Consider the following 72,089-nt stretch of genomic DNA (forward strand, 5'->3'; position numbering starts at 1 on the left):
TGGGGCTTGTCTTGCATAAGGTCAGACAGCAGGGCCAGGTAAGCTGGCAGAGCCCTGGGCGTGTGACAGCTGCAGGCTATGCGGCTGGCTTGTGCTGTCCTTGTCTCCCCAGCTCAGGCTGTTCCAAGAATCCCATGTTCTTCGTGATAGGACTGTAGGCTGAGCTCTTTGTCCTGTCACATTCAGTGCCCCTTCTGAGAGCTCTGCTGTGCCCGGGAGGCAGAATCTGTTAGTGGAAGTATTGGAGGAGCAAAGATGGGCTCTCAAAAGGCACCTCCACAAACAGTAATGATTCTTACTTCTACCTTTCATCTTCTGTCCCTTCCTCATCTAACTTTCATGTTTTCTTCTGTTGATCAGATTGTGTCCTCAACTTTACATCTCCCTTTTATACTCTGTGTGTCTTCTGCTTATTTGGCTTCCAGGCTTTGCACCACTTAACTCTATGTTTTCTTCTTTGTGTGTCTTTATTCAAAGTCACTGTTCAGATAGAGAGTGACGAGTTGGACAGATTTCTAGAACCAGGCCGGCCACCCATAAGAGTTTTACTCAAAGGCCAATACTCAATCTGGCCTGGCTTCAACCCCAGTGGAGCAACCTGCTCATCCAAGGCTCATGTCATGGAACACATAGCCCTGAGTTGCCCAGGTGGAAAAGGACAAGAACAGCACGAATTGCTGAACTCACTCTGGGAACACATCCAGCCCCTTTAGAGGAGTGCCTCTGAATCACTCCTGTGTCTGCTTCGGAAATTCTCTCTTGTCTTCCTTTAGAAAATTCTGATATTTCTCAGCTGTCTTTATAAAAATCATATTCATTGTTAACATTTTTATGAGCTGCTTCCTTTGGGGCCTATTTACCAGGCACTATGATAATAGCTAACTCATTTGAAAAGACTCTGATGCTGGGAAAGATTGAGGGCAGGAGGAGAAGGGGACAACAGAGGATGAGATGGTTGGATGGCATCACCAACTCAATGGACATGAGTTTGGGTAAACTCCGGGAGTTGGTGATGGACAGGGAGGCCTGGCGTGCTGCAGTTCACAAGGTCGCAAAGAGCTGGACATGACTGAGAGACTGAACTGAACTGAACGACTGAACTGAACTGAACTGATGATACTAGCTGAGCTTCCCAGGTGTCTCAGTGGTGAAGAATCTACCTGTCAATGCAGGAGACACAGGAGATGCAGTTTCAATCCCTGGGTGAGAAAGATCTCCTGGAGGAGGAAAGAGCAACCCACTCCAGGATTCTTGCCTGGGAAATCCCATGGACAGAGAAGTCTGGCAGGCTACAGTCCATGGGGTTTGCAGAGTCAGACACAGTTGAGCACACACACATGATAATGGCTATGAACATCACTTACTGTGTGGCAAATTATATTGATGTAAATTTAATCACAGTTCAAAATTACATTCATCATATTTTTTATATTTTCTAGTTTTAGTCCTCATGTCAGGCAGTCACCTGTAAATTAATTATAAAAGTGAAGGTATGTTCATGTAGGCCTAGAGTGGCTGAGTAGACCTTTGGACCCAGTGGGGAGAAATGTGATGATATTATGTGAGATGGCCTGTTATGGAAGCACAGTAATAATAGAATGGTTAACGAGTGAAATGTATTTACAGGCAAGCAATTGAGAAACATTCATACGTAAGGCATTATACCAGCTACTGTGGGAAAAAGGCATAATGAAAGAAATGCGTAGCCTGTACTGGATACAGGCTCATAAGATTGTACCTTAAGAGAGGAACATGTCTCTGTTGCTTGAAGTGATCAATGCAGGCACTTGTAGAAGAAGACTTAAAATCTTGAACTTGTTGGACAACCCATTAAAATAGCTAAAAAATGAATAAAGAGAAAACAGTACTAGGAGTGGGAAGACACATATGAAAAGAGTGGGTGGAAATATAGTTGTTGATAGATGAATGCTAGAATAAATAACTTGAATGATTTTTTTCCTCATAAGATTGCAGAAGGCTGAATGGCTCTCAAAGATATCCAGGTCCTAATCTATTAAACTGGTGAACGGGGCTTCCCTGGTGGCTCAGTGGTAAAGAATCCACCTGCCAATGCAGAAGACAAGGGTTTTACCCCTGATCTAGGATGATCCCACATGCCAGGGAACAATGAAGCCTGTGGGCCACAACCATTAAGCCTGTGCTGTACAGCCTGAGAACCACAACTACTGAGCCCTCGCGCTGTAACCTCTGAAGCCTGTGTGCCCTAGAGCCTGTGCTCAGCAACAAGGGAAGCCTGAGCACTGCAGGTAGAGAGTAGTCCCCACTAGAGGCCCACACAGCAATGAAGACCTAGTACAACCAATAAATAAATAAATAAAAATTATTAAAAAATAAACAATAGAAACTGTCTCTGCAGTGTTGGGCACTAACCCCATTTATGAGGGCTCCATCTTCATGTCCTAATCACTTGCCAAAGGCCCCATCTCCTAATGCCACCATATTAGGAATTAGGATTTCAACATATGAATGGGGGGGGTTTACATAAAGATTTAAGTTATTTAGATGTCTTTTTTCTGTATCCCGTTCAGTGAGGTTTTGTCATACGGTCAGATTTGAAATGCGGTCAGATTCACGCTACAAAAATTCATGTGCAGGTTTTTATGTGAACATAGCTTTTCAGGTCAGCTGGGTAGATACCCAGAAGCATGAATGCTAGGTTGTATGGTGGGTCTCTCTTTAGCTTTGGAAGAAACTGTCAAACCATCTTCCACACTGGTACATTGTTTTGCATTCCTACTAGAAATGTCCCAATTGCTCCACATCTTCACTTGTATCCCTTGAACTTTGGCATCTCTTCTCATTATTCAGAACAGTGTTCAGTAGTGAGAAAATGAAGTAGCGAATGAATACACTGGATGTAATGCACTCTGTTTTAATCTTTTTTTTTTTTTTTCACTTTGTTTCCATAATCAAACAGTAATATTCACTGAAGGGCCAGGAGCTGGCGAAGCCTCTTTTTCTTTCTTCCCAAGGAAAAAGGATTAGGTAATCACCCCTTTGAGAGTAAAAAATTTCCATTCCCTACTTTACTTTTTAACATATCTATTAGACTTTTGAATTATGTGTCATGTTGACACCCAATTGACATCTACTCATAATTTATGTGACTTTCATAGTCGTTCCAAATATATAATTGTCTGAGACATGCTAATTCCTTTTATGATATATTTATATTTAAAGCTTATTTTTATTGAGTTTAAATTATAAAACAATGCATGTTCATTGTAAAAATTTCAAAGCAGGAGAAAGTAAATGTCCGGTTTCACTCTCACATCCACCCTGGTGTCTAATTTTAAAGTAGTCATTCTGATTACTGCTCATGTCATTGAGCTTTTAAACATTTTGAAAATTCCTCCTGGAGATAATCAGGTCAATATGTTTATTGTGTATAATTGTAGGCCTTTTCTTCCACATATACATAGATTGGTGCACTCCGAGATAGATTTTTTAAAAGCATAAATTGGATAATATACTTTTTAATTCTGAGACTTGTTTTTCCTATAAAAATATGTCCTGGTGCTCTTTCTACATCAATGGAAAGATCTATTCATTCACTGTGTTAAACTTATCACTTAAAAAATAATTTTAAGTCATAGGAAGCTGAATAATTGTACACATCCCCAGGTCCCTTTCATCCCAGCTTCCCCCAGTGGTAGCATGCTATGTAACTACAGTGCAATATGAAATAACAATACTGTTAACTAAACTATAGGCCTCATTCAGATGTCATCAGTTTTTACATGCAACCAGTGTGAGTTTTAAGCCAGCTTTTTCACTCTCTTCCTTCACTCTTATCAAGAGGCTCTTTAGTTTCTCTTCACTTTCTGCCACTAGAGTGGTATCATCTGCATATCTGAGGTTGTTAACATTTCTGCAGTCTTGATTCCAGCTTGTAACTCACCCAGCCCGGCATTTCGCATGATGTATTCTGCATATAAGTTAAATAAAAGGGTGATAATATACAGCCTTGTCATACTCCTTTTCCAATTTTGAGCCAGTCTGTTGTTCCATATAAAGTTCCATGTAAGGGTCTAAACTAAGATCATGGCATCTGGTTCCATCACTCCATGGCAAACAGAAGGGGGAAAAGTGGAAGCAGTGACAGATTTTCTCTTCCTGGACTCCAAAATCATTGCAGATGGTGACTGCAACCACAAAATTAGAAGACGCTTGCTTCTTGGAAGAAAGGCTATGACAAACCTAGACAGTGTATTAAAAAGCAAAAACATCACTTTGCTGACAATCGTCCATATAGTCAAAGCTAGGATTTTTCCAGTAGTCATGTACAGATGTGGAAGTTGGACCATAAAGAAGGCTCAGTCCCAAAGAACTGATGCTTTCAAACTGTGGTGCTGAAGAAAACTCTTGAGAGTTCCTTGGACTTCAAGGATATCAAACCAGTCAATCCTAAAGGAAATCAACCCTAAATACTCATTGGAAGGACTGATGCTGAAGTTGAAGCTCCAACACTTTGGCCACCTGATGCAAAGAGCTGACTCATTGGAAAAGACCCTGGTGCTGAGAAAGACTGAAGGCAAGAGGAGAAGAGGGTGGCAGAAGATGAGATGGATGGATGGCTTCACTCATTCAATGGGACATGAACTTGGCAAACTCTGGGAGATGGTGAAGGACAGGGGAAACCTGGCGTGCTGTTGTTCATGGGGTCACAAAGAGTCAGACATGTCTGAGCAGCTGAATGACAGAAGTGTGAGTGTGGGTGTAGTTATATGCAACTTTATCTTGTGTATAGATTCATGTAATCACTATGATAGTCAAAATACAGAACTGTTCCTTTACCACCAAGGAGCTCTTCCACCCTTGGTAACTACTGATTTGTTCTCCATATCTATGATTCTTTAATTTTGAAGTAAAGGAATGCATATAGTGTGTAGCCTTTCTTTTTATGTTTTTAAATTAAATCTTTTATTTTGGGATTATTATAGATTTACATGCAGATGTAGTAAATAATCAAGAGTAATCTATGTACTGTTTACCCACTTCTCCAATGATAATATTATGTAAAACTGTAGTACTATGTCAAAATTGGGATATTGACATTAACACAGTCAAGGTACAGAACATTTCTGTCACTGCAAATATCCCTCATGATCTCCTTTTTTAAGTACATTACACCTCCCCTCACCCTGGCAGCACACGCACACATTCCCACGTCTTTTTTCCAGCTTTGTTGGGATATAATTGACATAAAATGTTGTGTAACTTTAAGGTACATTTAAGGTCCCTGAATATCTTTTCATGGCTTGTTAACTCATTTCTTTTTAGTACAGAATAATATTCCATTTTCTGGATGTAACTACAGTTTATTTATCCATTCATCTATTGAAGAACATCTTGATTTCTTCCAAGCTTTGGCAGTTGTGAATGAAGCTGCTATAAATATCTGTGTGCATGTTTTTATGAAGATATCCATTTTCATGTCCTTTGGGCAAATACCAACGAGTACAACTGCTGGATCATATAATGAGTATGTTTAGTTTTGTAGGAAATGTCAAATGTCTTCTAAAACAATTGCCATTTTCCATTCCTACTGGCTACTCCTTTTCTTCTAAGGGATTCTTGCCCACAGTAGTAGATATAATGGTTATCTGAATTAAATTCGCCCCTTCCCATCCATTTTAACTCACTGATTCCTAAAATGTTGATGTTCAATCCTGCCATGTGTATGTCTTCTTTGGAAAAATGTCTATTTAGGTCTTCTGCCCCTTTTTTAATTGGGTTGTTTGTTTTTTCTATTGAGTTATATAAGTTCCTTATATATTTTGGATATTAATCCCTTATCAGAAATATCATTTACAAATATCTTCCCCATTTAATAGATTGTCTTTTCATTTTGTTGACAGTTTCCTTCACAGTTGAAAAACTTTAAAGTTTGGCCCCATTTGTTAACATTTGCAATGTTTTTCGGATCAGTCTCTTCAGACAAGAGAAACAATAGCAATGACAAACCTAGACAGTGTCTTGCAGAGACATCGCTTTGTCAATACAGGTCCATATAGTCAAAGCTCTGGTTTTTCTAGAAGTCACGTACAGATGTGAGAGTCGGACGTAAAGAAGGCTGAGTGCCAAAGAACTGATGCTTTTTTCCCCTCACAGAAAGTAGAAAAATAATTTATTCCAAAAAATGGCAGAAATACGAAATTTATCCTGAAATTCATTCATACTTTGGTATAATAAACTATGATATAAGTTTGTGGGACAGATTTTCCCTTGAACATGTTCTCCTACTGACTGCCCCACTGGACACTTATTATCATGTAACAGTTTTTAAGCATTTTGCTGATTCTCATGTTGTGAGCAGGCAGGAGCCATCTTCAAACCCACAGAATTCCAAAGAGAGAGTAATGTTATTTCTCAGGAGAACAGCACTTTTGATCTCAGAAGAGTATACATAAATATTTTACAGACGCAGCATAGTTTAAACAGGCACATCATTCATCAAAGCATAAAAAGGGCAACAGGAAAAAAGTACTGCATTGTAGAATATGATATTCAAATGTGGGTGAAAATTCAAGGCAGCTGATGGCCACAGTGGGCGAGTCAAGGGATGTGGTCTGGGTATGGAGGTGTTTTTTCATCTAGAGGAGTTCTCTCCATGACCTCAATGACTCAGTACTGGTGAGCAAGCCAGTTCCCAAAGGCCAATGATACTTTAGGTACCAGAATGTTTCATTTTCAACTGTGGTCCAAAGAGAGGGTTGAGTTGGGCCTGAATTGCAATCAGCCAAAAGAGATAGCAGCAAACGGAACAGGTCACCAACATAGTGACAACAACTCCCTGCTTGGGATCCTTAGGGATGAATCAGAGCATCTGGAAAGCTAATGATGCCCCAGAACACATTCATCATGGTAAGAGACACAGTGAGGCCAGTATATGCCATGGTTGCTGTGGAAGGTGCCAGCCCTGCCAAGTTACCTCACTTTAATCCCATCCTGAATTGATGCTTTTGAACTGTGGTGTTAGGGAAGACTCTTGAGAGTCCCTTGGGCTGCAAGGAGAACAAGCCAGTAAATTCTACAGGAAATCAACCTTGAATATTTACTGGGAGGACTGACGCTGAAGCTGAAGCTCCAATATTTTGGACACCTGATGTGAAGAGCCAACTCATTGGAAAAGACCCTGATGCTGAGAAAGATGGAAGGCAAAAGGAGAAGGGGACAGCAGAAGATGAGATGGTTAGATAGCATCACTGGACATGAGTTTGAGCAATGGGGACCAGCACTGGAGCAGGAGATAGAGCAGGAGCCGCATGTGTGTCGGAGGGCACGCTGGGTAGGTCCTGGCAGGCTGGTCAGAATACTAGGCAGTTATCAATTTGGTGTCTCTGCACTGGGACTGAAAACAAGAGTCTTTGTTCTGACTCTTTTTAAAAAAACATTTCTTTACTCAATTATTTAGCTGCACTGGATCTTAATTGCTGCACTCAGGACCTTCGATCTTCATAGCAGCATGCAGAATCTTTACATTGCAAGCTCAGAGTCTTAGCTACTGGATCACTAGGGAAGACTTTGTTCTCACTCTTCAATACTGAAAACTCAGTTTCTTAGCAGGGGACCAAGTCCCACTGGTTTTCAAACCAGCTAAAGGGGTTCATCCTCTTAATGTCAGGCCCCAGTGCTGGGGTGTCTAATATATGATTCATTCTGTCACTCCTCTGAGAGGATCTTCAAGTTTGTGATATTTCCTTCCTATTCTGTGTCACTTACAGGTCTTGATGAGATTTGGTGCTGAAAGCTCAGCTTCTGTCTACACCAGTACCAAATCAAATCTCAGAGACAGTTTTGGTTGCCTTTTGGATAGCTTTATTACTTTGCCAGGCAGAGTGGAACACAGCTCCTGGCTTGAGAAACTATGTGTCCCCACCCAGGAGGAGTTGATGAAGAGTTTTATAACAACAGTCCCCAAGGATGGGATTGCTGACAAGCTTAGGGGGTGTGCAGGTCTCAGGTGGTTGGATCTTTTAATCCTGATGAGTTTCTCCTGTCTTCAGGTGGTTTCTTGGCTGCTCCTCCCTCTTGATTAGCAATCTGCCCTTTGGAACTCAGGGAAGGTCATGGAGGCCATGGAGTCTTGCCTATGAGAAATGGAAGACAAAGAGGCCTCTACATGGTCCCACTTGGTTTCAGATTGCATTTCCTCCTTCTACCAGACTCCATGCAGTCCTTTCTTTACAGCTTTGGTTGTAGAAGAACCATTCTGCTAGTCTTCAAGTCATTTGCAGCAAAAGTTCCTCTCTATGTAGTTGTAGGTCTGATGTGTTCTAGTGGGAAGGTAAGTTTGTGGTCTTCCTATTTCACCATCTTGATCCTGTCTCTGGGGTTTTTACATTGTTCATGAATTTAACTTTTTGCACATAAAAGCGAAAATGAAGTCACTCAGTCATGTCTGACTCTTTGTGACCCATGGACTGTAGTTGGCCAGGCTCCTCTGTCCATGGGATTTTCCAGGCAAGAATACTGGAGTGGGTTGCCATTTCTTCCTCCAGGGGATCTTCCTGACCCAGGGATCGAACCCAGGTCTCCCACATTTCAGGCAGACTCTTTACCATCTGAGCCACCAGGTAATCCCTTCTGCACACAAGGAGTACATAAAAGAGCCTCTTGATGAAAGTGAAAGAGGAGAGTGAAAAAGTTGGCTTAAAGCTCAACATTCAGAAAACAAAGATCATGGCATCTGGTCCCATCACTTCATAGCAAATAGATGGAGAAACAGTGGAAACAATGGCAGACTTTATTTTTGGGGGCTCCAAAATCACTGCAGATAGTGACCACAGCCATGAAATAAAAAGACGCTTACTCCTTGGAAGAAAAGTTATGACCAATCTAGACAGCATATTAAAAAGCAGAGATATTACTTTGCCAACAAAGGTCCATCTAGTCAAGGCTATGGTTTTTCCAGTGGTCATGTATGGATGTGAGAGATGGACCATAAAGAAAGCTTAGAAGTGAAGAATTGATGCTTTTGAACTGTGGTGTTGGAGAAGACTCTTAAGAGTCCCATGGACTACAAGGACGTCCAACCAGTCCATCCTAAAGGAAATCAGTCCTGACTGTTCATTGGAAGGACTGATGCTGAAGCTGAAACTCCAATACTTTGGCCACCTGATGCGAAGAGCTGACTTATTTGAAAAGACCCTGATGCTGGGAAAGATTGAGGGCAGGAGGAGAAGGGGATGACATAGGACAAAATGGTTGGATGGCATCACTGACTCAAAGGACGTGAGTTTGAATAAACTCTGGGAGTTGGTGATGGACAGGGAGGCCTGGTGTGCTGCAGTCCATGGGGTTGCAAAGAGTCAGACACGACTGAGTGACTGAACTGATTGACTGACTGAGTACATAAAACACTCATGGTTTTAGTATTTTATTCTGTATGTGTTCTGGGTCAATGTCAATTAATTGATTATTTCCTTCATGATGATTTGTGTTTTCTTGTTTCCTCTCATGCTTAGCGAGATCTTTGACTGGATGCCAGATACTGTGAATTTTACCTTGTTTGTTTACTTTGTATGGATATTTTTGTATTTCTATAAATGTTCTTGAACATTTTGCTGGGATACACATAAGCTATTTGGAATCATGTTGAACCTTTTGATTTGTTAGACAAGTACAGAGCAGTAAGTCTGAGTGTGAAAGTTGTTCAGTTGTGTCTGACTCTTTGTGACCCCATGCACTACACAGTCCATGGAATTCTCCAGGTCAGAATACTGGAGTGGGTAGCCTTTTCCTTCTCCAGGAGATCTTCCTAACCCAGGGATTGAACCCAGGTCTCCCACATTGCAGGAGGATTCTTTACCTTATAGGTAGTTCCTTATAGGAAGGTTCCACATTCTTTATAAGGTTCTTCCACATTCTATACATAGTTTCACATTCTTTACCTTATAGGTGGTTCTTGGCCACAAGGGAAGCCCAAGAATACTGGAGCCTATCCCTTCTCCAATGGATCTTCCTGACCCAGTAATCGAACTGGGATCTCCTGAATTGCAGGCGGATTCTTTACCAACTGAGCTATCAGTAGAGCCCAGTAACAATCTAGGGCTAATTATTTCCCTCTACTGAGGCAAAGCCTTCCTGAGCACTTGACCTAATGCCCATGAATTTTGACATTTTCCAGCCTGGCTAGTGGGAGTAAGTACTATTCCCTCTGGTCCTTATAGGTGGTTCTTTCCCAGCATCAGGTGATTTTCTCCCACACACGTGATCAGGAATACTCTGCTGAATACCTGAGGGGAACGCTTCACAGATTTCCAAGTTTCTGTCTTGAGGCAGCTGTCTCATGTCAGGTACTTTGTCTTACGAACTCATGTTTCCTCAATCTCTTCACTTCCTCAGTTCCATCTCTTCCTAAGTGCACTGTCCCTTTATTTTGCCTGAAAGTTTTCTCAAGACAGTAAGTTGAATATATCACAGGGCTCACCATGTTCCTGTCTTTCAAGATCAGTGTATTTTGTTGCAAAATGTTCGGTGTCTTGAAAATAATTTTTCCCAGCATTTTGTCCGTTTTTAAAATTGCTTAGGGTGGGAGGGTAGGTCAGATCCATGTTCAGTTCAGTTCAGTTCAGTCACTCAGTCATGTCCAACTCTTTGAGACCTCCATGAATTGCAGCATGCCAGGCCTCCCTGTCCATCACCAACTCCCAGAGTTCACCCAAACTCATGTCCATTGAGTTGGTGATGCCATCCAGCCATCGCATCTTCTGTCGTCCCCTTCTCCTCCTGCCCCCAATCCCTCCCAGCATCAGTCATTTCCAATGAGTCAACTCTTCGCATGAGGTGGCCAAAGTATTGGAGTTTCAGCTTCAACATCAGTCCTTTCAATGAACACCCAGGACTGATCTCCTTTAGGATAGACTGGTTGGACCTCCTTGCAGTCCAAGGGACTCTCAAGAGTCTTCTCCAACACCACAGTTCAAAAGCATCAATTCTTCAGCACTCACACTCAGCTTTCTTCACAGTCCAACTCTCACATCTACACATGACCACTGGGAAAACCATGGCCTTGACTAGACATACCTTTGTTGGCAAAGTAATGTCTCTGCTTTTTAATAAGCTATCTAGGTTGGTCATAACTTTCCTTCCAAGGAGTAAGCATCTTTTAATTTCATGGTTGCAATTACCATCTGCAGTGATTTTGGAGCCCCCCAAAATAAAGTCTGCCACTGTTTCCACTGTTTCCCCATCTAATTCCCATGAAGTGATGGGACCAGATGCCATGATCTTTGTTTTCTGAATGTTGAGCTTTAAGCCAATTTTTTCACTCTCCTCTTTCACTTTCATCAAGAGGATTTTGAGCTCCCCTTCACTTTCTGCCATAAGATCCATGTTATTTCAACTCAATTGGAAGATTATATTAGTCCTCTTAAAAATTATTTTGAAGCCAAATCTAAAGTATTTTTATATACAACTGGTTCCCTACAAATTTTTGGAGCTATGTGATCTGTTTTGGCTTTTCTACTGGGAAAATAGTTATGTCATAGTACAGCTGCACTGATGATGAATATCTGCAGTTAGTGATGCAAAAGCTAGAAAATGGATGGGTTGAGTACAAATTTCACAGGACACAAAGATACTTCATTGAGGCAAAAATTGGCATTTTGTTTTTATTGCTGTAGAATATTGGGAAAGAAAGAAAGAAATTCTTTATTTCTATAACATGAGAAGGTGTCCCTAACACGAGACTTTGAGGGTTTTGATGGTTAAAATGTATGTTAATGGGTTTTATATTAAATTTAACTCTTTAGCTATCTGAAATGTGAGAACAAAGCCATACTGTGCTCAATACTCAGACAATTTTTCTTTCATTTCTACAGAGAATTTAATGATAAAGCAATCATATCATGTGGTTATTAGAGCAAAATTAAATTTTCACAACTAACACTATGCCATCTTTATGGTTTGGGACATATTTCTTTTACCTTGATAATTTCTTTCAGATAATTTTTAGCAGAAAGAGAAACTATGATAATGTCAAGAAATATGGACATAAAAAATAATTAAATTTTCTGTTTTAGAACAAATTCAGGTGATTTGATTTTCCTAATTATGTATAAAAGAAAGAAGACACATAAATAAGAATCGAGGTAAATGCTGCCACTGTTGAGCTGAATTTTTGATGCAGATATACTGAGCTTAGAAAAGAAATTTGTATTTTTCTTGTATTTAAGTTTGGAAAGTAATTTCATATTATACATATTTAAAAATTGTTTTCTAAGCTAGTGTTGGTCTTTAAAATTCAATTTTGTTGGTTTCTGCCATTAGAAAATATTGTTATGCAATATGTTTCACTAAGATTTTCTGTGTACTCATGTATATGGGTATGTAATTCAGTCTATGTGTGTGTAAGGAAGTCTTTCAGTCTTTATCTTTAATTTCTTTACACTTGTATGCCTGTTTTGTGTAATGAAGATATTCCTTACTAATTCCAAAATTATGAAAAATATTATAATATACTTGCATCAGTATCTTTAGTGTTGTTTTCTAAATATTACTTTGATGTCTAGCCCACTGTACATTGGGGAGTGAGCTTTTGTGTGTGTTTGTGTGTATGCGTGTGTGTGGTGTGTGGAATGAACACTGGAACCTGTATTACTTTTTCTTGATATACAACATTTGTCTCATCGGATGTATTTTCCTTTTCTCAAGAAAATATGAGATTCTCTATCCTAACATATTTGATACTTTCATATTCCTGCTATTCCTAATCTGTCAAGGAGCAAATTATAAAATCAAAACAAACCAGTGGCAATATCTTGGTCTGTACCTTATAAACTCACTTTGACATGACAGAGGAAAAAAATCTTTGAAATATTTTTTAGAATCATACAGTGAGCAACTAGGCAAGGCATGAGGAAGTATAGATTTGCAGGAAAATGCAATCAATTGAGAGATTTTTTTCATCTAAGACCTGGTTTGCATTCCATTTTGCTAAATAAGATGTTGAAATTACTCTACATTTGTGCTCTGAAGGTTGATTTTCAGTTACTGAAGGTCTTATTTTGTGTCTGTCCATTCTGTGTACCTCTGTAAGCTCAGATACTCAAGTCTTCACAGTGACCCTAAGGGGAAGACATGTGCTGAATTATGAGCCATGAGAATGACATTTCCCTCTAGGTTTTCTCAAACTATCGCGTTTTCACTCTGCTTATAGATATGAAGGTCTGAAGCATAAATATGGCCTCCTTATGTTTGTGAAAAGTAAATTTAAAGCTGCCGAAGGTGCGACTTTTCTTCCTGAACTGAATGGAGAGATACTCTGCGATTTACTCACAGAAGTATGTCTAATTATAAGGATTGAGTGTTTAGAGTGTCTTTGCTCAACCATTTAAACCAAGGAACTGATGTTTCCTGATGCTGATAAAGGATGGGAGTTTGCTGATATAAAAATGTGGCATTCTGAGAAACTGGCACTTAATATTGGATAACATGCCCAAACCAGCTCTTAAAGATACATGTCTTCAATGACACTTCCTCAGAATTATTTATTTTAACTTTGAGAATTTGACAACTTTCAAGATCACAATTAAAAATTAACCCTTCAGAAATAGCAGTTGAATAAGGTTTTGTTTAGGGCTCCCTCTCCCTCACCATGTAATCTTTTCCACTATTTGGGATCAGGTTGCAGATTTTGATTTTTCCTGACTCTTTCAAATAAACATTCGCTGCTTTTGTATTTGTATCCATTCCTTTGTGGAGAAGGCAATGGCAACCCACTCCAGTACTCTTGCCTGGAAAATCCCATAAACAGAGGAGCCTGGTAGGCTGCAGTCCATGGGATCACTAGGAGTCGGACATGATTTAGCGACTTCACTTTCACTTTTCACTTTCATGCATTGGAGAATAAAATGGCAACCTACTCCAGTGTTCTTGCCTGGAGAATCCCAGGGATGGGGGAGCCTGGTGGGCTGCCGTCTATGGGGTCACACAGAGTTGGACACGACTGAAGCAACTTAACAACAGCAGCAGCACAGTGGAGTGAGCAGACATGGAGACACACACAGAGGAAAGGAAGGTCGTGACTGCAATCTCTGATGATGAGATTTATATCTTCAGAAGGGCACACAGGATGGGAAGAATTTAGGAGTAGAAAACCTGAGAAGAAACCATGAAGTCTAACTTAAAAAAAAGAAAGATGGGAAAAACACTCACAAGGCCAGTAATGCACCTTAGTGGAAGAGCTCTTCTGAGCAAGAAGAGGAGGCAGAGGAGACTACAACATGGACCAACAATTCCAGGCAATGAGGTGATGGCAACAGTATTTACACCAATTCACACAGCATTTGGTGCTCATGCGACATGATGGACCCTGTTTGATCCCTTGTGAAGGGCATTGATGGTCAGAAATGAGCAAGAGGAAGAAGTCATAAGATCAAGAATGGTCCTCAGAAGAGCAGGATGTTGGTGAGGGGAAGTAGGAATCAAGTACAGCTCTTTTCAGCACAAGTTCTTAACTCCAGGAAGAGAACAGACGCATTTACTTTGGAAGGAGGGAGCACATGAGCCTCCTCTCTGCGTCTCACCCCACTGCCCTCTCTGCCACTTGTCCTTCTTTACCTTTCCCTCCTGGCCTTCATCTCTCTCTTGCTCTCTTCCTCAGTTCTTCCTTGTTACCTTCTCTCTCTCTCCTCACCTTTTCCCCTCTCTCTCCCTTTCTCCTTTACTCTCCTTCTTCCTTCACCTTTCCTTCTCTTACCTACAGTCTTCTAGACTGATGTCCTCTAAGGTCACTTTTATTTTACAGGTATTAAAATAGATTGTGAGTTGTCGATTTTAAAATAGTCTAAAGTCTTGGAGCTCAGAATGGTAAGAGGTAGTAAAAATGGGTCCTGCACAGAAACAGAAGGTACAGCCTCACAGTGGACATAACTCCTTCTCTCTTGTATTCCCTTCAGGGAAATATGGGGACTCTGATCAACATGAAGCCCCTATTTCTGCTCTTCCTGCTGCTGAAGCCACTGCAGTTCATGAGGATATATGATGAATCTTTATCAGACGAACAACGAGAAAGATTAGAAAACTAGATGACTTATATGGTACAGGGCTTATGAGACCACTAGCCTAAGAAACATTCAAATCCCATGTCATTATTGATTCTGAAAGACCATAGTGATCCAGACCACTATAATGATGAAATGAGATGAAATGTGTTCACAATAGACTTTATTGTGTTAAAGAGCATTTCTTCCTCCAAGCATCATATGAGGACATTCAACAGATCTGTGACAACACATTTGTGCAATGTAGCAGTGGGATTAGGAAATGTCACAGGAGCTTGAATGTAATAGCCAGAGTGCATTGCATTTTAACAAGTGGGATCATGATGTCATTTTGTGAATACACTTCATCTTACAAGGAGTGATGGGTCTTTATCACTTGTCAATGGAGAAATGATGTTGGAGAAATTATTCCTGATTCTATAATTGATATTATTAAATTGTAAAGTGTCATCCACCAAGATAGTATCCTCTCCCTACAGTTCTAGAAGTATATTCTCTAAGATGTTAAAGCAAGAAGATAGAACACTATCCTTACTGATAGGATAAGTCAAACTTGAGAATGGAAATTTTGATCCCATTCACTTTCATCATTCACTGCCTGTCTTTTTTCTCCTTAGACCAGGCAAAGTGGGCTGGGTTAAAAGATAGTGCTCTGAGATGTGGTTTCAAACAGGTCACAGAGTTTAGCACATTTTGAATGTGATTTGAGGATGAATGCCTACAGGGGAAGGATAAACAGCACCAAGAGGAATTGGAAATGATTTCTGAGGTGTGCTCCAAAGTTGTATTCATGCGAATTGTGGTTCAATAGAAATAATGCAGTGCATTGACATAGTGAGGTGTCTCTGGTATGCTTATGTGGGGTTTCTAGGTTTGGACAGATCCTTCTCTGTGACACAATTTGAAACAAGAAGAATTGGGAAATGCCTGAGAAATTGTGAAATTCTTCCTCCTAGTGCTATATTTGTAGAATTTCCACTTGTTCTCTTCTTTCTATACAACACAATACTCATGGGAACAAGATAGTATAGATTCTAACAGGAGCCATGTCAACATAAATACCTAAATATTCAGAATAGCAAACTCCCCAAAGTATTCTTATTGTCCAGTGCTACTTTCATTGATTCCCACGTTTTTGTTTTAGCTTAGACATCGCTGTTTACACAACTACACACAATTCCTCACTTTCTGGCAAAGTCACATTTATTCACTATTTCTTCTCAGTTTCCTGTCACTGTGGCTTCATCTGAGAATATTTCACTTCCAAAAGAGGCTGGAGATCCAGTGTGAGAAAAGAAATCAATCTGTCCTGTTTCAGTAATAACTTCTTTCTCTTTGAAAAACTATTATCTTTTTATCATTATTCTCTATAACTTCCTGAAAATGGGATAAGACATAGTGAGGAGAGATGGAGTGCCTGTCTCTCTTGCATGTTTCATTACAATCCAATCTGCATGTGTCTTCCATTCCCTATCTCTATCTTCAGACTCAGAGCTAATGTCCTCATTTATCAGTAAAGACCAAGAGCCTAGGGCCCAAGGCTACCAGACCCCATTCAGTGACTAAGTAAAGGACACCAGAAAATCAAGCCTCTTGATACAAATTTTCATATGGAAACTCAAGACTTTTGATTGTAATGTCTAGTGAATGAGGACCCCACCACCCTTTTGAGAATCACCATGACATCCTCTAAAAGTCAACCTTCTATACATCAGCTGAAGAAGTTCTCCACATAGTCTAGCTTAGGTATGTGCTGTGGACCATCTCATCTAGGCCATATTCACCTCAAAATCTTGAGGTTCTGCCACATACAACATTCTTCAACGTACAAGAAATATATTTTTGAGAATATGGTGTAGTAACTAGTTATAGTAGTAACTAGGCAAGTAATTATCAAAATATATCTCTTTTTCTCAAGATGAAAGATCAGATCCTTACACATTCTATAATTAGAGCCATGGAAGTAGAACAATGATTATTTACACAGATTGTTCCTTTTATCTATTATAACAGACTGTTCTTATTGCATAAGAAACCAGATCTTGGCCCTGACCTACTAGATTTTCTAAGATAGGTAAAAACAGTAATTTACAGCTTTATGCATATTAAGATTGCAATAGATTATTGTCCTCTGCCCATTAGCAGTCTCTCCTTAATAAAACCACACTAATAAAGTGAACATTATCCTTTCCTTAATTCCCATGACGATTTATTTTTTAGGTTAAGAACCCCTTGAGATAATGCACATTAATTTTACTTAACTGTGGTAAAGTTATTCCTGCTTTTGTGCTTGTTTATGTCCCTTGGCATAATGGCTTCAGGTTTCATCCTCACTGTAGCATAGGTAAGCATTTCCTTCCTTTTGAAGGCTGAATCATAAAACTAAGATCATGGCATCTGGTCCCATCACTTAATGGCAAATAGATGGGGAAACAGTGGAAACGGTGGCTGATTTTATTTTTCTGGGTTCCAAAATCACTGCAGATGGTGACTGCAGCCATGAAATTAAAAGACACTTACTCCTTGGAAGGAAAGTTATGACCAACCTAGACAGCATATTATAAAGCAGAGACATTACTTTGTTGTCAGGAAGCATTTAACAGGAGGCTTCCTGTGTGCTGTTTTGAATCTGTCATGAATCCTCTGTCCCTTATTAATTCCTGAATATTCAGGAATTAAGAGGAGTTGGCAAACCACTCCTGGGGCTTAGGAATGCATGCATTTCCTTCTTTAGTTTTTCCATACAGTGATAAATAACTATTTACGACCCTCTTCCTTTTTATGAACCATATGGTAAAAGTGATCATTTATAATTTTCTCTCTTTGATATGGATTGCCTTATGATAATTTGTAAGTCTGGACTTTTGATTTTTATCTCTGCTGAAAATAGCTACCTTGTAAGACAGTATATATACCCACACTGTGTTGAATAAAACACCTTTGCTCCATCAGAGCTTGGGTCCCCGCGTCTTTCTTTCTATTTTTCTCTCTCTCTCAGGCTAATTCTTTGGAGCACAGAAGCCCACTGAGCTCACTTTCTTGCCTGGGCTTCTAAGACCCTCTTGAGAAGGCACACTGCGCCTTGACCCCCTCGAGAGGGCGTCTGGTGCCTCTATGTAGCAGTGCAAGCCCTGTGTCAAAGGGCTTTATTGGTTTTCTATGTAAACCAAGGAATATCAGCCTCTTTCTCTCTCTTTTACTTTCTTATTGTTGACTCAACCACCAGTTTCTGGTCCATTAAAGGACCTCAACACTTTGTCAACAAAGGTCCGTCTAATCAAGGCTATGGTTTTTCCAGTAGTCATGTATGGATTTGAGAGTTGGACTATAAAGAAAACTGAGCACCAAAGAATTGATGCTTTTGAACTGTGGTGTTGGAGAAGACTCTTGAGAGACCCTTGGACTGCAAGGAGATCCAACCAGTCCATCCTAAAGGAGATCAGTCCTGGGTGTTCATTGGAAGGACTGAAGCTGAAACTCCAATACTTTGGCCACGTGATGCGAAGAGCTGACTCATTTGAGAAGACCCTGATGCTTGGAAAGATTGAGGGCAGGAGGAGAAGGGGATGATAGAGGATGAAATGGTTGGATGGCATCACCAACTCAATGGACATGGGTTTGGGTGAACTCCGGGAGTTGGTGATAGACAGGGAGGCTGGCATGCTGCGGTTCATGGGGTCACAAAGAGTTGGACACAACTGAGCGACTGAACTGAACTGAACTGAATATTTGATTAAATGTATATGTCACATGTTGTTTACTCATCCTTCCACTGATGAACACGTCAATTATTTGTTTATTGTGAATAGTGCTGCTTTGAACATGCATGTACAAATATCTGTTCGTGGTCTCGCTTTCAATTCTTCTGGTTATATACCAAGAAGTGAAATTTTAAATTAAATTTCTTTCAATTTAGAACCACTAACAGAACCACTGACTGTAACTGCCCACCCTGGCCCAGCATCATAGTAACCACTGCAGGAGTTATCTTAAACTAGAGGGTCTAGTAAGGAATGCGAAACCAACAAGCTACCATCAACCAGAAGAATTCAGGAAAAATCAAAAGGAGAGAGGAGATTCCTGTCCATAAGGCCCAGCAACCTCCCAGAATCCTTCTTGCTGGACTCCATCTTGACTGACACATGTTCCACCAGGAAGGATCCAAAGGTAAACCCAATTACCATAAAGCCCAACACTGTAATCCCATGGCAGAACATTTCTCCTGGGTTTCCTTACCCTACTACTCTCCATCCAGGCCCCTATTCCCAATAAAGTCTCTTGCTTTGACAGCACATGTGTCTCCTTGGACAATTCATTTCTACTTTGTCTCTGTCCATTCGGTGCATCTCTGTAAGCTCAGATACTCAGGTCATTACAGTGACCCTAAGGGGAAGACATGATTTGAGCTGAGCAACAACTGTGTTTCAGTGGAGCCATTGACCCTCTGGGACTTCCAAGTGGCACTGATGGTAAAGAATCCACCTGCCAATTTAGGAGACCTAAGAGACACAGGTTCAATCCCTGGGTTGGCATAATGCTCTGGAGTAAGAAATGGCAACCAATTTCGGTATTTGTGCCTGGAAAATTCCACAGATAGAGGAGCCTGGCAGGCTACAGTCCATGCAGCTGCAAAGAGTCGGACATGACTGAGCACACACACACACACACACACACACACACATTGACCCTCTAATGACCCGTAAGGATCACATTGTTCTCCAGGTTTTCTCATTTTGACCCCATTCTTAGCTTGGTTATGGGTATGAAGGCCTGAAACATAAATATTGCTTCCATATGTTTGTAAAAGCATAAATTTAAATATGCCTAAGGTGAGATTTTTTCCCCCCTGAATTTAATGGAGAGATACTTTGGGATTTACTCACAAAGGTAAGTCTAATTCTAAAGACTGGGTGTTTAGAGTCTCTCTTTGTGCAACCATTCAAGCTAAGGAACTGACATTTCCTGATGCTGATAAAGGGTAGGAGTTCACGGATATGAAAATGTGGCGTTCTGAGAAATTGGCACTTAATATTGGATAACACGCCCAAATCAGCTCTTAAAGACACATTTCTTCAAAGACACATCCTCAGATTTATTTATTTTAACTTTGAGAAACTGACAACTTTCAAGATCACAATAAGAAATAAACTGCTCAGAAACAGCAGTTGAATAAGGTTATGTTTGGGGCTCCCCTTCCCTCACTATGTAATCTTTATTTCAAATATTACTTAGGACCACGTTGTACATATCTTCTGTGTTTTGATTTTCCCCCGCCTTTTCAAATGGACATTTGCTACTTTTGTATTTGGTGTCCGTTCCTTTGTTTGTATTACAAGGGAGCAGCCTTTTGTCAGCAATTGCAGTTCTGCTGGTGTTTTACCTGTGTGGTTTTGCCTTCTCTTCTCAGAAAAAAGCATGAACTTCAGGTGGACCAAAAAGGGGAACTCACATTCCTGGATTTATTCACGTGACAAAGACGAGCCCGATCAGAAAGGTTATTTTCTATGTTGGATGAATGTGAGAGAGGATGGCACATCTTTCAGTGACCCTACATAGTGTTATAAAGGTGGTAATGATTTACCCTGCCATTCTGTGGAGAGGCCCTGCCTGCACACGAACTTAGCATAGAAAGCAGAGTGGAGTGAGAGAGAAAACAAGAGTCTAGTGAAGGACTGGATTTCTTCATCCTGCTGTGTGTCCTGGACGTCTGTCTCTGTGAGTTGGTACAGGTCCTCTTGGGTTTAAGTTAATTTTTTGCGCTCCTGCCCCTGGTCTGGCTAAAACCAGACATCCCCCTTGCTGTAATATTATGAATATTCTGCATCTGTAAAATTTCATTGATTAATATATTTGTATAGTCTTGAAAATAATCCATTCTAAGAATCTATAATTCAATGAATATAGAACACTGATCATCTCAAATATTAGCTCTTACAGTTACAATTGTAGTGGTGTTCTTGTTGTGTCCATGAATACATCCATGGCAACTTAAATTTCCCTTAAATTCTTGGACATTTATGTTTTTGAAGTTGAAATTTTTGTTCCTATGCAGTAAAACTTGCTGTCCATATTGCCATCTAACATATGGTACATAGAATTCAAGCTATTGAAATTGGGGGAAAAGTATCAGATTAAAAAAAAAATTTATTACACTTGCCAAAGTTTTCACTGTAACCAGAAATATAGGATTGTTCCCCTTGTCACACTCTCAGCAGCAATGAATTTGGAAACTGTAATAATTATTACCAGTTTGAAAGATACAAATTTCACTTTTATTCTGTGGTTGGGACTATAAAATTATTATATGATTATTGTCCATTGATGCTTCATATTAAGCTGTATTTACAAATCCTGCTTTTCTTCTTTAAAGAGATTTACACTGAAAACACTTAATGATCCCTCAGAGATATATATTCATGTACCTAAGGAGCCTTTGACTAGTCTCAGTTATTTTAAATTGTAAATAGAGAGTTCTGACCTGGGAGTCAGGACCCACACTTTAGGAGAAAATGCTCTAGACAGACAGCCCCTCTCAGGCCCCTCCCATCCTATACTCTAAGCTGCTTTAACACTCCCAAACAAGTTTAAAAGTAAAGAGGAAAGCCTTGTGAATTTGTTTAAAGCACAAATTTCTGGGTCCATTCACAACAAAATGCTTTTTCACTCTCCTCATTCAACCTCATCAAAGAAGCTCTTTAGTTCCCCTACGCTTTCTGCCATTAGAGTGGTATCATCTGCATATCTGAGATTGTTGATATTTCTCCCTGCAATCTTGATTCCAGCTTGGGTTTCTCTAGCTCATCATTTCACATTATGTACTCTGCATAGAAGTTAAATAAACAGGGTGATAATATACACCCTGGAGATACTCCTTTCCCAATTTTGAACCAGTCCATTCATTGTTCTATGTCTGCTTCTAACTGTTGCTTCTGACCTGCATACAGGTTTCTCAGGAGGCAGGTAAGGTAGTCTTGTATTCCCATCTCTTTAAGAATTTTCCACAGTTTGTTGTGATTTCACAGTCAAAGGCCTGAGCGTAGTCAAAGAAGCAAAAGCAGATGTTTTTCTGGAATTCCCTTGCTTTCTCTATGATCCAATGAATGTTGGCAATTTGATCTCTGGTTCCTTTGCGTCTTCTAAACTCAGCTTGTACGTATGATAAATTCTCGGTTCATGAACTCTGAAGCCTAGCTTGAAGGATTTTGAGCATTACCTTGCTAGCATGAGAAATGAGCACAATTTGAACATTTTTCAATGTTAAAACTGAAAATTTTTAAATTTAAAAATTAAATTTACTATTTAAAAATAACAACAAAAAAAGCTAGTTTGAACATTGTTTGACATTTACCTTCATTTGTTTGGAATGAAAACTAATCTTTTCCAGTCCTGTGAATCATTCAGAAAAAGAATTATCATACACATAAGTGAAAGTGTTAGTTGCTCAGTCTTGTCTGACTCTTTGTGACCCCATGGACTGTAGACTGCCAGGCTGTGTTTCCATGGAATTCTCCAGGCAAAGATTCTGAAGTGGGTAGGCATTCCCTTCTCCGGGGATTTTCCCAATCCAGGGATTGAATTGGGTCTCCTGTTTTGCAGGCAGATTCTTTACCATCTGAGCCACATGGGAAGCCCTGTTAAATACATAAGCTAACTTTTTAAAATTAATTTATTTTTTAATTGAAAGATAATTGCTTTATAGAATCTTGTTGCTTTCTGCCAAATATCAACATGAATCAGCCATAGGTATACTTTTGTCCCCCTCCCTCTTGAACCTCACTCTCATCTCCCTCCCCATCCCACCTGTCTAGGTTGTTACAGAGCATAAGGTAAAATTTTAACTTAGAGATGAGTGAATGAACTTTATTCTCCAAAAAATCAGTACTGAAATTACATATAAACCATGTGAAAAAAAAAAATCACCACCTTTTATACTTCAATATAAATTCCAGATGGATGAAAGGCTTAAACTTTCTGAAAATCCATAAAGACATAAGATAGCGTTTAAGTGAAAACGCATATACTTGGGGGTGAGTGAAGATTTTAAGAAGCCTGAAACCACAGCATGAATTCATAAACAAAGGATGAAGAGGTTAGAGGATATACAAAATGAAGGGCTGTCCTGGCCCTGGTGCTACAGGAGCCTCAACTCTGCTGCCCATGCTCACCCTGTCCTGCTCTTTCCAGCCCAAGAGGCACAGAGACCACAAATACTGATATCCATCTCCACCTTGGTCAGGGTCTCTGGGTTATTTTCAGTATTAGAAAATAACTTGAATTGCCCCATTCGAAGACTTCTTTTCTACCAAGAACACAGTGGAGTAAACAAACAAAAAAACAGAAAACTGTTCTGCAGCAGCACAGCTAGGCTTTGAGGAAAATGGATCTTTTTTTATAGATCTCTAGGCAATGGCACCCCACTCCAGTACTCTTGCCTGGAAAATCCCATGGACAGAGGAGCCTGGTGGGCTGCAGTCCATGGTGTCGCTAAGAGTCAGACACGACTGAGCGACTTCACTTTCACTTTTCACTTTCATGCCTTGGAGAAGGAAATGGCAACCCACTCCAGTGTTCTTGCCTGGAGAATCCCAGGGATGGGGGAGCTTGGTGGGCTGCTATCTATGGGGTCGCACAGAGTTGGACACGACTGAAGCGACTTAGCAGCAGCAGCAGTGACTCAGAGACAAGTTTAGTACTGGCCACTTCGGTGGTCTGTGTGTTTCTGGTAGTCTCTTCTCCTAGAGTTACAAAGTCAACCTAGGGAAGGAGGTACATTCTAGCCTCAGGTGGGGAAGCGAGACTGAAGGAAGTCATACAATAGCACTGAGGAACAGAGATGTGAAAATCAGACTGACATGTGAAAAAGGCTTGAACCAAGATTCTGCCAGACCTAAAGTAAAATTTGAAGCAATGTCCCTTCACAAAGAGATACTGTTTACTATCAAAACAAAAACAAAGCTATAAGAATATCTTTATCATAAGCTTGTTTGGATGATGATGTTTGTTTAGTGCTGAACTCAGGGCTTGGCGTATACTTGCCTATGATCTTAGGCATTGTTATTTATGATTTTTATTTTTACTTTAAGGCAACCACAAGAATGTACTTAATTCAGCCATTCAACTTTGCTCTTCTCTTTTCCTGTTTCAAGCTCTGCCACTCTTACGGGAGGTCAGTATTCCCAGTATCAGGATATCTGCAGCCCCGTCCTTAACATATCCACTCTCTGAAGCTTTGACCATACAAAGAATAAATGAGGCAAAAGACCATGGGCCAAGATAGGCCAAGAAGCCTGCTCTCTAGTGTACCTGAGGTATTTGCCTTCCCCTGGGAAGAAAGCCTCCTTGAAGAATTATTGCTCAACAGTCAGATCTGGACAGGGATTAAAAAGTGATCAATAGACCCAAGAATCCTCTATAAATGATACCACTTTCCACTCAATAGTAGACTGTGCCCTGATGTCTAGCACTTGGGCCTATTTTCTGGGCCACAGGTCACAACTGTGACCTGGACTGCAGTAAGCCAGGTCTCCCTGTCCCTTACCATCTCCTGGAGTTTGCCCAAGTTCATGTTCATTGTGTTGATGATGCCATCCACCCATCTCATCCTCTGACACCCTCTTCTCCTGCTCTCACTCTTTTCTAGCATCAGGGACTTTTCCAATGAGTCATCTGTTCACGTCAGATGACCAAAATACTGGAGCTTCAGCTTCAGCATCAGTCCTTCCAGTGAATATTCAGGGTAGATCTCCCTTAAGATTGACTGCTTTGATCTCCTTGCTGTCCAAGGGACTTGCAGGAGTCTTTGCCAGCACCACAATTTGAAGGCATCAACTCTTTGGCATTTTGCCTTCTTTACAGTCCAACTCTCACAACCGTACATGACTACTGGAAAGACCATAGCCTTGACTATATGGACCTTTGTCAGCAGAGTAATGTCTCAGCTTTTGTCTCTAGGTTTGTCATCACTTTCCTGCCAAGAAGCAACTGTGTTCTGATTTCATGGCTGCAGTCACTGTCTGCAGTGATTTTGGAGTCCAAGAAGAGGAAATGTATCAGCTTCCACATTTCCCCTTCTATTTGGCATACAGTAATGGGGCCAGGTGCCATGATCTTAGTCTTTTGTTCTAATATTTAGTCTTAAGCTGGCTCTTTCACTCTCCTCCTTCACCCTCATCAAGAGGCTCTTTAGTTCCTCTTCACTTTCTGCCATTAGAGTGGTATCATCTGCATATCTGAGATTGTTGATATTTCTCCCGCCTGTCTTGATTTCAGCTTGTAACTCATTCAACCTGGCATTTCTCATGATGCGCTCAGTGTATAGGTTAAACAAACAGAGTGACAGAAGACAGCCCTGTCTTACTCCTTTCTCGATCTTGAACCAATCAGTTGTGCCATACAGGGTTCTAACTGTTGCTTCTTGACCCCCATACAGGTTTCTCAGGAGACAGGTAAGATGGTTCCCTTAAGGAATGTTTTTCTTAAAGTCCCTTAACATATTTAGCATGAAGCGTTATAAAGATGTGCCTCAGAAGTAGGTGCTATATTAAATATTTCCATTTCTTTTTAAGTAGGAGAATTCTTGAAATAATATAAGGAACTACCCAGTTTCCCATATTTGTGTGGTAAAGACACTTGTTTATGTATATGACAGGTATTGGGGAAATATTAGTGCAGCCTCCAGTGGGGTGAATAGACATGGAGATGCACACATATGGAAGGAAAGTTGTGACTGTGAAGTCTGATGATGAGGGTACCATGATGGCAGATAGGCACACAGGATGGGAAGAATTTAGAGACAGGAAAACCTGAGAAGGAAACATGAAGTCTTCCTTAAAGAAAAGATTAAAAAAAGACTCACAAGGTCAGTAATGTACCTTAGTGAAAGAGTTCTTCTGAGTGGGGAGAGGTGGCCTAGGAGACTGTAATATGGACCCACAATTCCAGGCAATGAGGTGATGGTAATAGTATTTAGACCAATCCACACACATTTGGTGCTCATTTGACATGATGGATCTTGCTTGATCCCTTGTGCAAGGATACTGATGGTCAGAAATGAGCAAGAGGAGAAAGTCAGAAGATGAAGAATGAAGTGAAGTGAAATCACTCAGTAGTGTCCAACTCTTGTGACCCCATGGACTGTAGTCCATCAGGCTCCTCTGTCCATGGGATTCTCTAGGCAAGAATACTGGAGTGGGTTGCCATTTCCTTCTCCAGGGAATCTTCCTGATCCAGGAATCAAACCTGAGTATCCTGCATTGCAGGCAGATTCTTTACTGACTGAACTATGAGGGAAGCCCAAGATGAACAATGGTCCTCAGAAAAGCAAGATGTTGGTGAGGGGGAAAAGGGGATCATGTACAGCTCTTTAGAGCAAGTTCTTAACTCCAGGAAGAGAACAGATACATTTACTTCAGAAGGAGGGAGCGCATGAGCTTCTTCTCTGCCACCTGCCTCAGTGCCCTCTCGACCTCTTGTCCTCTTTCCCTTCCTTCCTTCATCTCTCTCTTGCTCTCTTCCTCAGTTCTTCCTTGTTTCCTTCTCTCTCTCTCTCTCTCTTCACTGTTGTCTCTCTCTGCCTTTCTCCTTTTCTCTCCATTTTCCTTCACCTTTCCCTCTCTTACCCTCAGTCTTCTAGATTGAGTATAGCTCTCCTAAGGTCACCTTGGAGTAAATATTTTACAGGTATTGAAATAGATCCTGAGTTGTCAATTTTTAAATGGTCCAAAGTCTTAGAGCTCAGAACAGCAAAAGGTGGTAGAAATGGGCCTGCATAGGACCAGAAGGCACAGCCTCACGGTAGATATAACTCCTTCTCTCTTATATTCCCTTCAGGGAAACATGGGGACTCTGATCAACGTGCAGCCCCTGTTTCTGCTCTTCCTGCTGCTGAAGCCACTGCAGTTTGTGAGGATAAATGATTCATATTTATCAGATGAACGACGAGAAGAATTAGAAGACTATATAGATGACTTACATGCTACAGGGCCTACCAAACCACCTACCAAGGAAGCATTCAAAACCCATGTTATTATTGATTCTGAAATGCCGTTGACTGACGAAGATTATTGCAATCTAGAAATGAAGAGGAAACGTGTTCACAATAGGCTTTATTGTGCTAAAGAGCATTTCTTCCTCCAAGCATCATATGAGGACATTGAAGAGATGTGTTATAACATATTTGTGAAATGTACAAATGGGATTAGGAAATGTCACAGGAGCCGGCAAATAATATCAGGAGTGCATTGTGTTTTAACAAGTGGGATCATGATGCCATTTTGTGAATACACATCATCTTTCAAGGAGGGATGGGTCTTTATCACTTGTCAATGGGAAGATGATATTGGAGAAATTATCCCTGTGTCTGTAATTGATATTTTGGCCATATAAAGAATCATCCACCAGGAAAATCTCTTTCCCTCCACCCCTCTAGAAGTATATTCTCTAAGATGTTAAGGCAAGAAGATAGAATCCTATCCTTACTGATCCTTACAAGTCAAACTTGAGAATGGAAAATTTGATCCCATTCACTTTCATCGTTCACTGCCTGCCCTTTTTCTCCTAACACCAGGCAAAGGAAAGGTGGGCTGGATTAAGAGATAGTGCTCTGAGACATGGATTCAAACAGGTCACAGAATTTAGCACACTTTGAATTTTTTATGTTGATGAATGCCTGCAGGGAAAGGATGACCAGCACCAAGAGGAATAGGAAATGTTTCCTGATAAATGAAAGTGAAAGCCCCTCAGTCGTGTCCAACTCTTCATGACCCCATGGACTATACAGTCCGTGGAATTCTCCAGAATACTGGAGTGGGTAGCCTTTCCCTTCTCCAAGGGATCTTTCCAACCCAGGGATTGAACCCAGGTCTCTCACATTGCAGGCAGATTCTTTACCAGCTGAGCCACAACGGAAGCTCCAAAGTTGTATTCATGTGAATTTCTGGTTCAGTAGAAATAATAAAGCGCATTGATGTAGCTAGGGGTCTCTGGAATGCTTATGTGGGGTTTTTGGGTTTGACTGACCTTCCTCTGTGACACAACTTGAAACAAAAAGAATTGAAGGGACTTTCATGGTAGTCCAGTGGCTAAGATTCTAGGCTCCCAATACAGGGACCTGGGTTCCAGTTCTGGTGTTGGAACTCGATCCCACATGCTTAATCCAAGAGTTTACATGCCGAAAATGTAAACATGCTGCAAGCTCCATCTAAAAATTTGGATGCCACAAAGAAGATCAAGACCTCAAATGCTACAACAAAAACCTGGCACATTAAGTAAATAAATAATTTGTTCTAAAGAAGAGTTGGGAACCACCTGTGACATTGTGAAATTCACATTCCTAGTTGGTATATTTGTAGAATTTTCACTTGTTCTCTTCTTTCCATGCAATACAATACTCATGGGGACAGGAAGATATAGATATAACAAGAACCATCTTAGCATAAATACCTAATATTCAGAATAGCAAGCTCCCCAAAGTAATTTTCAGCTGTCCAGTGCTGCTTTTGTGAATTCCCACATCTTGGTTTCTTTTCTTTTCACTGTTTATTAGATTATAGTTGATTTACTATATAAATGTTAGTTGCTTTCAGGTGTACAGAAAAGTAAATCTGTTATGCTTATACATAATATCCACTCCTTTTAAGATTCTTTTTGCATATAGGTCATTATAGAGTATTGAGTAGAGTTCCTTGTGTTACACAGTAGGTCCTTATTAGTTATCTACTTTTTATAGCAATGTGTATATGTCAATCCCAATCTTCTAATTTGTCCCTCCCACATCTTTGTTTTAGCTTAGCCATCACTGTTTATACAAATCCAAACTTTCTGGCATAGTCACATTCATTCACCATTTCTTTTTCTCACCTTGCTGTAGCTGTGGCTTCATCTGAGAAAATTCCACTTCTGAAAGTGGCTGGAGATCCAGGATGAGAAAAGAAATCTGTCTGTCCAGTTTTGGTAACAACTTCTCCCTCCCTTTGTAAAATTCCTTGATATTCTTTGATCATTATTCCCTATAACTTACTGAAAATGGAATAAAAAGGAGTGGGGAGAGATGGGAGGGAGAGTGCCTATCATTCTTACACATTTCATTGCAATCCAATCTGCACATGTCATCCATCCGCATCTCCACAGGGACATCCATGGGACATGCCAATCTCCATGTCCCATTCCCTATCCTTGTCTTTAGACTCAGAGCTAGGTCCTCATTTATCAACAAGGGCCTAGGGTTCAGTGTTGCCAGACCCCAATTCTGTGACTAAGGAAATCAAGCCTCTAGATAGCACTTTTACATGGAAACTCATAACTTTTCATTGTAATTTCTGAGTGAATGAGGATTCCATCAAACATTTGAGGTCACCATGATACCTTCCAAAACCACTTTTCTGGACATCAGCTGAAGAAATTCTCCACATAGGCTATCTTGGATATGTGCCCTGGACCATCTCATTTGCTTCATGTTCATCTCAAGTATCTTGGGGTTCTACAACATACAATAAATATATTTATTTTTTATGTAATCCTCATAATGTATTTCTTTTTCTCCAGGTAAATTATCAGATCATTACACATTCTGTAATTAAAGCCATGGAAATAAAACAATGATTATTTACACAGATTGTTCCTCTTATCTAATATTACATAAAAATCTAGATCTTGACTCCTACCCACTAGATTCCCTAAGATAATGCAGTTCGTGAGGATAGTTGGTGAATGTTTATCAGATGAATACATTTACTTTCTGCTGTGTCTTTATACTAAACTTTTGAATAAGAAGAGGAATGAATGTGGATTGCTTCATGACATATTAACATGCTTTATTAATAATATAATTAAGATTAGGTAAAATCATAATTTTCAGCTTTATGCATATTAAGATTGCAAAAAATTATGGTCCTGTGCCCTTAGCACAGTATCCTCTCAATAAAACAAAACTACTAAGGTGAACATTATCCCATTACAATTTATTCTTTTTGTTAGTGTCCCTTGAGACGATGCACATTAATTTTACTTAAATGTGGTGAAATTACTTATCCTTCTGTGATGGTTTATTTTCCTTAGCATAATGACTTTACCTTTCATCCACATTGTAGCATATGTTTGAATTTCCTTCCTTTTGAGGGCTAAATAATATTTGATTAAATGTACATAACACATGTTGTTTATTCTTCCATTTACTGATGAACACTTCCACCATTTGCCTATTGTAAATAGTGCTGCTTTGAACAGAGATGTACAAATATCTGTTCCAGTTCTTAGTTTCAACTCTTGTGGGTATATACCAGGGAGTGAAATTTTTAGATCTTTAGCTGTTTGAAATGTGAGAGTCAAACAACACTGTGTTCAAGATACTGATAATTTATAACAGAATGAGAAACTGTAATGATGCCAATCAAAATACACACACACAGAAAGAAACTGAACTTTCTGTTTTAGTAACACAAATTCAGATAATTTAACTTTTTTAATTACATAAAATAGTTTGAATGTGAAAGTCACTCAGTCGTGTCTGACTCTGTGGAGTGGGTAGCCTTTCCCTTCTCCAGGATATCTTCCCAACCTCAGGGATCGAACCCAGCTGCCCTGCATTGCAGGTGGATTCTTTACCAGTTGAGCCACCAGGGAAGCCAAATAGGTTGAAGGAACCTAAAATAACAACCAAGGTAAATTTTGCTGCCACCCTTGAGAGTTGAAATTTTGATACAGATATGTTGAATTTAGAAAAAAAAAATTCACACTTTTCTTGCTTCTGAGTTTGAGATGCACTTTCACACTGCACATATTTTTAAATTAAATGTAATTTACTTTAAACCAGATGTAACTAGGTTTGTAAAAAAAAATTTTTTTTTGGTGTCTTTTGCCATAGGCATTATTATTATTATGCGATTTGTTTCAGGCAAAGTTTTCTGTGCACTTGTGTATATGGGTATGTAATTCAGTCTCTGTGTGTAAGCAAGTCTTTCAATCATTTTCTTTATGCCTGTGCGCCTCTTTTGTATAATAAAGACATTCTTGGTAGTTTCCTGGTAGTCTAGTGGCTAGGATTCCATGCTTTCACTGCCATGTCCTGGGTTTAATCCCCAATTGGAAAACTGAAATCCTGCCTGCTGGGCAGCAAGGCCAAAAGAAAAGAAACGAAAAACAAACCTTATTCAATCCTAAGTATGAAAAAAATATGCTACTATACTTGTATCAATATCCTCAATGTTTTCTAAATATTACTTTGATCTCAAGTCCAACATACATTGGGGAGAGAGAGTGTATGTGTGTGTATGGGCTACATGGAATGAACACTGGAACCTATGTGGTTTTTACTGATATGCAGCCAATTGTCTCACTAGATTTAGGTTTCTCTTCCCAGGAAAATCTATGGGATAATCTATCCCACCATATTCCATACGTCTATTTTTCTACTAATCCTAATCTGTCAGAAGGACCAGATAATGAAATCAGTCAAACCAGTGGCCATATCTTGGATATCTTAGTCATTTCCTTCTAAACTCACACTGAGGGACATTTCAGGTGCTCCAGGCTGGTGGCTCAGACAGTAAAGAGTTTGCCTGCAATGCGGGAGACTCAGATTAGATCCCTGGGTCTGGAAGATACCCTGGAGAAGGAAATGGCAACCCGCTCCAAAATTCTTGCTGGAAAATTCCAGGGATGGAGGAGCTGGGTAGGCTACAGTCCATAGGGTCACAAAGAGGTGGACACGACTCAGTGACTTCACTTTCACTTTCAGTGGTTAAAACTCAGCACTTCCACTCCAGTGGGCACTGGTTCAATCCCTGATCAGGAATCTAGGATCCCACCTGTGCCTGGCATGTCCAAAACTAAATGAATACTTACATTGTCATCTGATGTGTAAAAATCCTTTAAACTAAATAAATTCACATTGACATTACATGAAAATATAGTAGATATCAATGCAGCAAATCTTTAAACATTTTTGAAAAATCATACAAAAAGGGCTAAACAGGGCATGAGCAAGTATAAATTTGCAGAAAGCTACAATCGAGAGAGAATTCTGTCATCTGAGACCTAGTTTGACTCCATTTTTGCAACATAAGATGTTAAAATTACTCTATATTTGTGCTCTGAAGGTTGATTTTTAATTATTGAGACACTATCACTTAGGATCTCTCTACTGTGTGCATTTCTGGAAGCTCCAGACACTCAAGCCATCACAGTGACCCTAAGGGGAAGAAATGTCTTGAATTCACCAAAAGGTGTGCATTTCAGTGAACCCATTGATCCTCTAATGGCCCATAAGGATCACACTGTTCTCCAGGTTTTCTCATACTGACCCCATTCTCAGTTTGGTCATAGATCTGAAGGTCTGAAGCATAGTTATTGCCTCTGCTGCTGCTGCTAAGTCGCTTCAGTCGTGTCCGACTCTGTGCGACCCCATAGACGGCAGCCCACCAGGCTCCCGCGTCCCTGGGGTTCTCCAGGCAAGAATACTGGAGTGGGTTGCCATTTCCTTCTCCAAAGCATGAATGTGAAAAGTGAAAGTGAAGTCGCTCAGTCAAGTCCGACTTTTAGCAACCCAAGGACTGCAGCCTACCAGGCTCCTCTGTCCATGGATTTTCCAGGCAAGAGTACCGGAGTGGGGTGCCATTGCCTTCTCCAATTATTGCCTCTATGTGATAGTAAAAAGTATAAATTTAAAGTTGCTTAAGGTGAGATTTTTCTTCCAAATTTAATAGAGAAATACTCTGGGGTTTACTCACAAAGGTAAGTCTAATTGTAAGGACTAAGTGTTTAGACTCTCTCTTGTGTTTAACTATCCAAACTGAGGAGTTGACATTACCCGATGCTGATAAAGGGTAGGAGTTCGCTGATACGAGAATGTGGCATTCTGAGAAATTGGCACTTAATATTGGATAACATGCTCAAACCAGCTTTTAAAGATACATTTCCTCAATGACGCTTCCTCAGAATTATTTTAATTTTGAGAAATTGACAGCTTTCAAGATCACTATAAGAAATTAACCCTTCAGAAAGAGCAGTTGAATAAGGTTATGTTTAGGGCTTCCCCTCCCTCACCATGTAATCTTTATTTCAAACATTATTTGGGACCGCGTTGCAGATATCTTCTGTGTTTTGATTTTTTCCCTGCTTTTTTCAAATGGACATTTGCTACTTTTGTATTTGGTGTCCATTGCTTTGTTTGCCTTGTAGGGGAACAGCCTTTCTGTCAGCAACTGCGATTCTACTCGGGTTTTAACTTGGGGTTTTGCCTTTTCTTCTTAGAGGCGGACCTGAGCTTCAGGTGGACCAATCAGGGCGTTCACGTTCATGGATTTATGCACGTGACAGAAATGAGGCCAATCAGAAAAGATATTTGTTATGTTGGATAACTGTCTCTGCTAGTCTGTGGAGAGGCCCTGCCTGTGCATGGAGCTAGCATAGAAAGCAGAGTGGAATGAGAGAGAAAACAAAGCGTGAAGGATTGGATTTCTTCATCCTACTGTGTGTCTCAGACATCTGTTTCTGTGAGTCAGTACAGGTCCTCCTGGCACTCCTGTCACTGGTTTTTTTTTTTCCTCTCTTAATATATATATTTTATTGAAGCATAGTTGACTTAAAATGTTTCAGGTGCACAGCAAGACGACTCAGTTATACATATACACATATATTATTTTTAAAATTATTTTCTACTGTAAGTTATTCCAAGATATTGACTATAGTTCCCTGTGCTATACAGTAAACCTTGTTGGTCATTGCATATCTATTTTTTAAATTAGAAATCTGGCCTTGTGTTCATAGTAAGTCAAACAAGTGGAATCAAAATGTCATAAAATTTTTAGTTAGGCAAAAATTTATAAGTTTTCTAAAGTATATATTGTACGTATTATTTATATATATGTATACAAAAGCTTTTCTACTAGTCTTCATAAAGGCTTGAGAAAGAACATTTAAAAAAAGAGTTATGATTTGAGAGAATAGCACTGAAACATGTATATTATCATATGTGAAACAGATTGCCAGTCCAGGTTCGATGCATGAGACAGGGTGCTCAGGGCTGGTGCACTGGGACGACCCAGAGGGATGGGATGGGGAGGGAGGTGGGAGGGAGGGTTCAGGATGGGGACACATGTACACCCATGGCGGATTCATATCAATATATGGCAAAAATCACTACAATATTGTAAAGTAATTAACCTCCAATTGAAATAAATAAATTACAAAAAAAAAAAAAAAGAAAGAAAGAGACATGTGTACCCCAATGTTCATCACAGCACTGTTTACAATAGTCAGGACATTGAAGCAACCTAGATGTCCATCAGCAGATGAATGGATAAGAAAGCTGTGGTACATATACAGAATGGAATATTACTCAGCTATAAAAAGAATGCATTTGAATCAGCTCTAATGAGGTGGATGAAACTGGAGCATATTATACAGAATGAAGTAAGTCAGAAATAAAAACACCAATATAGTATTTTAATGCATATATATGGAATTTAGAAAGATGGTAATGATGACCTTATATACGAGACAGCAAAAGAGACACAGATGTAAAGAATAGACTTTTGGACTCCGTAGGAGAAAGCGAGGGTAGGATGATTTGAGAGAATAGCATTGAAACATGTATATTGCCATATGTGAAATAGATCACTAGTCCAGGTTCGATGCATGAGACAGGGTGCTCAGGGCTGGTGCACTGGGATGACCCAGAAGGATGGGATGGGGAGGGAGGTGGGAGAGGGGTTCAGGATGGGGGACGCATGAACACCCCTGGCTGATTCATGTGAATGTATGGCAAAAATCACCACAATGTTGTAAAGTAATTAGCCTCCAATTAAAATAAATTAATTTTTTAAAAAGTTGGAGAAATTATAAAACATCAACTAAATGAAATGGGAGCACTGAATATGAAATAGAAAAAGTGAAATAAATTAGATAAAAGTAAAAGATCATCATATAGTCCAGTTGTCTTTAAACATGACTGCTCATTAGACACTTATCTGGAGCTCTGGAGAAAAAAAAGTAACACCTGGGCATTTGTATTTTTCAAAAAACTTCAAGATAATTCTGATATGCATCTGGATTTTAAAAAGTGATTACAGGTTTTTCTGTTAAATTGTAGTTTTGGTGATACAGAGTTCTATTATTTTTCTGTTGATCAATTATGATACAATGGTATTGAGTAGTAGTTACATAATCACAATAGGAAAAAATGTTTATCAGTTTTCACGATCTATATCCAGACAAAAATAAAAAGTAATAACAATTGCAAGCTATGATGGGAACGTAATTAACCTAACAATATAAAATAATTACATACAATTTGGGGGGTCAAACAGAATGATGTGCTAAGTGGAAGTGCGTACATGCACATATTTTCATCCTCCCATCTGGTCTATGTCTTTTGGTTGTTGCATTTAATCCATTTACATTTAGGGTAATTATTGATATCCCAGGGACGGCGGAGCCTGGTGGGCTGCCGTCTATGGGGTCGCACAGAGTCAGACACGACTGAAGCAACTTAGCATGATCCTATTACAGTTTTCTTAATTGTTTTGGGTTTATCTTGTGTAGGTTTTTTCCTTCTCTGTGTATCCTGCCTAGAGAAGTTCCTTTAGCATTTGTTGTAAAGCTGGTTTGGTGGTGCTGGATTCTCTTAACTTTTGCTTGTCTGGAAAGCTTTTGATTTCTCCAGCAAATCTGAGCAAGAGTCTTACTCAGTAGTATTCTTGGTTGCACGTTCTTCCCTTTCATCATTTAAAATATATCCTGCCATTCCCTTCTGGCTGGTAGAGTTTCTGTTGAGAAATCAGCTAATAGGAGTTTCCTTGTATGCTGTTTTTTGTTTTCCCCTTGTTGCTTTTAATATTTTATCTTTGTTTTTAATTTTTGTCAGTTTGATTACTACGCATCTCAGTGTGTTCCTCCTTGGGTTTATCCTGCCTGGGATTCTCTATGCTTCCTGGACTTGGTTGACTAGTTCCTTTCCCATGTTAAGGAAGTTTTTAGCTATTATCTCTTCGAATATTTTCTCAGGTCTTTTCTCTTGTCTCCTTCTGGGACCCCTATAATGTGAACGTTTGGTGTGTTTAATGTCCCAGAGGTCTCTTAGGTTATCTCGTTTCTTTTCATTCTTTTTTTCTATATTCTGTTCTGTGGCAGTGATTTCCACCATTCTGTCCTCCAGGTCATTTATCTGTTCTTCTGCCTCAGCTATTCTGCTATTGATTCCTTCTAGTGTATTATTCATCTTTATTTGCTTGTTCTTTAGTTCTTGTAAGTCTTTGATAAACATTTCTTGAATCTTTTCCACTGTTTTCCCAACTGTGTCCCAGTTATATCTGGGACATAACTTTCTTCTTTTCATCATGGTTAATTTTCTGTAATGTGGTTTTCATTTTAGTTGCTGTGGGACTGTGCTTTTTGCTTCTTCTGTCTGCCCTCTGATGGAGGAGGCTAAGCAGCCTGTATAAGCTTCCTGATGGGAGGGACTGGTAATGGGAAAAACTGGGTCTTGCTCTTGTGGGCAGGGCCTTGCTCAGTAAAGCTTTATCCAATTATCTACTAATGGGTGGGGTATCACTCCCTCCCTGGTAGTTGTTTGGCCTGAGGCTCTGTGGTAGGGTTAATGGCGACCTCCAAAAGGGTTTATACCAAGGGGGACCTTCCTGGCCTGCTGCTGCCAGGGCCCCTGTCCCCGTGTTGAGCCCCTGTCATCCCACACCTCCCCAGGAGGCCCTCCAACATCAGCAGGTAGTTTTGGTTCTACCCTCCTGTGGAGTTACTGCTCCTTTCCTCTGGGTCTTGGTGCTCCTAAGATTTATTTTGTGCCCTCCAAGACTGGCATCTCTGTTTCCCCCAGTTCTGTGGAAGTCATGTAATCAAATCCTGCTGACCTTGAAGGCCAGATTCCCTGGGGATCCCCAGTCTCTTTGTCAGATCCCCAGTCTCTTTGTCGGATCCCCAAACTGGGAAGCCCGACATGGGGCTCAGAACCTTCACAACAGAACTTTGGTATTATTGTTTCCCAGTTTGTGGATCAGTCACCTGGCTGTTATGGGATTTGATTTTATCATATTGCACCCCTCCTACCATCTGGCTGCAGCTTCTTCTTCGTCTTTGGACCTGGGGTATCTTTTTTTGGTGTTCCAGCATCCTCCTGTCAATGACTGTCCAACAGCTAGTTGCAATTTTGGTGCTCTCACAGGAGGAGATGAGCGCATGTCCTACTCCACCATCTTGAACAGCCACACTCCTGCCACTTGTAACCAGACATTCCCAGTGCTATATTATGAATATTCTGCATCAGTAAAATTTTATTGATTAAAATATTTGTATATTCTGGTAAGTAATCCATTCTAAGAATATATGATTCAATGAATATTGAACACTGATTATCTCAAATATTAGCTCTTATAGTTATGATTGTAGTGGCATTTTTGTCATGTCCATGAACATATCCAAGGTAATATAAACTTTCCCTAAATTCACTGACATTTATGTTTTCAAAGTTGAACTTTTTGTTCCTATGCAATAAAACTTGCTGTCCACATTGCTATCTAAATTATGATACTTAGAATTCTAGCTATTAAAATGGGGGGAAAGTAACAGATTAAAAAAAATTTTATTACACTTGTCAAAGTTTTCACTGTCACCAGAATATAGGATTTTCCCCCCTTATCACCCTGTCACCAGCAATGAGGTTGAAAGTATAATAATTACCAGTTTGAAAGATGCAAATTTAGTTTTTCTCTTCTGTGTTTGGGGCTATATAATTATTATATGATGACTGTCTATTAATGCCTCATATTAAATTCTATTTACAAATCCTGTTTTTCTTCTTAAAGTGATTTACATTGAAAACACCACTGAATAATCCCTAGGAGATATATATTTATGTACCTAAGGAAATTTTGACTCATTTCAATTTTTAAAAATATTTTGGATAAAGAGTCCTGATCTGGGACTCAGTATCCACATTTTAGGAGGAGACACTCTAGATAGACAGCCTCTCTCAGGCCCTTCCCAGTCTATAAACCTAAGCTTCTTTAACACTCCCAAGCAAGTTTAAAAGCAAAGAGGAAAAGTGAGACCTAACCAGCTGTTTGTACACCCATGTTCAAAGCAGCATAATTCACATCAGCCAAAAGGTGAAAGGAATTCATCTCAATCTCTATCCAGAAACATTTACTGAAAAAGCCTAACACTTTTGCCACTTTAGGAGGATGTTTTCTTCATAATAAGTACACTTTTATGTAGAGTAAGAAATCGATTCTCAAACTTTAGTGGGTTGAGTATCACCTCATGAATTTGTTTAAAGTGCAAATTTCTGGGTCCATTCACAGAGATCCTGATTAATCAGGTAGGATGAAAAACCATTGAGTATATATTACACAGGAAGTAAAGTGATTTTGCAGTGTGAGGTTACCAGAAGAAAACTTAAGAAACATTACATGAGTGTACGTCACACTGTCTATTCTGTGCTCTCTGTCTCTATCTTTGTCTTCATCCTTGTCTGTCTGTCTGTGTCTTTCTCTGACCATTGATAGTTAATCTCTATTCCTACCTTCAGCCCTAATCTGCCACTAATTTACTTTCTGCTGTGTCCCTGTACTAAGTTTTTGAATAAGAAGAGGAATGAATGTGGATTGCTTCATTACATATTAACATTCTTTATTAATGATAATAAGTAAAAGTTGATAATGATAGTAAGATAATAAGTTATAGTTGGCACATGAATAGCAAACATAGTCTCAAAATACAATATATTCAGAAAAAAAGAATTATTAAACACATAGGTAACTTTTAGAGATGAGACAATAAACATTATTCCCTGAAGAATTGGTGCTGAGATTACATAGAAACCATGTGAAAAAAAACCCACCTCCCATTATACTTCAAAATAAATTCCAGATGGATGAAAGGTTTAAATTTTTAAAAATCCATAAAGAAATAAGGTAGAGTGAGTGAAAATGCATATACGTGGGGGTGAGCAAAGATTTTAAGAAGCCTGAAACCACAGCATGAATTCATAAACAAAGGATAAAGAGCTTAGAGGATATACAAAATGAAGTGCTATCCTGGCCCTGGTGCTAGAGGAGCCTCAACTCTGCTGCCCATGCTCACCCTGTCCTGCTCTCTCCAGCCCAAGATGGCACAGAGACTCCAGGGTCTCCTTTCTGGGAATGTGTGCAGAAGTCCCTGTTTTGTCCCAATGGGATCACTGTGCTGAAGGGACATCTTAAGGAGGCTGATGAGAGAGGGAAAGCAGGGGTGTGAGGAACGGCTTCTGAACGTGCTCACACACAGAGCGCCCTCTCCCACATCAACACTTAGGATCAGTTGTTTCTTGGCCCATTCTCTGATTTCCCATCTTCAGATTTCCTCTTCTCTCCACTTTGTGATGTGTGTCCCCAAATCGACCTGATTGTAGCACCACTTGTCTATTCACATGTCTACAAACTGGATCCACCCTGGAGTCAAATATTAATATCCATCTCCACCTTGGTCAGGGTTTCTGGGTTATCAATATGAGAAAATCACTCAGGTTGTCCCAGTGAAGGACTTCTCTTCTAGCAAGAGAACAGTGGAGTTAAAAAAACAAAACAAAACATTAAACTGTCCTGCAGCAGCACAGCCAGGCTTTGTGGAAAGTGGATCTGTTTTTTTTCTTAACAGCTCTCTGCTGCTAAGTCACTTCAGTCGTGTCTGACTCTGTGTGACTCCATAGACAGCTCTCTAGTGGCTCAGAAATTATTTTAGTACTTGTCACTTTGGTGGTCTGTCTGTTTCTGGCAGTCTCTTATAGGATTACAAAGACAGCCTAGGGAAGGAGGTACACTCTAGCATCAGGTAAGGAAACTAGACGGAAAGAAGCCGTAGAACAGCACTGAAGAACAGAAATGTGGAAATCAGGCTGACTTGTCACAAGGGCTTGAACCAAGATTCTGCCAGACCTACATGTACACACTGCTATATTTTAAATGGGTAACCAATAAAGACCTGTTGTATAGCACGTGGAACTCTGTTCAATGTTATGTGCCAGCCTGGATGGGAGGGGTGTTTGGGGAAGAACGGTGGTGGTGGTGTTGGTTTAGTTGCTAAGTTGTTTCCGACTCTTGCAACCCCATGGACTGGGGCCTGCCAGGCTCCTCTGCCTATGGGATTCTCCAGGCAAGAATACTGGAGTGGGTTGCCATTTCCTTCTCCAGGGGATCTTCCCAACCCAAGAATCAAACCTGAGTCTCCTGCTTTGCAGGCAAATTCTGAGCAAATTTTACCGACTGAGCTATGAGGGAAGCCCTCTGTGTATATATGGCTAAGTTCATTTGCTTTTTACCTGAAACTATCACTGCATTGTTAATTGGCTATACCCCAATACAAAATGTTTTTGGTGTTAAAAAAATAAAAATTAAAAAGCAAAACAAAAAACAAACAAAAGATTCTGCCAGACCTAAAGTAAGATTTCAGACAACAACACTTCACAAAGAGATCCTAAATACAATCAAAACAAAAACAATATTAAAAAGAATGTCTTTATCATAAGCTTGCTTGGCTGATGATGACCAGGAGGAGGAGGATGTAGAGTGCTTAACTTAGTGCTTGGCACATAATTGCCCGTGATCTTAGCCATTGTTATTTATGATTTTTATTTTTACTTAATGGCAACCTCAAAAATATACTTATCTCAGCTGTTCAACCTTGCTTTTCTGTTTTCCTACTCCAAGCTCTGACACTCTTAGGGGAGGTGAATATTCTCAGTATCAGGATCTCTCCAGCCCAGTCCTTAACACATCCACTCTCTGAAGTATTGATGATACAAATGAAACCGTTTACCTCAGACTGGGACTTGAACTCATGTTCTGGGACTCAAACCCAGCCAAAACCCAGTTTGGGGCTTGAACCCACGTGGCTGGGACTCAAACCTAGCCAAAAACCACGGTACCTGGTTTCAGGGCCTAAAGAAGTTCAGATTCTTGATGTCTCATCCCAGAAAGAATTCAGTGAGAGACAAAGTGATAGGTAAGAAATGGATTTATGCACTATCACGATTCAGAGAGAAGCATACTCCACAGACAGAATGTGGGCCATCACAGAGGGCAAGTGAGGCTGTGAAATGTGGCATGATTAGTTTTTATAGGCTGGGTAATTTCATATGCTAATGAGTAGGAGGATTATTCCAACTGTTTTGGGGAAGGGGTGGAGATTTCCAGGATTCTGGCCACCAGCCCACTCCTTGGTCTTTTGACAGTGCTTTGAAACTGTCCTGGCACCTCTGGGTGTGTCATTTCACTTGTTGATTGAAGATCAAGGTCTAGTCTTGTCTGCCATCTTGGTCCCATTTGATTCTAATTGGTTTATGTTGTGTCCTTGGGCTATGTCATTCTTTCAAAAGTTGTGCCCTGCCCCTTTCCCTCCTGTTACAAAAGGACTCAATGAGGCAAGGAGGCCATGGGCAAAGATAGGTCAAGAAGCTGGCCCCTAGTGTACCGAAAGTACTTGCCTTTCCCTGGGAAGAAAGCCTCTTAGGAGAGTTAATGCTTAACAGTCAGATTTGAAATAGAAATAAAAAATGATCAATAGACCCAGGAGTCCTCTATGAATGATGACACTTTCCACTATAGTAAACTGCATCCTGATGTTTAGCACTTGGGTCTGTTTTCTGGGCCACAGGTCACTACTGCCCAGGCTCCCTTAAGGAATGCTTTTCTTAAAATCCTTAACATAATTAGCAGAAAACATTATAATGACATGTCTCAGAAGTAGGTGCCAAACTAATATTTCCATTTCATTTTAAAGCCGTAGAATTCTTGAAAAATATGAGGCATCTACCCAGTTTCCCATATTTGTGTGACAAATATACTTCCTCATGTATATGACAAATATTGGGTAAATATTAGTGCTCCTCCAGTGGGGTGAATAGACATGGAGACGCACACATAGGAAGGAAAGTTGTGACTGTGAAGTCTCTGATGATGAGGGTACCATGATGGCAGATAGGCACACAGGATGGGAAGAATTTAGAGACAGAAAAACCTGAGAAGGAAACATGAAGTCTACTTTAAAGAAAAGATTGGAAAAAGACTCACAAGGTCAGTAATGCACCTGAGTGGAAGAGTTCTTCTCAGTGGGGAGAGGAGGCAGAGGAGACTGTAACATGGGCCCACATTTCCAGGCAATGAGGTGATGGTAATGGTATTTACACCAATCCACACATATTTCGTGCTCACATGACATGATGGAGCTTGCTTCATCCCTTGTGAAGGGCACTGGTGTTTAGAAATGAGCAAGAGGAGAAAGTCAGAAGATGAAGAATGGTCCTCAGAAAAGCAGGATGTTAGTGAGGGGAAGTGGTGGGGTGGTCATGTGCAGCTCTTTCCAGGGCAAGTTCTAAACTCCAGGAAGAGAACTTCAGAGAACTTCTTTACTTCAGAAGGAGAGAGCACATGAGCCTCCTCTCTGCCTCTTGCCCCACTGCCCTCTTGACCTCTTGTCTGCATTTACCCTACTCTCCTGGCCTTCATCTCTCTCTTGGTCTCTTCCTCAATTCTTCTTTGTTACCTTCTCTCTCTGTTTCTCTTCACCGTGGTCTCTCTCCATCCCTTTCTCCTTTTCTCTCCTTCTTCCTTCACTTTTCCCTCTTACCCACAGTCTTCTAGACTAAGTATAGGTCCTCTAAGGTCACTTTGGAGTAAGTATTTTCCTGGTATTGAAATAGACTGAGATGTCAGTTTTAAAACTGTCCAAAGTCTTAGAGCTCAGAACAGCAGTAGGTGGTAGAATGGGCCATGCACAGGAACAGAAGGCACAGCCTCACAGTGAACATAACTCCTTCTCTCTTGTATTCCTTTCAGGGGAATATGGGGACTCTGATCAACATGCTGCCCCTGTTTCTGCTCTTCCTGCTCCTGAAGCCACTGCAATTCGAGCTGATAATTGATGGTTCTCTAACAGATAAAGAATTTGAAGAGCATTTAGATGGTACAAGTCCTACCAGAGCACCTACCAAGGAATTATTCAAAGCCCATGTCATTATTGATCGTAAAAGACCATTACATGATCCAACATACTGTAGTGATGAAATGAAGATAAAAAATATTCACCGTAGGCTTTATTGTGTTAAGGAACATTTCTTTCTTCAAGCATCGTACGAGGACATTGAAAAGATCTGTCATAACACGTTTATGTCCTGTGGCGAAGAAGTTGGGACTTGTTACTCGAGCCAGAAAAACATAAAAGCAGTGCATTGTGTTTTAACAAGTGGGATCAAGATGCCAGATTGTGAATACTCTTCTTCTTATGAGAAGGGATGGGTCTTTATCACTTGTCGATGGCAAAATGATATCAGAGAAATTATCCCTGAATCTGTGGTTGGTATGTTGACATCCACCAGGAAAGTACCTTCCCCCTACCGTTCTTAAAGTATATTCTGAAAGATGTTAGAGCTAGAAGATAGAAGCTTATCCTTACTGATCCTTACAAGCAAATTTGAGAATGGAAATTTTGATCTCATTTGCTTTAATCATCCACCACCTGCCCTTTTCCTCCTTACATCAGACAAAAGAAAGGTGGGCAGGGCTGAGATATAGTGCTCTGAGATGTGATTTCAAACAAGTCCTACAGTTCAGCACGTTTTGAATGTGTTGTGAGGGTGAAAGCCTGAAGGGAAAGGATGACCAGCAGCAGCCGTTAGGAAACGGTTGCCGAGGTGCGCTCCACAGTTGTATTCATGGAATGTCTGGTTCACTAGAAGTAATAAAGCGCAGCACTGTAGCTAGGTGTCTCTGGTGTGTTTATGTGGGGTTTCTGGGTTTGGACTGATCTTCCTTGTGACACAATTTGAATCAAAAGAGTTGGAAGGACTTCCATGGTGGTCCAGAGCCTACGACTCCAGGCTCCCAGTACAGGGGGCTAGGGTTCCATTCCTCCTTATGGAATGAGCTCCTAAATGCCAAAACTAAGAGTTTACATGCTGCAAATATAAACATAAAAATGCCCCAACGAAAAATTCAGCATGCCACAGAGATCGAAGATCCTGCGAGCTGCAACTAAAACCTAGTGAAGCCAAATAAATAAGTAAATTATTATTTTTTAAAAAAGAAGAAGCATTGGGACTGCCCTGAGACATTACGAACTTCATCTTCCTAGTGCTGTATTTATAGAACTTCCAGTTGTTTTCTTCTTTCCATGCAACACCATACTCATGGGATCTTGAAGATATGGACATAACAGGAGCCATCTTAGCATCCCCTGGTGGTTAAGCTGGTAAAGAATCTGCCTGCAATGTGGGAGACCTGGGTTCAATCCCTGGTTTGGGAAGATCCCCTGGAGAAGGGGATGGCTACCCACTCCAGTATTCTGGCCTGGAGAATTCCACGGACTGTATAGTCCATGTGGTCACAAAGAGTTGGACACGACTGAGTGACTTTCACTTGCCTATCTTAGCATCAACATCTAAATATTCAGAATAGCAAACTCCTCAAAGTACTTTTCAATTGTCCAATGCTACTTCTATGGATTTCCACATTTTTGGCTTTTTTTCTTTTCTTTCTTTTTTTTTTTTTTTTAAGTTAGTTATTGGATTATAGTTGATTTACAATGTTATGTTAGATTCAGGTGTACAGAAAAATGAATCTTGTATACTTATACATAATATCCACTTCTTTTAAGATTCTTTCCCCATAAAGGTCATTACAGAGTATTGAGTAGAGTTCCCTGTGTTATACAGTAGGGCCTTATTAGTTATCTATTTTTTATGGTAATGCGTATATATCAATCCCAATTTTCCAATTTATCCCTCCCACATTTTTTTTTTTTAGCTTAGTTATCACTGTTCACAAAACAATTCCAAACTTTCTGGCATCGTCACTTTCATTCACCATTTCTTTTCCTCACCTTCCTGTAGCTGTAGCTTCATCTGAGAAAATTCCACTTCCAAAAGTCTGGAGATCCAGTGTGAGAGAAGAATTCTATCTGTCCAGTTTTGGTAACAATTTCTATCTCTCTTTGTAAAATTCCTTGTTGTTTGATGATTATTCCCCGTAACTTACTGAAAATGGGATAAGGAGGATTGAAGAGGGGAATGGGAGCGGGAGTGCCTGTCACTATTGCACACTGCATTTCAATCCAATCCATGCGTGTCTTCCATCCCCTTCCTTGTCTTCAGACTCAGAGCTAGGTCCTCACTTATCAATAAGGCCCTGGGCCCAGGGCTGACAGAACCCATTCAGTGACTAAGAAAATCAAGCCTTTAGATACCATTCTTCACATGGAAACTCCTGGCTTTTTATTGTAATATCTGAGTGAATGAGGTTTCCATCAAACTTTTGAGAATCACCATGACTGCCTCTAAAAGCCAACCATCTAGACATCAGCTGAAGAAGTTCTCCACATAGACTAGCATGGGTATGTGCTCTGGACCATCTCATCTGGGCCATGTTCATCTCGAGTATATTGGAGTTCTACAACATACAATAAATATATTTATGAGAGTATGGTTTAGTATAGTAATTAAGGCCTGGAATCATCATAATGTATTCATATCCCTTTTTCTCCAGATAAATGATCATATCCATACATATTCTATAATTAGAGCCATGGAACTAGAACAATGATTATTTATACAAATTGTTCCTCTTACCTAATATTGCATAAGAAATCAAGTCACTACCCAGTGACTTCCCTAAAATAAGTCAAAACAGTAATTTCTAGCTTTATGCATATTAAGATTGCAAAAGATTATTGTCCTCTGCCCATTAGTACTCTCTCTTTAATAAAACCAAACTAATAAGGTGAGCATTATCAATTTCTAAATTCCCACTGCAATTTATTCTTTATGTAGGTGTCCCTTGAGATAATGCACATTCATTTTACTTAACTATGGTAAAAATTATTTATCCTTTTGTGCTGGCTTATTTCCCTTAGAGTAATGTCTTCAAGTTTCACCCATACCGTAGCATATGTTAGAATTTCCTTGCTTTTGAAGGCTGAATAATATGCCATTAAAGGAGATCCAACCAGTCCATTCTGAAGGAGATCAGCCCTGGGGTTTCTTTGGAAGGAATGATGCTAAAGCTGAAACTCCAGTACTTTGACCACCTCATGCGAAGAGTTGACTCATTGGACAAGACTCTGATGCTGGGAGGGATTGGGGGCAAGAGGAGAAGGGGACGACAGAGGATGAGATGGCTGGATGGCATCACTGACTCGATGGACGTGAGTCTGGGTGAACTCCGGGAGTTGGTGATGGACAGGGAGGCCTGGCGTGCTGCGATTCATGGGGTCGCAAAGAGTCGGACACGACTGAGCGACTGAACTGAAAGGTACATACCACATACTGTTTATTCTTCCATTCACTGGTGAACACGTCCACCATTTGTGAATAGTGCTGCTTTGAACATAGATGTGCAAATATCTGTTCTAGTTCTTGGTGTCAGTTTTTCTGTGTACATACCAGGAAGTGAAATTTTTAATTTATTAGCTGCTTGAAATGTGAGAATCAAGCAACACTATTTTCAATATTCAGATCAATTATAACAGGGTTAGAAACTGTGATGATGCCAATCAGGGCAACACACACACAGAAAGAAACTGAACTTCCTGTTTTACTAGGACAAATTCTGATAATTTGAGTTTTCTAATTATGTAAAAGAGCTGGAAGACACCTAAAATAAGAACTGAGGGAAGTTTTTTGCTGCACCCTTGAGAGCTGGAATTTTGATGCAGACACTTGAATTTAGGAAAAAGAAAAATTTCACACTTTTCTTGCACCTGAGTTTGAAAAGCATTTTCACATTGCACATATTTTTAAATTTATTTTTATAAGAAGTTGCTGGTTTTTGAAAAATTTGTGGTGTCTTTTGCTATTAGGAATTATTATTATGTGATTTGTTTTAGGTAAGGTTTTCTTTGTAGTCGTGTATATGAGCATGCAGTTCAGTCTCTGTGTGTAAGCAAGTCTTTCAATCATTTACTTTATGTCTGTGCTCCTCTTCTGGGTAATAAAGACATTCCTGGAAGTTTTCTGGTAGTCAAGTGGTTACGATTTCATGTTTTCACTGCTGTGTACCAAACTCAATCCCTGGTTGGGAAACTGAGATCCTGACTGGACATGGCCGAAGAAAGAATCTCTGAGCTTGAGCATACCTCAGTAGAAGCATTTAAAACTGAAAAGCAAAAAGAACAAAGACTGAAAGAGGAACAATAGTTACCAGGGACTTGGGGAAAAGGGAAGATGTGAAGTTATTGCTTAATCAGTACAGAGCTTCAGTATGGGATGATCAAAAAGATTTGAGAAATGGATAGTGGTGACAGTTATACAATAATGTGAATGTCCTCAATGCCACCAAACTGTATAGTTACAGACTCTTAAAATGTTGAGTTTTATTATGTATATTTTACCACAATAAAAATAATGGGAAAAATTTAATATAAAAGACAAGGCAAGGACTTCCCTGGTGGTCCAGTGGTTAAAAATCTGCCTGCCAATGCAGGGCACAAAGATTCGATCTCTGGCTGGAGTCAGAAAACAAAGATCACAGCATCCGGTCCCATCACTTCACCGCCAATAGATGGGGAAATAATGGAAACAGTGACAGATTTTATTTTCTTGGGCTCCAAAATCACTGCAGATGGTGACTGCAGCCATGAAATTAAAAGATGGTTACTCCTTGGAAGAAAAGCTATGACCAACCTAGACAGTATATTAAAAAGCAGAGACACTACTTTGCCAACAAAGGTCTGTCTAGTCAAAGCTATGGTTTTTCCAGTAGTCATGTATGGATGTGAGAACTGGACTATAAAGAAAGCTGAGCACTGAAGAATTGATGCCTTTGAACTGTGGTGTTGGAGAAGACTCTTGAGAGTCCCTTGGACTGCAAGGAGATCAAACAGTCAATCCTGAAGGAAATCAGTCCTGAATGTTCATTGGATGGACTGATGCTGAAGCTGAAACTCCAATACTTTGACCACATGATGCAAAGAACTGACTCATTGGGAAAGATCCTGATGCTGGGAAAGATTGAAGGCAAGAGAAGGAGACAACAGAGGACGAGATGGATGGATGGCATCACCGACTCAATGGACATGAGTTTGAGCAAGCTCTGGGAGTTGTTGATAGACAGGGAAGCCTGGCATGCTATAGTCCATGGGGTTGCAGAGTCGGACACGACTGAGTAACTGAACTGAACTGAACTGGGCTTCCCTGGTGACTCAGACGGTAAAGAATCTGCCTGAAATGCAGGAGAACAAGGTTTGATCCCTAAGTGGGGAAGATCCCCTGGAGAAGGAAATGGCAACCCACTCCAGTATTCTTGCCTGGAGAATTCCATGGGCAGAGGAGCCTGACAGGCTACAATTCATAGGGTCACAAAAAGTCGGAGACGACTGAGCAACTAACACTTTCACTTTTTCCATCGGGAACTAAGATCCTACATGCTACGGAGCAACTAAGCCCACATGCCACAACTACCAAGCTGCCGCTCTAGAGCCCATGAGCCGCCCAGTGCCCTAGAGTCTGTACTACACATCAAGAGAAGCTAATGCAGTGAGACATCTGCACACAGCAACTAGAACAGTTTGCTTGCTACAACTAGAGAGAGCCCGCAGGTAGCAACGAAGACACAGCGCAGCCAAAAATAAATAAACATTTAAAAATACATGTATATTAAAAAAGAAAAAGGAAGGGATCTTTTTTTTTTTTTTTAAAGGAAGATATATCCTCTGTCTCACCATGGTGTAATGGGTTAAAGCAAAACTCCTGGTATGAATCTAGCCTCTCTTGGCACTCTAGGACTGTTAGGTAGCCAGTCAGATGAGTAGGTCCCACCCCATCCTGGACAGTTTGTCTTTCTCTCTCCCACCTGGACACTGGTGCTTGGAACATACCTAGAGATCCTCCCTGTTGTGGTCAAGGACCACAGCAAGATTTCCAGCCACATCAGGACTAAGCAAGATAAAACCACCAGCACAAGTTGGTGCAAGTGGACCAAGACTTAAAAGATGATTCAAGGTAATCTGAGATTCATTATGTCATATCTGTAGTAAATTAGCATTGTGGTTTTTGCCCCCCATCCAACCCCCTTGGGTTTCGCTTGAGTGCTTATGGGTGAGGACCTGCACAGGAGGAGAAAATTATATAACCTAAAGCTGTCAAAAAATTTGACAATGCAGGACACAAGGAGGAACCACCACTCTAAAAAACTCAACCCTACCCTATTGCAAGCGTGCTTCTGGTTTCCAAACAATCTGCTCTCATCCTTTCTTCAGAGTGTGCTTTTCCCTCTGCTTAATAAAACTTTTGCTACTTAAAACTGCTGTATACCTCTAGACTGAATTCTTTTCCTTTGAGAAGGGCAAAAACTGAGGAGATGCCCGTTTTGCCAGTGACAGGACTACATTCAGATCAGCCCTCATAATTCTGTATCTCTGAGCCTTTGGCAGCTTTCCTGGTGGTATCTTCCCACCCTTGGTGATCAATGGAAAGAAGAGTTAGGATCCCCTCTTCCCGTGCACTGCCTACACTGTACTAGGCAAGAACCTTTAAGTGACTACCAATGGTCCCAGTTAATGCCTCCACTCCCTGTATACTTCCTGAAGCTAGAATAGCAGTGAACATCTCAGAGTAAATGTCAAAACATCAGACACATATTGCTGATTGTTCTACAGAAATAATTACATTGATTTATATGTTATCGATAGTATATAAGCCTCTTTTTTCAAGAATGCCTTCAAAACTGGTTTTGTTTTTTGTTTGTATCAATCTCTGTTAATTTGACAAGTGACACATTGTGCCTCCTTCATTGATTTTATCTACACACATAGGATTTTTGACCCGATGACTACAGCTCTTTCAGCCAACCCTAAATGGCTTCACTTCAAAGTGATTGTAGGGCCTTGATCCCCTAAAGTTAGGTCTTTCTCTTTCAATTCTGTGAGGAAGGGGGAACAGGACACATATTTCAGAAATTTAACAATAGGACGTAGAAGGGTTTGACCCAGTTCTGAACATCCACATCTTCCAGCCTCTACGAACTACTTTCCATGATAATTTCACAGTTGTTTCTATTTTCTCCTATGGTGTTATGAGTTCCTAATCTTCCCAAGATAGATTAGAAAATGGGGTCCTCCTGATAGCTGCTAATCTCAGTACACTTAGGCACACTGTAGTTTCAAAATGATCTTTATTTTCTCCCCCATGAAATTTTACATCATTCTAACTCTCTGAATTTCAGAAGAATACAGGAAAGTTAGCACCTCATTCCTGGTGGCTCCAAAACTTCACAGACCTGGCTCAGAGATTGCAATCTGGTTGAAAAGAAGAACTAGAGGATTTGAATTAAAGTTGAATTTGCATAGTATGAAAGAATTCTCAATGAATTTATAGTCAGCATACATCAAAGTTTATTTTACTTTTTAAAAAGTAAAACCACACACTTTTAGGACCTCCATCCAAACAGTTTTGGCACTGTTGGAAGAAAGCACATCTTGATATAGAAGCTAAATGTCATGGAGACATGGGAAGCCATGACACTGATCCAGCTCCCACAAATGTCTTCATGGGTAAAAGATACTATCAAAAAGACTAAAGTTGGAAGAAAAAGACATCACCTGGTACGTGTGACCTACTGGTCTGGGAGCATCTTGACACCTCCTTTGGAGAATCCTAGATGTGACAGTTATTGATAGGGACAGAGTGAACGAATGAAGTAAGTGATTAAATAGTTAATTCAACGAGGAGATTATAAGTAGGGAAAATATGGGAGACCCCTGTAAGTTAATGATTACTCAAGAAAGCAGGTTTGCTTAATCACAAAACCAAGCAGTCTTGCTTAGCAACAAAACCATGCGACAGAAGCACAAGACCTGCCCCCAAACAATAAAACAAAGGTGGCATGAGAACTCAGGAAGTTACTGATCCATAGGACATGCTCTCTGAGCACATAGAAAACAATAGTTTGTGGACCTAGCTTGACCATGTAGGGACAAGAAAACTCCCCTGCTCAACCTGGAGGAGGAGCTGATGATGGAAGCGTGACGTCTACTCCAGAAAGAAAAAGAAGTTCGTCTCCTTCGCTTCCACTTTTCCTTTGATTATAAAACTGTAGCCTAGTAAGTTTTCAGGGCGTGGCATTTCTTGCTTACCACTTGTAAGCCTCACAAGTGTTCTGTTCTAACAAATCACTTCCTATTGCTCTCACTGAATTATTCTCTGTGCTGAGACATAAAGGAGCTCTTCAGAGCCCCCAAAATGACACCAAATGGTTTCTGTATGACATGGGAGAGATTTTTAAGAGCATCTGGAGGGTACATAGTAGGGTAGACACGATATTGTCCCTCAATATCTGTAATGCCTTTCTTCCCCTGGGAGTTGTAAAAGGAACCTCAAATTTTACCTGAGCACATAGCCACCCAAAATAAAAGATATTTCCTGTTTTACTTGCAAGTAAAATTGTGTGTGTGTGTGTGTGTGTGTTAGTCGCTCAGTCGTGTCCATGTACTGTAGCCCGTCAGGCTACTCCATCCGTGGGATTCTCCAGGCAAGAATACTGGAGTGGGTGGCCATTCCCTTCTTCAGGGTATCTACCTGACCCAGGGATCAAAACCAGGTTTCTTGCATTGCAAGCAGATTGTTTACCATCCGAGCCACCAGGTAAGCCCGCAAGTAAAACTGGCCATGTGAATGATTTCTAGACAATGAGACTTCTATAGAAAATAAGAGAAATGAGTGAAACTTTGGGGACCCAGCCTTAAAGGTGTGAAATGGAATATCTCCTGCCATCAGCTATTTCTGGCCTCCAAGTGTGAATTTCTGAGCCCAGAGGGTCCCCAAGAAGAAAAATGCTGGCCGGTGGCAGCCATCAGCCACTCCCTAGAGTTAAAAAAGGATGCTGCCTCCAGATAGCTGAGATGCATATGAAAGGAATGACTTCAACAATCCCAGACTCTCGCATCTTCCCATACATAGATGAGAGCTAAATTCCTTAACTTGAGTTATCTGGTTTTCCTTAATTAACAATAATCTTTGATGTTCAGACTATCTGCCCCCTTTTGTTGCAAGCTTCTATATATCCTGACTCCTTCCCCTGCCTCCTCAGAGCAGTTTCTCAGGGCTACCTGTGATGCTGCTTCCTGGACTTGATGTCCTAAAAATTCCCTCTGAGTAAAACAACTCTCTAGTTGTAGGTGCTGACTACTTTTTTAGTTGATAAAATGAAGAAGAAAGCCCCTATTTTCCGTTTTCTTTTTTCTAATGGCTGGAATATGGAAATGATGGGTGAAGCCAGAGAAGCCATCCTGAACCCTGACATACGCTGGATTTGGCAGAGCAAAAAATTAGAAAGAACCTTCATAGCTAATACCAGGGAGCACCATAAGAGCTGAATTGACTATCCCTGGACTTTAGAAGAGCTTCTCTGGTGGCTCAGATGGTAAAGAATCTGCCTGCAATGCAGGAGACCTGGGTTCAATCCCTGAGTTGGAAAGATCCCCAGAGAAGGGCATGGCAACCCACTCAGTGTTCTTGCCTGGAGAATCTCATAGACAGAGGAGCTTGGTGGTTTATAGTCCATGGGGTTGCAAAGGAAAAGAAATATAAGAAATAAACACCTATCCTGTTTTAGCCACTGATGTATGAAGTTTCTTTCACTGCCTAACCAATTCTACTTAGTACATTCAGGAATTGGGACGGTGTTGCTGGTCAAAATTTTGGCTTTCTCTGCTCACTAAAGCTGAATAAAAAAATACAGAGGCAGTCTGGAATAAACAGAAAGGTGGCTTTAGTCCTCAGCTGTCAGAGCAGGGGAACACAGTAGGCTCATGGCTCAAGAACTGTGCCCTCCCCCACTTCCATAAGGAATCTAGGGGCTTATATAAGATGAAGGCTTGTAGTTAGGGTCGGTGATTAGGAACAAAGGTGTCAGGATCTTGTTTTCTCCCTCTCGCAATATTTCAAGTACAGTCATATGTTGGTGTCAGATAGCCTCTGGCAGTCTGGTTGCCCAGTTTTGGCCCATTGTCTTTTGTGTGTTGTATTCCAACTTTCTTTCTGTAATGTAAAAGGAGAAAAACTACAAGGGGTGGTCTGCAAAGAGAGTGCTGTAAAGGTGAGCACCAGATGCAAGATGTAATTAGCATAGAACCAAAGGATAATAGGTGTGAAACATAGCTCATGCAGAGTTAGGGGGCAGAAAAGTGAATTCAGTAACAGACTACAGATTAGGAACAGTTAAAGTAAAAACTGGGGTCCCAGGTGGCTCAGTGGTAAAGAATCTGCCTGCCAATGCAGGAGACACAGGAGATGCAGGTTCAATCCCTGGGTCAGGAAGATCCCCTGAAAAAGGAAACGGCAATCTACTCTTGTATTCTTGCCTGGGAAATCCCATGGACAGAGGAGCCTGAGAGGCTGTACCATCCATGGAGTCACAAGGAGTCAGACACGACCGAGTACACACACATGATGATGGCTATGAACATCAATCACCCAATGTATGGCAAATTATAGATTACTAAAGTAAAAACTAGGACCTGTTCACTGTTCTATCTTTTTTGTTCTCAGGAAAGGGAAAGAAAAACTCACTTTTCTTTTTCCCTTTTCATTGCACAGAGTGGGGATAAAAATCATGTGATACACAGGTGGTTACTATTAAATGATTCCATCCATAACCTCAAACTGATGAGGCCTAAGGAGATAGAGGTAGACCAAGCCTAGGCCTCATGCGAGTTTTAAGAATTACATATAAATATATAACAGAGGTGCAGAGTAGACACTATGGTAGAGAAATAGAGAAGCTCATCTTCTAACTACTTTTCACTCCCTGACCTTCACTTCAAAGGCTCTGGCATGGAAAAGCAACAAAAGAAAATTCAAACGGAAGGATCAGTAGATACAGTTCTTACGTTGGGAATTACAATTTTGGGTGCATTACTGACCTGTTTATGAGCTTGGAGGACCACAGAAACTATTTGCATTTCATTAGCCTCACATGACTCATCTTAATTTTAAGACTATTACAGGCAGAAGTTAGGCTCTTTGGCAAACTTTTAGCTCTCTTAAGCCCCAGCCATGACCCAGACTGAGATTCCCAGTGCACTTCATCCTTTATATCCATCTCATAATTTATAACCACAGGTTACAAGGAAGCTTTGTGGGATACTCAAAATACAGTCAACTATGGACTGAATTTCTACAGTCCTTAGGGTCACAAGGAGTAGGACATGACTGAGCAACTGAGCATTCAAGCACATGAAATGACAAAAAAAATTCAAGTTAAATTTAAAAGCCTATGGAATAACTATGTATTTTCATTTTTTAATGTATTAACCAATTTAATGAAGATAATGGCAACCTCCTTCAAAAGGTCCCATGCAGTACCACACTCAGTGCCCCAACCCTGTAGCAGGCCACCGCCAACCCGCGCTTCTGCCAGAGACTCCTGGACACTCACAGGCAAGTCTGGGTCAGTCTCTTGTGGAGTCACTGCCTCTTTCTCCCGGGTTCTGGTGCACCCAAGGTTTTGTTTGTGCCCTCCAAAAGTCTGTTTCCCCAGTCCTGTGTAAATTCTATAATCAAATCCCACTGCCTTCCAAAGTTAAATTCCCTGGGAGTTCTCAGTCCCTTTGCCAGATCCACAGGTTGGGAAATCTGTTGTGGGTCTTGGAACTATGTTAACAGTCTGAGAATTTATTTGGTATGATTGTTCTGCGGTTTTGTGGGTTGTCTGTTTGGCGGCCCTATGCTGGGGTTAATGGTGACCTCCTCCGAGAGGGCTTATGTCACACTCAGGACGGCTGCAGCTAGAGCCCTTGCCCCTGCGGCAGGCCACTGCTGACCTGTAATCTGCAGGAGACACTCAAACATTCAAAGGCAGGTCTGGCTCAGACTCTGTGGAGTCTCCTGGTGCACACAAGGTTTTGTTTGAGCCCCCCGAGCACTGGCGGGTATGGGTTTTGATTTTAAACGCGATTTCACCCCTCCTACCATCTTGCTGGGGTTTCTCCTTTGCCCTTGGATGTAGGGTATCTTTTTTTGGTGGGATCCAACATTCTCCTATTGATGGTTGTTCAGCAGCAAGTTATAATTTTGGAGTTCTCACAGAAGATGAGCGCACACCCTTCTACTCCTCCATGTTGAAGGGGTTCTTTATCTGCTTCTGACAAGTGTGATCATCTATTTCTATGCGTGTTATGATTTCTGTTCCTAGAAGAAAGCAGATATCCACACACTTGAGATATACACCTGCAATGCAGGGGACACAGGTTCGATCCCTATAGGTTGGGAACATCCCCTTTCTCTTGAGCTCCAAATCATTCCTCCAGTGCCTCCATTCTGATGGTTGTTTTGAACCTTTTGTATAAGTCTTTCTCTGACTCTTCCCAGGGATTATCTATGTGGAAACTTCTAAAAGAGATGGGAATACCAGACCACCTGACCTGCCTCCTGAGAAATCTGTATGCAGGTCAAGAAGCAACAGTTAGAACTGGACATAGAACAACAGACTGGTTCCAAATAGGAAAAGGAGTATGTCAAGGCTGTATATTGTCACCCTGCTTATTTAATTTATTATGCAGAGTACCTCATGAGAAATGCCAGCCTGGATGAAGCACAAGCTGGAATCAAGATTGCCGGGAGAAATATCAATAACCTCAGATATGCAGATGACACCTCTCTTGTGGCAGAAAGTGAAGAAGAACTCAAGAGCCTCTTGATGAAAATGAAAGAGGAGAGTGAAAAAGTTGGCTTAAAACTCAACATTCAGAAAACTAAGATCCATCTGGTCCCATCACTTCATGGCAAATAGATGGGGAAACAATGGAAATAGTGACAGACTTTATTTTTCTGGGCTCCAAAATCACTGCAGATGGTGACTGCCGCCATGAAATTAAAAGACACTTACTCCTTGGAAGAAAAGCTATGACCAACCTAAACAGCATATTAAAAAGCAGAGACATTGCTTTACCAACAAGGGTCCACCTAGGTCAAAGCTATGGTTTTGGAAAAACCAAGTAGTCATGTACGGATGTGAGAGTTGAACTATAAAGAAAGCTGAGTGCTGAAGAATTGATGCTTTTGAACTGTGGTGTTGGAGAAGACTCTTGAGAGTCCCTTAGACTGTAAGAAGATCCAACCAGTTCATCCTAAAGGAAATCAGTCCTGAATATTCATTGGAAGGACTGATGCTGAAGCTGAAACTCCAATACTTTGGCCACCTGATGTGAAGAATTGACTCATTGGAAAAGACCCTGATGCTGGGAAAGATTGAACACAGGAAGAGAAGGGGACAAGAAAGGATGAGATGGTTGGATGGCATCACCAACTCGATAGACATGAGTTTGAGCAAACTTCGGGAGTTGGTGATGGACAGGGAAGCCCGGCATGCTGTAGTCCATGGGTCACAAAGAGTTGAACATGACTGAGCAAGTGAACTGACTGACCGAACCAATTAAGTTCTCAGATGTAAAACCAAAATAAACTTAATAGGTGCTCTGGAAAAACTGCTTTGAGGGCAGCGAAACAGATCAACCCTTCTAGCTTCTGTTCCTCAATAACCTGATACCATTAGCACACCCTAGGGTGCTGCTCCGGGCTTTCTGTTTTTACTGAGGACCAGGAAAGGAGAATAATGACTCCAGTTCTTACTGGGAGATCTTGAGAAAGCCCTGGGGCACAGCTGGCACATGATCAAAGGACAGAGTTGACAGGTTAAAAAAAAAAATACAGAACATTCTGTGTGTATTCTATGCACACCTTATTTTCACTCATTATTCAAAACACTTAGAGCTCAACTTGAGGTAGGATATAGATGGGGCCCAGGCTAGGCAGTTACAGCTGACCTCCTGTTTACATTTTGAGGGGCAAGAAAAAGACTGGCTTCAGACCAGACACTTATAACTAGCCTCCTGTTTGCATTTGCTCCGGTTAGATATGTACAATCAGTCTCCTGTTTGCTCTCCGAAATGGAGGTAACAACTGAAACAGGGTAAAAAGCCAGGCTCTGTCTCTGCAGGTATGGAAACCTTAAGATAACAGTTGTGGCAGGAACAGGGAGGGACCAAACCTTGTTTGGGTAAAGGATTAGAAGTTCATATATTTCTCACTCTCTGGGCAAGGGAGATATTTCACACATGCAGAAGGACTCCTTGGGGGTCAAAAGGGGACACCACCACATAATATGTGATGCTAGTACCTGACCCCATAGGCCTCTGGGCTGGAATCCGTCTTGAACAAAAAGTTCTGTGTGCATGTCAGGAGGGCCCTAGGGTAGATCAGGTGTGGAAAAAGAAACTAGATAATTGGCTAAAGGTAAGCAAAGACCCCAAAGAACTATCCTAAAGAAATGACTTGACCCATTTCTTTACTGCACTCCTCTTCACTAGCGGGGCGGGGTGGCGCGTCCACACCCTTTCTCTCCGAATGTTCATCTCTGCCTTGCTTCTATCTTAACAAACTGTGTCTCTGTATGTTCTCCCACTTGTTGTTGTGCTGTCTTTAATAATAAACTCTGTACCTGCATTTACAGTTTTTGCTTCCGTAAGAAATGTATTTTTCGCTGGGGGCAAAAATCCAGTGAAAAACAGCTTCTGCTTCTAACCCTTGCTAGTCTGCTGGCAGGGATTACTGGTTTTTATCCAAGCTACTCAGGTTCAACTCCTAAGCAGGGAATCAAGATCTCGCTTCACACCACTGCCCACTGCTGCCTCTCCAAGATCAAGCTGTTCTCCTTAAGTAGGAATGGGTACTTACAAAAACCATGAAGCAGCCTATCTAAGCTTCAGTATACTTACTTCAATATACTTCAAGCCTGTAAGTACAAAATAAGGTTACACTTACACACTAAAAAATTTTTTTAAAGATTTCAGATGCTTATGTCCCCAAATAGGAATATTGTTGCTGTTGTTCATCCCTCAGTGGTGTCCGACTCTGTGACCCCATGGACTGTAGCACGCCAGGCTTCCCTGTCCTTCACCATCTCCCAGAGCTTCCTCAAACTTGTGTCCATTCATTGAGTTGGTGGTGCCATCCAACCATCTCTTCCTCTGTCATCCCCTTCTTCTCCTGCCTTAAATCTTTCCCAGCATGAGGGTCTTTTCCAATGAGTCAGTTCTTCGCATCAGGTGGCCAAAGTACTGGAGCTTCACCTGCAGCATCAGTCCTTCCAGTGAATATTCAGGGCTGATTTCCTTTAGGAATGAATATTTAATCTCCTTGCAGTCCAAGGGACTCTCAAGAGTCTTCTCCAACACTACAGTTCAAAAGCATCAGTTCTTCAGTGCTGAGCCTTCTTTATGGTCCAGCTCTTACATCCATATGTGACTACTGGAAAAACAGAGATTTAGTGTTCCTTTGGAAGCTATGGGGGAAGCTGTGGGGCTTCCTTCATAACTCAGTCCGTAAAGAATATCCCTGTAATGCAGGAGACCTGGGTTCGATTCCTGGGTCAGGAAGATCCCCTGGAGGAGGGCATGGCAACCCACTCCAGTATTCTTGCCTGGAGAATCCCATGGGCAGAGGAGCCTGGCAGGCCACAGTCCACAGTGTCGCAAAGAGGTGGACACGACTAAAGCACTGAGCACGAACATGCAATGTTTGTTCAGTGGGTGGCTTCTGAAGCCCCTGATGGTGCTGACTTCATACATTCTCAGAGTTCTTTCAGATCCTTCTCTCTGTGCTCTCTGGAGGGGTCACGTGTGCTGACTGTTGTGTCTGGGGATGTCACAGGCCTGTCTTCACACCTGTAACGCTGCTTCCAACATTGCCCCAGCTTCAGGGGAAAGAGTACTGCTTCCTCTCTATCTACAGGTCTGTCTTTCCCTTAACTGTTCAGAGCAGAACCATGGCTAGATAGAAATATATTTAAAATTAACTTTTAAGAAAATAGAAATGTTTAAAAACATAAACAATAATAAAATATTCAGGTATGAATATCCTTGTGTAAACACTCTTTTTGCTTTTGGGGATATTTTCAGAGGGTAGAGTCCTATAAGTAAACTTCGTGGCTTACATGAGCATTTGATTTGTTGTTGTCACTAAGATGTACATCTATGTTTTGTGCATTTTTCTTTGTGTTATACTTCAACTTTAATATGTTCTTTTTTTTTTTTTTTTCTGGATCAAAGTGAAATTGCATTTAAAACTTAATGTGAAGCTTCCCAGGTGCCTCAGTGGTAAAGAATCTGAGACCCTGATCCAGAAAGATCCCACAAGCTGTGGAGCCCCTGAGCCACAGCTGTTGAGCCTGCTCTCTAAAGCCCAGGCGCTGCAGCTACTGAGCCCATGTGATGCAACTGCTGAAGCCTGTGCGCCCTAGAGCCTGTGCTCCGCAACAAGAGAAGCCACCGCAATGAGAAGCCTGCACACCACAACTAGAGAGAAGCCCCCCTCACCGCAACTAGAGAAATCATGCAGCAATGAGGACCCAGCACAGCCAAAAGGAAATAAATAAATATATATATTTATATAATAAATATATAAATATATATTTATATTTATATATAATATAATATAAATATATATATTTATATATAAATAAATAAATATATATATATATATACAAAAAAAAAAAGCTCATCATTGGCTGTGACTGCAATCACTGACTACAACATCTTTTGTTTACTTACGTGATGGCAATATTTTATTTCTCATCCTTCTAGTATATGCTGCAAATAAAATTTCCCTGGATAATCTGGATATTTTGGTATTTTATTTACCAATTTTTTGTGATATATTTTCTCTTCCAGAGGTCTTAAAATGTATACACTGAATTATGACTGATAGTTTGCATCTCATTTGACATTATAAACACATTTTCTTGCATTTTCTGATTTGCTTTTGAATTGTGATTTTTAAACAGCTTACATTTAAAACATTTAATTCATACAAGATTATTTTTAGTGTATGATGTAAGGTAGAAATCCAGCTCTACTAACTTTCAAAAGATAGTCCAATGTGTTTTCACTAGTTTGAAATTCCTCTATTTCAGCTTCTGGCAAAGTAGAATAAGTGATTTTGATAGGGACGGAGTAAAGAGGTAAAATAAATGATTAGATAGTTAATCCCACCAGGAGATTATAAGTAGAGAAAAAAGTATGGGAGATCCCTGTAAGTTAATGATTACTCAAGAAAGCGGGTTTGCTTAACCGTGAAACCAAGCAGATTTGCTTAGCAACAAACCATGCAGCAGAAGCATGAGACATGCCCCCAAACAATAAAACAATGGTGGAATAAGACCTACACTCTGCCCAGTGATGTCAACAAGTTAATGACCCTTAGGACAAACTCTATGTACACAAAAATAATGGTTTGGAAAGGTGACATTTGAAAGTGAAAGACCTTCATTATACTGAGACTTCAAATATTTTTTCCATAGTGCCATGACCATATAGGGCCCAAAACTCTACCACTCAACATGTAGGATGAGATAATGATGGAAGACTTGAAAAATGAGGAAGAAGGTGGCCTACTCCCCCTCCCCACTTAACCTTTGATTTAAAAAATGTAGCCTGTAAGTTCTCAGGGCATAGCACCCTCTTGCCCACCTACTTATAAGCCTCACAAGCATCCTATCCTAATAACTCACCTCTTATCTATCATTTTGCTTCTCATCGAATTCTTTCTGAGTTGAGACATAAAGAACTGGAGAACCTCAGAGCTCTCCGAGATGCATTTCTGAGGTTTCAGCTTCACACCAGCCTTTTACTAAAATAACTGGAAGAGCTACAGGGAGGGGGGAAGGGTGTGGAGATTTTCCATCTCTTTGAGAGCATCACAGAGTGTAAAGTTAGTGATGAATTGTTGAACCAAATTTTAGCAAAGTGCCTGTGCTGAGCCTGGGACTTGGGGTCACTTTACTGCCTCAAGGCAGTGCCAACTTCAAGAGTGGCATATGAGAAGGCAAGAAGAGCTTCACTCACAATCGCAGGCATGAGGGAAAAAAGTTAAAATTTGAGACCTCAGGATAAGGAGACACCTGTCAATAGCTAAGGTTTTTAGCTAAAATTTTGAGATATCCTAGGAGTAAGAATGAACCAAGAGTAGACCTGTCCTCACAGAAACTAAATCCAAGCCTTGAAACACTTAGAACCCTGATGAATAAGTTTACCTAGGATTGCTAATGGTCCAAGCCCCACTCCTTGTAAGAAGTGAAAAGAAAACCTCATAGAGGAAAATAACATCTTCCAGATCTCAAAGTTATCTTCACAGCTTTTCATATGCCATATTCAACACACAACAAAAAATAACTGTATCCAAGAAGAAAAGTCATGATCATGAAAACGAACAAAAGACAGAAAATAGATAATATCTATATAATCCAGTAAGCAGAGCCATTAGACAAGAATTTTAAAATTACAAATAAGTCCAAACACATAAAAATATGCCCATTCACACATGCAGTGTGATAGACCCACTCCTGTTGTGTGTGTCCTGAACAATCTGCTCTCCCTGAGTGTGGCAGGACTTGTGAATATGATGGGATGATGTTGTGGTTTACGAAGCAGTTGACTTTCCTTGTTGGGCCTGATTTGATTAGGTGTACTGGGATCTTCTAAAAGAGATTTGAAGCTTGGGAGAGATTTGATGGAAGGGAATTTTCCATTGTTGGCTTTACAATGGAAGGGGAACATGATAGGGAAAAGCAAGTGGCTTCTGGTCTCTAAGAATGACTCCTGGCCAACAACCAGCTAAAAGACAGGGACCACAGTCCTACAACCAAAAGGAAACAAATTCAGCTGACCACCTGGATGACTTTGGAACTAAATCCTTCCCCCAAGTCTCCAAATGAGAATGCAACCAGCTGACTTCTGAAATGAGACACTGGTCAGAGAACTCAACTGAGCCAAATTCAGACCTGCAGAACTACGAACTCATAAGTAGGCGTTGTTTTAAGCCATCACATTTGTGGTAATTCATTATACAGCTATAAAAAATGAATACAAGGAGGTTGAGAATTTTGGCAGGCGTCAAAAATAAATGGAATACTAGAACTGAAAACTGCTGATGGCGTGGGGAAAAAACCCTCAGTTCATAGGTTTAAAACCAGATAGACACAGTGGACCCTACAATGTAGGAGGGTTCAAATTCCTTCAAATCCTCAACAACAAGTTGCCAGTTGCAAGTTGCAACAAGTTGCAACAAATGTCAACAACACTTGCCATTTTCATAGTTTTTTTGGTGATGGATAAACATTGTGGGAGAAGGCAATGGCACCCGACTCCAGTACTCTTGCCTGGAAAATCCCATGGATGGAGGAGCCTGGTAGGCTGCAGTCCTTGGGGTCGTGCCGGGGACCAGCCCCGGCTGATCCAGGGTATTCGAAGGAGAGACGGCGTAGGCGAAGATCAGGAAACACTTGCTTAATTAAATGTTAATTAAGGATATAAAGAGTAATAGAATGACGATAGCTCAGTAAAATTCAGTGAAGAAAAGAGGCTGAAATAAGGATAGCTCAGTGAAGAAATTCAGTGGAGAAGAGAGGCTGAATAATTCAGCCAGAAGGTAAGAGAAAGAACGACATGGTGAGACCAAGTTTCGGTGAACAAGGCCCGCACTTTATTTTCCAAAGTAGTTTTTATACCTTAAGTTATGCATAGAGGATAATGGGGGAAGGGGTAGAGTCTTGCAGCAAAGCAGGCTTTCTTCCTGCAAACTTATCATATGCAAAAGCTTAGGTGATTTGCATCATCTTCTGGCCCGGAGGCCTGTTAACATTTTAAGACCTTTTCTTCAGAAAACTTATTTTTCTCTAAAGGTGATTGGTCAGGAGCCACCCTCCAAAAGCATTAGATAAAGTTGCATTCCTACAGCGCAAAGGTGTGGTGGGCTCTAACAAGAAAAAGAATTAACTCAAGGGTCCCAGGTTACAAACATTAAAGCTACTATTTACACCAATTATATTAATCAATACACTGCCAGGGACACAGCAGGTAAGGGATATGGAAATTTAGCAGCAAACATTGGCCCAACAAGTGAAAATCCCTTCACCAATACAATTTCTAATCAATCTTTTAACTATTCAAAAGAATCTGTGTTTACACAGTTTAGAACATCTCCTGCCTCTCACAGTTGGGAGGCTCTGAACAATCACATGTGGCCGGAAAAACCTATTCAGGCAGGCTAGAGGATTTCCAAAGGAGTTTGTAGGTTAAACACTGTCACACCCAGGAATTATTAACTGGAGCTGTAAGCTAACTCTTTTTTCAGAGAGGTAGTGGGGGACAGCCCCCCGTAAAGTCAGAGGTGTAGGTGAAAGCACAAAGCAGAAAGTAGGCAGACTCTGGTTTTGGGGGTAGATTGCTCGAGAATTTCCAGGGAGACTCCTGAGGCTTGATCCCGCCTTTGCGTATGCCAAGCCTCCTTCCTCATGACCTTTGCCAGAGGCGGAGCTCGCTCCCCGCAGGGTCGCTAAGAGTTGGACATGACTGAGCGACTTTACTTTCACTTTTCACTTTCATCCACTGGAGAAGGAAATGGCAACCCGCTCCAGTGTTCTTGCCTGGAGAATCCCAGGGACGGGGGAGCCTGGTGGGCTGCCGTCTATGGGGTCACACAGAGTCGGACATGACTGAAGTGACTTAGCAAACAAATTGTGGGATGTCCACACAATGGAATATTAACAGTTATAAAAAAGAATTACTGGTACACACTGCAATGTGGAAAAATTTGGAAAACATTATGCTAAGTGAAAGAAGCCAGATGTGAACTGTGAATACTTTATGATTCCATTTGTGTGAAATATCCAGAATAGATAAATCCAGAGACAGAAAACAGATTGGTGTTTAACAGGAGACGAGAAGAGTAAATAATCAGGAGTGACTACTTAAAGGTTCAAGTTTTCTCTTGTGATGTGAAATATTTGGGATCCATAAAGGGATAGTGGTTACATAATAATGTTAATGTACTAAATATCACTGAATTGTACATTTCTAAGTGTTAATAGTGTATTATGTGAACTTTACTTCAATTAAAAGAATCAGTTACACTGGTAATTGCCAGAAAGGACTTTTAAAAAATAAAAAATAACATTACTGAGACAGTAAATTGTGAATAAAGTCTTTAGCTTAGACAATATTATTATAACATATTAATTTCCTGATTTTGATAATTATAGATGTTTAAGTGAAAGTCTTTGTCCTAGGAAATTCACACAAGTATTTAGTAATAATAGAGAGACATTATGTCTGAAACCTTCTTTCAAACCATTCCCCCCAAAATGATAGAAAAACTGTAAAAACAAAGAGTGGTAAAATATTAACATAAATAAAACATTAACAAGGGCTTCCCTCATAGCTCAGTCAGTAAAGAATCTGCCTGCAATGCAGGAGACTCTGATTTGATTCCCGGGTCTGGACAATCCCTTGGAGAAGGGAATGGCTACTCACTTCCGTATTCTTGCCTGGAGAATCCCATGGGTAGAGGAGTCTGTCAGGCTATAGACCATGGGGTCCCAAGAGATGGACACAACTTAATGGTTAAACCAACAGCAAAATGTTAACAACTGGGGAAAGGAAGAACTTTTGTTTTTGCTTTTGCTAATTTTACATGTTTTCTCTCTCTGATAAGAACTAGCAATTCTCAGAAGTGACAGAAGGGGTAGTGTGAGTTGTCATCAACACTTGAATCTCACTGGTAATATGGGAAATGTGAAATATTATGACAATGAGATATAATTGCATCTGTATCATAATTTGGAATTCTAGAAAAACCATGTAGGCAAAGGAAGATGCACAGGAAAGTTCATTAAGGTGTTATTTATATAATAAATATTTGGAAAATTAAATGCCCATTTATAAGGAAAAATAAACATCCCAGTATGCTTGTAGAATATAGCAGTAAAAATTAATGAACAAGATTTATATATCTTAGTGTTGATAATCTCAGTAACAATGTTGATTGTTAATTGCAAATAGCAAAACGATATGCATAACAAGATAATTTACATATATTTTGAAAACACAAAATATTATACTACATGCATATATATTGTTTACAGTACATGCATAGCTGATAAAAGCATAAAAATGTCTATGGGAAGAATAGTCACCAACATCCCTTTCCTAGTTACTTGCGGAAAATGGGGAAAAAAGAATGGAGGAGTCATGTTAGATGTATTTGCATCCCTTTAATTCTTTTTTAAAAAATAATTTTGTTACCAAAAGAGGTGGGGATTCCAGAGCTAGCCACTCAAAAGCCAATAAACAGGCCGGGTTGGTGGACATGAACGTTTACTTTATTTCAGATGCCAGCAACTGGTGGCCAGTGGCAGGGTGGGGGAGAGGGGTGGTGGACATCTGTCTAAAGCCCTACTCTCTTCCTATAAACAGGGGGTGAGAGCTTTGGTAGACAGAGTTGGGGGGGGTGCTACATGCAGAAATAGCACAATCATCTTCAAATCTGTCCTCAGTGGTCTGACTGGTATCATCTTGGTTTTCTTAGGTACAGTTAATCTTCAGTTCCAGCATCCATTTGTTCCCATTACTTTGCAGCCTGTTCTCAGAACTGTGGCAGCTCATGTCCTGGGTACAGTCTGGTCATCATGTAGTTAACTTCTCCACTTGGGATTTTACTATCTGTAAGACAGCTCACAGGATATGGTTCAGAATATTGTCTATAGCCCTTGAGAAAGAACTAAAAGTCTTTGTCTATGTTTAATGACTATGTTATTATTTAGTCTCCTTTGACTGTTTTCCTTTGTTTCTGCATTTCTCACTTCTCTGATTAAACTTGTTTTTTGACTAAAGTTCTGCACAGACAAAAGGCAGGCAGAGGACGTGGCGGGGTGGCAAGGACCTGCTCCACTTCAGTTTTAATAATCTGAACCAAATAAAGCTTAGCATTAACATTTTTAAAATGTTGATGGAAATGTGCAATTATTTTTTATTATTTTCTATATGTTTGACATTATTGTTAAAAAGAAATCAAAGAGATTATAGATTTCTTAAATGTGGAGATGGGAAATTGAGAAGAGATGAGTGTTTAATTCTTTTAATGATATTAGAAAATAAACATTCTAATGAGTCTGGTCATGAGATTAGTTTAGGAATAATAATTTATAATAGAAACAGGAAAAAACTAGTGAGTCACTAACAATTTGTACCTATATGTTAACTTCTTGCTGTACCAAATATTAATAGTTGTATATTGTAACATCTAATGTTGAAATTTAATCACTATACAGAGACACATCATTTTGGTTTTTATCACTCAAATAATTCAGATTAATTGGTAAAGACTAAGAAAAGAGTACTATTCAGAAATTAATCACATTCATCCACATAAAATTATGATTCATTTATTGGTTCATATCTTTCCAGATTTTATTTCATAAATAAGTGTTGGAGTGCTCAAATTTATTACAAAAGACTGAGACAGGTAAAATCCAAGCACCTACCTCACAGATCCTGATCATGAGACTAGTACATTGGCGCCATTTGGTGGCAAATCTCACACATGTTGTAGATGCTGGGGGTTTTGTTATTTTTGAGAAATAAATGCACATAGGAGGAAGAATTAGGCTCTACCACTTCTTTGTTAATATATATACATACACATATCCTTTTTGCAACATTGAATTATCTTTATTTTAAGGAGAAATGTACTTTCCCAAGGCTACACGATTAGTTCTATTTGTTCGCAAAGTTCTTTTTTTTTTCACATACTGAATCCACATCTCTTTGAAGACTGCACCTACAAAACATGAAGTAAAAGAAAAAAATTAAAGCAAAAGCAAGAGGGATAAAGTCTTAATAATTAGAGGCTAAGATCTCGAATTAATGTATTCTGAGTTATTTGAGGCTTGGGTTTTTTTTATAAAAAACAAACCCAGAATGCTTTGAAAAAGTAACAACAGAAAAAGAAAAAACACTTGGAAAATAAACATGCTGATGTCAGAAGGAACAAAAGAATCAGTAATAGGGTCAAAAGATAAGTCAAAGAAATTTCCAAGAAATTCATTCCAAAAAAGAGAAAAAAGAATAGATAAGAAAGTCCAAAAGATCCAATATCTGACAGTTTGTTATTGTTCTGTCACTAAGATGTGTCCTATGCTTTGTGACCCCATGGACTGCAGCACATCAGGCTTCCCTGTCCTTCACTATCTCCCATGGTTTGCTCAACTCATGTCCATTGGGTCAATGATGCCATCCAATCATCTCATCCTCTGTTGGCCTCTTCTCCTTCTGCCCTCCATCTTTCCCAGCATCAAGGTCTTTTCCAATGAGTTGGCCCTTTGCATCAGGTGGCCAAGTATTGGAGCTCCTGATGCAACTCTTCCATCAACTCTTCCATTCAATATTCAGGATTAATTTCCTTTAGGATTGACTGGTTTGATCTACTTGCAGTCCAAAGGACTCTCAAGAGTCTTCTCCAATACCAGTTTGAAAGCATCAGTTCTTCAGTGCTTAGCCTTCTTCATGATCCAACTCTTGCAGAGTTACAAAAAAAAAAAGAGGAGAAAGAAAATTGAAAATTTAGTGAAATAAGTTTCCCAGATCTGAAGATTTGATTTTCCAAATTAAACCCTACCACCAGATCAAAAATTTCCTTGTAGTTCAGTTGGTAAAGAATCAGCCTGCAACGAAAGACGACCTAGGTTTGATTCCTAGGTCTGGAAGATCCCCTGGAGAAGGAAATGGCAACCCACTCCAGTATTCTTGCCTGGAGAGTCGGATACTACTTAGCAACTGAATCACCACCACCACTAGTTCAGTTTAGTTCAGTCGCTCAGTCATGTCCGACTCTTTGCGACCCCATGAATTGCAGCACGCCAGGCCTCCCTGTCCATCACCAACTTCCAGAGTCTACCCAAACTTATGTCCATTGAGTTGGTGATACCATCCAACAGTCTTATCCTCTGTCATCCCCTTTTCCTCCTGTCCCCAATCTTTCCCAGCATCAGGGTCTTTTCCAATGAGTCAGCTCTTCCCATAAGGTGGCCAAAGTATTGGAGCTTCAGGTTCAACATCAGTCCTTCCAGTGAACACCCAGGACTGATCTTTAGGATGGACTGGTTGGATCTCATTGCAGTCCAAGGGACTCTCAAGAGTCTTCTCCAACACCACAGTTCAAAAGCATCAATTCTTCAGCGCTCAGCTTTCTTCACAGTTCAACTCACATTCATACATGACTACTGGTAAAACCATAGCTTTGACCTAGATGGACATTTGTTGGTAAAGTAATGTCTCTGCTTTTTAATATGCTGTTTAGTTTGGTCATAACTTTTCTTCCAAGGAGTAAGAGTCTTTTAATTTCATGGCTACAGTCACCATCTGCAGTGATTTTGGAGCCCAGAAAAATAAAATCAGCCACTGTTTCCCTATCTATTTGCCATGAAGTGACGGGGCCGGATGCCATGATCTTAGTTTTCTGAATGTTGAGCTTTAAGCCAACTTTTTCACTCTCCTCTTTCACTTTCATCAAGAGGTTCTTTATTTCTTCTTTACTTTCTGCCATAACGGTGGTGTCATCTGCATATCTGAGGTTATTGAGATTTCTCCCGGCAATCTTGATTTCAGCTTGTGTTTCTTCCAGTCCAGCGTTTCTCATGATGTACTCTGCATATAAGTTAAATAAGCAGGGTGACAATATACAGCTTTGATGTACTCCTTTTCCTATTTGGAACCAGTCTGTTGTTCCATGTCCAGTTCTAACTGTTGCTTCCTGACCTGCATTACAGGTTTCTTTTCTAAAACCAGCTTGAACATCAGGAAGTTCATGGTTCATGTATTGCTGAAGCCTGGCTTGGAGACTTTTGGGCATTACTTTACTAGCGTGTGCGATGAGTGCAATTGTATGGTAGTTTGAGCATTCTTTGGCATTGCCTTTCTTTGGGATTGGAATGAAAACTGACCATTTCCAGTCCTGTGGCCACTGCTGAGTTTTCCAAATTTGCTGGCATATTGAGTGCAGCAATTTCACAGCATCATCTTTCAGGATTTGAAATAGCTCAACTGGAATTCCATCACCTCCACTAGCTTTGTTCGTATTGATGCTTCCTAAGACCCACTTGACTTCACATTCCAGGATGTCTGGCTCTAGGTGAGTGATCACACCATCATGCTCCAGAACAAGACACAATGACTTAAGCATATCAATACTAGACTTAAGCATATCAATACTTTACTTAAGCATATCAATGTGAAAATTGAGGACATGGTCATTAAAAGATCCTAAAAGTGAAAGTGTTAGTCGCTCAGTCCTGTCTGACTCTGTGTGACCCCATAGACAGTAGCCCACCAGCTCCTCTGCCCATGGGATTTTCCAGGCAAGATTGTAAAAGTGTGCTAAAGAAATTTAAAAAACAACAACAACAACAAAAAAAAAAACCTTAAAGACTCAAAATGGCATCAGGCTTTTCAACAACAGCATTAGATGATAGAAGACTATGAAGCCAAGTGTTTTCACAATTCTGAGAAATTCTTGGTGGTGGTTTAGTCACTAAGTTGTGTCCAACTCTTGTGACCTCATAGACTGTAGCCTGCCAGATTCCTGTGTCCGTGGGGATTCTCCAGGCAAGAACACTGGAGTGGGTTGCCATTTCCTTCTCCAGGGGATCTTCCCAACCCAGAAATCAAACCCTATCTCCTGCACTGCAGGCAGATTGTTTACCAACTGAGCTACAAGGGAATTCTTACCAGTCTGTAATGCCATACCCAGGCGAATTATCAATCAAATCTGAGAATAAAATAAATACATTTTCCAGTAGGCAAGAACTCACAAAATGCACCTCCAAAGCACAATTTCTTATGAATTTACTTGGCAATAGAATCCAACAAGAATACACAGAAAAACTACAAGTTCTTAATTACCTGGATAACCACGATGGTGTGATCACTCACCTACAGCCATTAGGTGGAATGTCACTCCTAGACATTCTGGAGTGTGAAGCCAAATCGGCCTTAGGAAGCATCACTACAAACAAAGTTAGTGGAGGTGATGAAATTCCAACTGAGCTATTTCAAATCCTAAAAGATGATGCTGTGAAAGTGCTGCACTCAATATGTCAGCAAATTTGGAAAACTCAGCAGTGGCCACAGGACTGGAAAAGGTCAGTTTTCATCCCAATCCCAAAGAAAGACAATGCCAAAGAATGCTCAAACTACCTCACAATTGCACTCATTTCACATGCTAGCAAGGTAATTCTCAAAATCCTTCAAGCTAGACTTCAACAATATGTGAACCAAGAATTTCCAGATGTATAAACTGGATTTAGAAAAGGCAGAGGAACCAGAGATCAAATATTCACTGTATCACAGTAAAAGCAAGAGAATTCCAGAAAAGCATCTGCTTCTACTTCTACTTCACTTCTACTTCTGCTTCACTGATTACACTAAATCCTTTGTCTGTGTGGATCACAACAAACTGTGGAAAATTCTTAAAGAGATGGGAATACCAGACCACCTTGTCTGTCTCCTGAGTAACCTGTATGCAAGTCAAGAAGCAACAGTTAGAACCAGACATGGAACAATGGACTGGTTCCAAATTTGGAACCAGTCAGTTCAGTATATTGTCATCCTGTTTATTTAACTTCTGTGCAGAGTACATCATGTGAAATGTTGGGCTGGATGAAGCACAAGTTGGAATCAAGATTGCCGGGAGAAATATCAATAACCTCAGATATGCAGATGACACCACCCTTATGGCAGAAAGCAAAAAGGAACTTAAGAGCCTCTTGATGAAGGTGAAAGAGGAGAGTGGAAAAATCTGGCTTACATTCAAAAAGCTAAGATCATGGCATCCAATCCCATCACTTCATGGCAAATAGATGTGGAAACAATGGAAACAGTGACAGACTTTATTTTCTTAGGCTCCAAAATCACTGCAGATGGTGAGTGCAGCCATGAAATTAAAAGACTCTTACTCCTTGGAAGAAAAGCTGTGACAAACCTAGACAGCATATTAAAAAGCAGAGACATCACTTTGCCAACAAAGGTCCATATATTGAAAGCTATACCTTTTCCAGTAGCCATGAATGGATGTGAGAGTTGGACCATAGAAAAGGCTGAGCCCTGAAGAACTGTGGTGTTGGAAAAGACTCTTGAGAGTCCCTTGGACAGCAAGGAGATTAAATCAGTCAATCCTAAAGGAAATCAACCTTGAATATTCATTGGAAGGACGGATGCTGCAGCTGAAGCTCCAGTACTCTGGCCACCTGATGCCAAGAGCCGACTCATTAGAAAAGACCCTGATGCTGGGAAAGATTGAAGATAGGAGGAGAAGGGGGCAACAGAGAACAAGATGGTGGGATGGCATCACCAACTCAATAGACATGAATTTGAGCAAGCTCCAAGAGACAGTGAAGGACAGGGAAGCCTGGCGTGCTGCAGTCCATGGAGTTGCTAAGAGTCAGACACGACTGAGCAACTGAACAATGACAAGACCAAGGAACAATGACATGGCATCCAGACAAGAGGGGCACAGGATTACAGGTGAAGTACAGACCTACTAGGTCAGTGATTCTAGGAGAGAAGTCTCTAAAGAAAGGAAGTACTTCATAGAAAACTCAATTTGATTGAAAGGATGGATCAACTTGAGGTCTACAGCTTGCAGAAACTGTGTAACAAATAAAAAAGACAAAAATAAACTTCAAGAGGTAAAAAATGTTTTTGAAAAGTATGCTGTTTCTGAATCTTCAGAAACATTATTTGCGTAGTCAGTTCAGTTCAGGCTATTTACGTAGTCAAAATAATGTAAATACTTTGCACTAATTTTTACTGTTAGAGTACATGAACCTAAGCTTTAATTTTGATTACAGAATGAAATCTTAATAATGAATAATCATGACAGTGTAAGACTAAAGGAGAAATCACTGAATTTGGGAGACAGCAGAAAAAGAGAATGAAGGGAAAGATAAAGATGTTAAAATCCTTGTCTTGCAAAATTTGAACTTAAAATATACATCACATAGCTGAACCAGATACTAAGAGAGTTAGTGTATTATTAGGTTAGAAAGGTAAGCAACAGAGAAACTAAAATATAGCTATATTAGGAGCAAGAGGAGAAGGGAGTGAGGTGTATTTGGGCTAAACCTTAATCTGCATAGCCACTTGATGGATTAATAAGTAAAGAAAGAAGACTTTTCTAGAGATAGTGAGGCAAGATCTGGA

At 40.3% G+C, this 72,089-nt stretch overlaps 2 long non-coding RNA genes and 1 pseudogene across 3 annotated transcripts; 2 read left to right on the plus strand and 1 right to left on the minus strand.

Moving 5' to 3' along the window:
- Positions 1–6,617: 6,617 nt before the first annotated feature.
- On the minus strand, positions 6,618–6,920 carry LOC109564274 (V-type proton ATPase subunit e 1 pseudogene; annotated as a pseudogene).
- A 13,612-nt stretch (positions 6,921–20,532) lies between these two features.
- On the plus strand, positions 20,533–31,054 carry LOC109564873 (uncharacterized). Its single transcript, XR_002181557.2, has 2 exons — positions 20,533–20,747; positions 26,862–31,054. It is a non-coding gene; the product is annotated as an uncharacterized lncRNA (long non-coding RNA).
- A 1,497-nt stretch (positions 31,055–32,551) lies between these two features.
- Positions 32,552–59,422, plus strand: LOC139185224 (uncharacterized). 2 transcript variants are annotated; one of them, XR_011568782.1, is made up of 3 exons: positions 32,552–33,520; positions 42,851–57,795; positions 59,109–59,422. It is a non-coding gene; the product is annotated as an uncharacterized lncRNA (long non-coding RNA). The 2 variants fall into 2 exon arrangements; XR_011568781.1 differs by having other exon boundaries at positions 32,557–33,520; positions 42,851–56,998.
- The last annotated feature ends 12,667 nt before the right edge of the window (positions 59,423–72,089 follow it).

This window comes from Bos indicus, chromosome 10 (assembly GCF_029378745.1).
Source record: "Bos indicus isolate NIAB-ARS_2022 breed Sahiwal x Tharparkar chromosome 10, NIAB-ARS_B.indTharparkar_mat_pri_1.0, whole genome shotgun sequence".
NCBI lineage: Eukaryota > Metazoa > Chordata > Mammalia > Artiodactyla > Bovidae > Bos > Bos indicus.